Raw genomic sequence first — 71,763 nt, 5'->3', positions numbered from 1 at the left:
AGGTCTCACCTTCCAGCTGTTGTGCATTTATCTTGCTATCGGACAAATACTTTATCATCCCATAACTTGTTTTGGGAATGGGGCTTCAGGGCAGACAATATTTGTGGGAAAATCGGTGGAGTCTGGCTGTGCCTTCTGATATCGTATGGGATGAAGTGGTTTGTCTCCTTTCTGCTTAGAAAACTCACAGAGAGACAGACATTTCCCTAAAGAGCACCAAAACCACTTTTCTGTGCGTCCCCATTAGGCACAACAGCATTGCACACTCAGGGATACGGATGCTCCTCACCTGAGGATGCTTTTATTTTGCCATATGAATATGCTCCCTGTGCCGCTGCTGCTCACAACCCCATGTCTTTCCCTGTAATTGCCTTCTGACAGCTACCTGCGTTTCCTCATCCCTTTCCTCCTTTTCCAATGAAACCTAAAACCAGGTGAAACTTGCTCAGTGTCAGATTTCACTTCCAAATTGAAATTCAAAGCTGAAAGAAGTCCCGGGTCTTCCGAGGTTCACCAGCCTCTTGTCAGCCCAGGACTCAGACACATACCAATGTAAGCCAATCTAGGGCTGAATGTGGAAATAATGCGAGTCAAAGTCTCCTCTCGTTGCTTTTGCCCCTACTTGCCTTTTACAGCTATAATTTACTTCGTATCTTTCTCCTTCCTATTTGAGCGTCCTCTATCCAACAGAATGCATTGATTATGTTACTGTATTAGGGACCTGACGTGTCTTAGATACAGGAAAAAAGCCCATTTTTTAATGGGTGGCATAATGATACAGGTAAAAATGTGTGACAAAAATCCACATGATTCATAACCGTGTCCATGACAAACCTTTTACTGAATTGAGTAAGCTTTGCTTGGGTGACAATAGACAGATATTATTTGTTTCCCTCAGAAGGAGTAGCAGTGGTAGTTTACTTTGGAGAATTCTGCTAAGCAGCTGGGCTTCAAGGAGATTTAGGTAAGCTGATCTAATTACCAAACTTCTGATGCTTGCTCCTTGCTAGCCATCATTTAATTCTATACTAAAGGGTCTAGCTTTCCCCCTTGGTTCCACATGATCTGTACCTTGTGTAGGGTCAGGGATGGTGAGTAAACAGTAACTATGGTAATCGTGACATTTCTCTGTTCCAATGCCAGCCCTTGGACCCATCCACTTCCTAGGTGCACATTAGAGTTGCCTTAAGGCTGTTCTAACTTAGGCCTGCCGGAGTCCCATAGGAATACTGGCACAGCTGGGAAGAACAAGACTGTCATTACTGTGCAGGTTTTATTTGTTGTTTCAGGGTAGTATTTATGCTGGCCATATTTCACGTTTCTTTTGAAATCAAAGGTTTTCAAAAGCGGTAATTTCATAAAGGAGCCAAACAGTTGAAAACGGGAGCTACAAAAGTTGCTAGAGCCCGGTCCATTGAAGGTATCCAGTTCTATACATGAGCTGCATTAATTATGGCAATGGGAAAAGTGGGGAAAGCACAGATGTGATAAGGCACCAGCTGTGAACAGTTCAGTGGGCTACAAAAATGCTCCTACTGTTGCAACTGCTGGCAGAGTGACCTGGGGGTGAGGGAAAGTCCTGGCAGGAACTCCGAACAGGAATGCGAACACAGCCCAGCCACAGAGGCCTATTGGATCACAAAGACTGTGACATTCTCCAGCATGTCCAGTCACTGACAGCACGACTTTTCCAGCCAGAATGACTGTGCCACGCTGCTCCAGTGAGAGCCGCTGTGAGTGTTCAACATTTGATCCGCCCCAGAAGGTCTCGCCTGGTGCCTGTGATGGAAGTGTGATAGCAGAGTTACTGCATCAAACCTGAGGGAAGTTTCTGATAGCAGAAATGAGCTGTATTCTCGATTCCCATTGCTATTCACAGAGAAACTGAGGTTTCAGCCACAGCTGGAGCTCATCTTCTTCCTTTTCCTGGCCTTTGGGAGGGTCATGGGCAAGCCCTGAAGAAATATGCTGGCTTCTATGGGGCCGTTTAGCTGAATGAACCGAGAGGATGGACACACTGGGGGCAGAATGATGGCCTGTATTTGCGGTTCTTGCTCCCCTCTGTGATGCTCCACTAGCCTCTTGAAAGGTAGCCAATTACAGTAGGTAATCCAGGTAATAAATCCCTTAGAAAACAATCCCCTTGAATTCAAGCTATTTATGTATCAGCAGATTGGTAAATTTGTGTGCCAGTGATCTAAAGGGCTCCTTTTCAGACCCTGACCCAAATATGTCAGTGAGGTGTCCCTGCTTCATGTTTTTGCATGTGGTGGGTTTTCATTTCATGCACCTGCTATGACTGGTTAGGTTTCACTGATAAGCAAAAGCACAGCTTTTCTCTTCTGAACAGTTATTGAATTACATTGATTTTCTTGTGCTTTTTACTTGTCTCTCTGGAAAAGAACTTGGGTTCACAGGCTTAATGCCTGAGTGATCCACAGAGCCCCATTTCCTGCATATTTCAGTGCTTCAGGTAACAAAAGTCGTTTCTCTCTGGTCTCTGAAGTGGAAAAGCTAACTGTTCCCTTTAGAAAGAAACCCCCTTTTGTTCCTACTTTATTACTTACGTCTAACAGCATTAGGAAGGGTTTGCCATTGTATCTCTGTTCTTGCTGCTGCTGCGGTGGTGTGTCATGGTGTGCATTCATGGGCTTTTTGCTACGCTCCCGAGCAGCATCTCTCTGGGCTGCATGGCACATGCCACGTTTCAGGCAGAATGCTCATTACTTCAGTAAGACCGTGTGTCCTCAGCACTCCAGATGACTCTCCCAGCTCAGGGAGGATTACGCTGACAACCTCAAGGGTGGGATTTACAAAGCAAAGGGTGCAGCATCATCTCTGTGTGTGCCGAGGGCGAGAGTTATCTCCAATTCACCGCTGTCTGGAATTGCTTGTTATTGATTCCTGTAAATTGTCTGATTTGTCTGAGGGCTGCCCAGATGAACAGCAGACGCTTGAGAACTCTAAATAGGAGGCAGCTACAGAGTTCAGAGATTAATCTGTCCCTTCAGGGTGCTGAGCAGCCAGCAATCCAAACAGCTTGTTGTAAGAGGCTTAACAATGCAGAACAGCTGATTTCAGATTCATCCATTGAAAACATACATTCATGTTGCTGGATGTTGGAATAATGCTAAATCACTTTAATCTAAACCACATTTGAATACGACTCCCACAGTTGAAAGGGCACTGAATCTTGTGAGGAACGGAGTTGCCTTGTAAAATGCATTTGTGTGATGTTGTAAGGAACTTATAAGCAACTTGACTGGGAAAGGGGGCAGCTCTTTGAACTTGTAAACCCGCACTGATTAGAAATACATCGCTGCTTGAGCACGAGTCTAAACGCAGCAGAATCTGAACAAACTGTGCCTCTGCTTTCCCATATTTTCATGTGCTCATCAGTGGATATTTATGCTCCAAGCCTGCAGTAAGTGCACTCGTCATTTTTCAGCTGTCTCCAATTGGCAGATCCATGAAAAATTTGGTGTGCTCCCACTCAATTCCAAAATGTAACTAACAGGCTGCTGGGTCGTTTTCTCTCAACGTTAATCCATCATTATCACCTGAAGGGCATTACTTTGAAGACTGAAGAAGGTCCATATTTCAATTTAAATGATGCCTAACAGGTATAAGCTTGACATTTTCAGTTCCCACTAAGGCTTAAAGAGCTGACAACATTTGATTTTGCTGAGAATATGTCTTTTCCTCCTCAAGGATTTCTATACAAAGACCTAACAGTAAGCATGCCTTTATGCTAACCAGAGACAAGTCTCGTTAGTTATTCAGAAATGCCTTCATTTAGGAGGGCTTTAAATGATCATTGTGTTAGAAGGTTTTTTTCCTTCTCCCTTTTCTCTTAATTCATCGTGTTGTTTATTGTTTTGTGGATCTTTTCTTTCTGCTTGTAGTCAAAACCTTCATGATCTTGGAAAAGAAGGATGATTTTGGTAGATAAGATACCAGCTTTGTTTGGGAAGGAAATGCAGGAATCTGGTTTTGCAGCAGCTAGATGGGCTTCAGCTTGGGTCTGTCATCTAGCAGAGGTAAAGGGAGGCAGAAACCCCTTTTGGGTGAAAAGGCAGAAATGGCCTCTGTGGAAATCTTTTTGGAGGTGTAACATGGGTTCTTCAAACTTGCTGTGGGCCAAGTCCTACTGTGTACGGAGAGCAGGACCGCGCACAAGCAGAAGGATAGGGGTGTCGCTGGTACCATATACCTAGAAGGAGTTTGGCCAGGGATCCCACTGTACCAGAATACACTCGGTCCTCCCTTGCCTTTCCCCTAAGGCACACGTACACACAAATGCATGCCAGGCGTAATACAGTTGCCAAAGGTTGGGAATGTCAGGTTCAGCCAGGTCTCAAGAACCCACAGATGTTTCACATCAAAATGTTACCTTAATAGGAATAATGAGGTGTTTGAAAGAATATTTTGGTCTGCACCATTTGAATGGGAAAAATCATCCCTTCTCTGCTTTGGGCATTCTGTTCATCTGAGCACCTTCAGCTCAAGCCCCTGCCCGTAAGTTATCTGTAGGTGAAAGCTGGTGGTTTCTCTCATGGGCAACGATGGGTATAATTTACTACCTTAACCATGTCCAGATACACAGCAAGGTATTCTGAGTGGTCTGTTTCCAGTGTTTAAAGGTCATAGTACAGGCTCCACAGCACCAGGCAGCAAGTGCAGAGCTGCCTGTGGTAGGAGGCAATGTGAGGAAATGAACTCTCAGATGCACTTCATTTCACTTTGGGCACAGCAAAACTGTGTCCGGCAGCAACCAGATGGACCCCAGTCTGGATCTGTCACGTTAGGGAAGGTGGTAGCTGCTTTACAGAGAGAGGAAGGAGCTGCTGCTGTTAGAGCCCTGCTGCCTAAAAGGTCATGGGAGAAGATGGAAAGCATTTTGACACAGCATCCTGGGAGAGTCCTTGGAGCCTGGGCCACAGCTTTTGCTGGATGTAATTCACTCTCTTTAGCTTTGAGATTTGTCCTCCTCAGCCCACCATTCCTTAGAGAATCCATTTCATGCTGAGCAGTTTTGCATAATGAATTATTAACTGCACAGCATTCAGAAAAGTGCTTTGGAAGAATTTCCTTTTGTTTATTTTATGGGGGAAGCCCCCCCCCTCCCCCTTTTCCCCTCAGTTATAGTGTTTCCTTTACTAAAATATTTTGCATGAGATTGTTGTTTTATGGGAAATTACACAGCTCATTAACTTCTGGAATAATTGGTATCCAACGGTGTAAGCAAATCACAGGCTATAAATAAAAGGAATCTTAGGGTACAAAATCCTCACTGAACCTGTCTCCCAAAACAGTCAGGTTTTGGATGCATCTTGCCAGCTCAGCAAAACCAAATTTACCTCCCTTGCTTGAAGTGTTTACCCATCAGAATGACCTCTTCCTATGGGTAGCAGAATATTAAATGGTTTTAAGCAGACTGTATTAATATGCTGTGGACATATTGACCTTTTAAAGATTATTCTCAAAAGGGACTAATAAAGACACACACAACAATATCATTTTTTAAATAGAAAGGCTGAAAAGAAACAGCAATTGAGCAAGATACCATTTTTTTGAACCTGGAACTTTGTACAACCCTTTTAGAAGCTTAGCCAGACTTCTTCTATGGATATTTTCATGTCTTCCACAAGCTGTAAACCATCATTAATCCCATTCTATTTTTTTTCAACCCCCCTAGGTTTATACTGCATTCCTCAGTGTGGTAGCTTAACCTTATTATCTCAAAATACTATATTCAGATATATCATCATCAGGTGGTAGGTGGCCTATAAAAATTAAAATCAGTGAGATGAACTTGTAGCTACATACAAAACAGTCTGATCATTATGAGATATTATGGATTTATTTCCATTGTGTGCTGGTGGTGCACATCAGCGAGAAAGCTGACAATAAATACTTAAGACCATTTAAATAAATATATGCGGAGGGAGATAAATATATATACATATTGAGAGACATAAATCTGGACATATTTAGATGATGTCCTTCAGAGGGCTCCTCAGAGGATGGAGTAGAGGGCCTGGTAAAAAGGATCAAGCTTAGGCTTCAAAACCAGTATTTTATATACAAGAAAAACCATGGATTAATCATGTGTATGTGTATGTATGAACACATATACCTGTATATCTTTAGATCAAAATATATCTTTACTTCCTTGCACTGAAGGCAGAAGACCCATCCACGCAGGTAACAGTGGCCAGACTTGTTTTAATGTCCCAAGTCTCTGCCGCATCTCCAAGAGTGTAACCCACGTGCCCTAATCCCTGCCTCCCTCTGGCCGCTGCTCCGAGTCTCTTCCTTGTGGCAGTGCAGCTGTGGCCTCTGAGGGAGTATCCATACTCTATCATCTCTGTTCTTCCCACATGTTTCAAAATCCACACCCCAAGCCCTTGTGCATTGTCCGTTTCTGTCCGTCATTCACAACGGAGCAAAACGAAGGGTTATGAATTACGGTGATGTAAAAACCAGCAGGCAAATGTAATCTACAGCAGTGCGGGGCGGGGAGCAGCATCTCTGACTGGGCTTGCATTGTGTTTGTATGCGCTGATACGAATAATATGCAAAAGTCTCTACTCCTTTGCCATGTGATAAACATCACGTTCAGTATTGAGTTTCAAGATTTGGATCTGCCGTTGAAACCTCTGAAACAATACATACGTGACCAGATCTGAACCATCTGAACTGTTACAAATACAACTGTCCTGCAAAGGCCACTACAGAGCCGGTGAGAGCAGCATTCACAGGCTCTCCAGAGGAAAAAGGTCGTGCTGAGCCAGAGTGGTTTTCAGTACTCAGCTTCCCTTTGGTGGTATTGTTAGACATGGAGAAAATTTAAACAGGGTTTATGGTAACTGGCACATCAACTGCCTTGAAATGATATGTATAACAAGGGAACTAAGGAAAGACTAAAAATATAATCCCTAATCTAAAGCATCTGACATGTTTTCTGGACGGTAGTTTGGTATTTCCCAGATGTATGCTCACAGAGCTGTCTATGCAAACCAGAACCACCCACCACACTGAACTGAGTTTAATTATGAAAGTTTGGCTTTTCTAGTCAAGCTTTAATTTCAGTTATTCCTGATTTCACACTCCTCAGCCCCTCCTTTTAAATGACGTTCTGCTGCACACCCATCGTGCTAAAGCTTTTGGGACTGGGAATGCAAAAGAATACAAACGTGATTCCTAAAGATGGAGATGAAAATCTTCAGCCCCCTGTGTTTCTAAAGGAATGCATTCCTTAATCATTGAAACACTTTTAATTTGCATGTCTATTAAAACAATTAGTGAGTATGAATGTGCTGGTCTATGAGTTGTCAGGTCCTGAAGACACCTCACAGCTACCACCACCCCAGTCCACAGTGCAGCTTAGACAGACCGCTTCTATAAGCCTTAGTGTCTCTGTATGCAAATGCCCAAATCCTGACCTTCCTGAAGTGAGCACGGGATTTAGCAACTCAGGTCCAAACCCTCACCAGCCTGGGAAGAACCAATGACAAGATTACCTTTACAGTAATACCTGGTTTGTGCCAACATGTTGCCCTGGTTGGGGCTCAGCCGGTCATGCCTATGCTGCTAAGAGATTTGGGGTCACGCTCCTGCCCCATGGGAACGTGGTGCCCACCAGCTTGGGTCCCCATGGCTCAGAGCTGCCCTTCCATGGTGGGGCTGATGGGGTGGACACCAGCCAGAGCCCCCCAAGCAGCCAGAGGAAGGCCGACAGTGCACAGCTTGGTCCATAGCCCCTTTCTCCACACAAAACAGGCACCCTCAGACCTGTCCTTACCAAGCAATACACAGACCAGGGCTGTCCTTCCTTGTGCTTTGCTCCAATGGGAAAACATCTGTATGTGTCAGGAAGCTCCCCTGCAGCCCAAAGGCTATCCATGGTTCCAACACTGGAAGCAGCATCGTGCTGGCTTACTAAATACGTGAGTAGAAAAACTAGATAATTCCAGGCTGATTAGTTAAAATTTGTCTGTTGCACAGTTTCTATTGATACAACACAGATCTAGATGCAGCCCTGCTCATCTGAGACCTTTAAGGGATGTAATTCATGCATGTAAAACCTTGAAGGCTGTTGTGTGTGGCTGAAATCTGTATTCCTGTGACAGAAACGTACCTTAATGGTACCTTCCTCCTTTAAACAAATGAGAAATCCTTTAACAAATCCTTTAAACAAATGAGAGATCAGCAATATTCGCTTTTAAAACAGCTGCATCATTTCCATATCCACTTGTTTTGAATTGAAGGTGCTGCTGAAGACTCCCTCTGGACATTCTAGGTTGAAAAACCTAGCAGCTTGTCAGCTGCAAGGGAGGACAACCACAGCATGGAGGTGATGGAGGCCACGGCGACCTGTAAAAAGAGAACAGTGAAATATCACTTGCTTCCTCCCCTCTGAAGTCTGGGAGGAGCTAATCAAAGGCCAGCTTTTGTAATGGAAATGAACTGCTTAAGGAGAAGGAACATTCTTCATCACAGAACCCTGGAACCATCAGTGCTGGAAGGGCCCTCTGGAGATCATCCACTCCAACCCCTGCCAAGGCAGGGCCGCCCAGAGCAGGGCACACAGGAACGTGTCCAGGTGGGTTTGGGATGGCTCCAGAGAGGGAGACTCCACAGCCCCCCTGGGCAGCCTGTGCCAGGGCTGTGCCACCCTCACATAAAGAAGTTCTTCCTCGTGTTGAGCTGACGCTTGGTGTGGTTCAGTTTATGGCCATTGCTCCTCGTCCTGTCGCTGGGCACCACTGGAAAGAGTCTGGCACCATCCTCCTGGCACCTCCTTTGATATATTTATATGCATCAATACATATATTATACATATACATAATACATATATACACACACACTAGACAATACTATTATAGGAAAAAATAGGCAAGTTCCTAGATTCTCTTCAGAGTGATGTTGTTACTGAATTAGTCTACATTTGTTTCAAGTGTGACCTATCAGGAGCACACCTCTTCTCAGGTGACCCTCATCATTAGTCCCTGCCAGTAGCTTACTATCTTTAGTGCTGCAAAGCAAATAGGAAGCAGCTGGAATTAACAGATCTGAATTTATACACCCACTGCAGAGACCTCAAGAAGCTGGGATTTATTAGAGCTTAAAGGTGAGTGGTCATGCTTTGGTTAGTTGCTGTAAGTATTGGCAGCGATGCCTTATTTCTCCCTTTTTCTCACCTTGAGGAACTGAGCTGTTTTGAGAATAAGATTTTATGTAAACTAATTTTTTATCTTCTCAAGTTTTATAATAAAGGGTCTTCATTATAACTAACACCTTAGGAAATCAGAGCCTTACACAAACAGGAAGATGCTTTTGAACCTGTGTAGGTACCTTTGACTCTATGGTGGTCCTCACCAAGGAGGGGAAGGAGGAGTAAGGAAGGAAATGATGTCAAGTTCTCTTAATAACTGATGTTCTTACTGCTCAGTGTATGGCTTTTCTTACAATGTAAGGGTAAGATGGCACATACAGAGTGATGTAGGAGACCACAGACTCCTGTAAATATACACAAACTTATTTCTGAGTACCTGGGGGAACGCATTCGCTGGTTGCTGATACAGGATGTGCAGGGTAGTCCACAACAGAGTTGTCATGTTTCTATGCTAAATTTCACTTAGTCCTCAAGATTCACATTTACTTTATTATTTCCAAGTCTTGTTCTGGCAGTAACCTTTCTGCGTGCAGTGTTTCACATTTGCTAAGGTATCTCTTCTTTTTCTTTTTCTCCTGTTATTTAATATCCAGTTAAGCTTATTTTAACAGTGTGGTTTAGTTTTCATTTAGGGAAACTGTAACTAAAGTAGGATGGAAGCAGGTTTCTGCTCTTAAAAGCAACCTAGAGCATCTTGTTCACACAGCACAGCTACTTGAGGCAAAGTTATTGTTTCTGTAGTGAAAATACAGGGTTAATGGTGCAGCTGTCCTGATAGACTTCCAGGTAAGTGTATTTTTAACATTCACTCCAATAAATTCCTATGAATAGTTAAACAGCTCAAGGTAGTTTTAAAGCAGTGGGAAGTGTCATTTTTGCTCTGAAACTGTCTCCTGAATATGGATGTTTCCTTCAGGACTTTAAGTGGAAGCCTTCATTCCTGCTTTCCCCTCTGACTCCTTACGTGCAACAGCTATTTTAATTCAACTTTAATTTTATTTTCTGCCTTTGTTTAGAGCTAATTGCTGTATTTTATATGGTATGGTTTTGCTGCTACTGTTGAACTTCTTCTGCCTGATTAAACACTGGACCAGCGCTTAGCCACCACTTTATGGGCAGTTAAACCATGCAGGACATCTCCACTAGCTGTGCATTAGCACCAACCCTGGGATTCATTACATGGTTCAGCAGTACAGAAACCTATTGCATTGTACCCTGAGAGCTCATCTTGGGCTGAGTTCTGTCTCATTCTTTGCTCTTGGTATGGATGCAAAATGTCCACAGTCTTGCAGGAGGCACGGTTACACTGGGCAGCTCGTCTTTGTATGCTTGCAGTAAACCCAGTTAGTGAAAAGTGCTGAATTGACACCAAACCGGAGTCCTCCATCCACCCCATGAAGGTGGAGATACACCCAAAGGTGTCTGATGGGCTGATGTTGTTCCCATCGCAGACTGGTTTAGGAGAGAAGAAAAAAAATAAAGGGGGAATAAATAAGGGAAATAAAGAAAAAAATAAGAAGAAATTCATGTTCTCTTGTTCGCTTGCCCCCACACATACTCCAGTGGAGCTTCCAGCAGTTACTGCTAACCTGGGAGATGGCTTTTGTCATGTAGATAGCCATTAGAAACATGAGAACCGTCTGGTTCCTTTCTCCTTGCAGAGCAAACAGCTATCTGCCAAGGTGGGCTGAAGTTAGATGGGGTATTTCAAGATAAAGGGCTTGTTTTCTTTCTGTAGTTTCTCTCAGCCACCCAAACTAACTGCATCTATTTATTTTCTTTTCCTGCTGTTACTAAATATAGCTGTATGAGGGTTCCCCTATTTAGTCCTCTTTTCCATCAGTTTGTCCTTTGTGCCTTCTCCTTCACCATTTCCATTTAATTCCAGCTCAGTTCAGTATGTGCTTCTGAGTAAAACAATGAAACAGCTGTGTAGTCAAATCTACAAGATTAAACTCGGTCTGTGGACTGGATTTGAAAGGATATTTAATGTATTTCTTGAAGAATGGCTGGGATTTTCAAAGAGAGCTGCTTCTAAAAGGGGGGGGGGGAAAGGTGTAATTCTGAATGACAGCAATTTTCTCATAGGCTTTTACCCTGAATAAAGAGGAGTTTTCTCAACTGAGACAACTTTTCAGTCCAGGTCTTAAAGGTGACTTTATGGATCCCCATCTGTGAAAACATGGTCTAGCAAATCAGATTGAGTTAGGTTTTTTTCTAATGGGACATTTTGAAACTTGCAGAGTCCCCTTTGGGATATTGAGGCTGAATCCGCTCCTCCTGAGGCTCCGTTGTACCCTGCTGTTGTGCACCTCTTCCCCTGGCAGCTAGATGCTAGGAAGTGCTCAACCAAGGGTGCAGAGAGGGCTGCAGCAACATCTCCAATCAACCCTGCTCCTTGGGGTAACTACAAGCTGCGTGATGCCAGATTCCCAAGACACTTGCAAAGAAGAGAATTCTTTCTGCAAGCAGAGAAACACCAGTTTGCAACTTGGAAATACATGTATTGATGTCTGATTTCTTGCTGCTCAAACATACTTCAGGGCTTCATTTAGCCTGGGCTCAACTGCTGGCTGTTTATATAGGCTACTGGCTGTTTACATTAGGTCAATACACAGGATGGGCTGTTTATACCAGAGCAGCAACAAATTCCACAGCACAGGCTATGTCTACCACTGCTCCGGTTTGATACTTGCAGAGCTGGAAAGGAATAAGTATTTGGCTCTGGAAATAAACAAGCAACAAACCCTCCTATGTTATGGAATATTCCTTCTTGCCTGAGAAGTGACCAGCACCGTAGGTTTTTAATGGTGTGTTCAAACATCTACAACATGGGGAGTGAGCCCAACACAACATAAATGGCACATGATGGGGAAGAGCTGAGAAGAAAGTCCGCAGTCTGAGCTGATGTTTGTCTCCATCTGCAGGGGACACAGAAGACCCATTTGTAGGCACTTATTTCATGGCACAGGCAGGTCTGCAGCATGCTTAGCTCACCATATCACTGGTTCGAGCTCCACAAATGTGTTTCTGTAGGGTTGTGGGAGATGGTGGGTGTCTGTCCTGCTGCTTTCAGCAACCCCATGCTGATCTGACCTGCCAGGGTCCATCCCTATGGGATTCATCCCAAAACAAAGGATGCCTTGGGCCCCAGTTCCTCCCTGACCACCATGCTGTTCCTCCTTTGTTCCTGCACTTTCCCAGAAAGAGTGCTGCCAATTAGAGGGAAGATAAGAGAGAAAGCCTGTCTTTCACTTGCTTATCTTGCTGGTCGCAGCAAACCCATCAAGAAAGGTGCTCCCTGTCCTGATGCTGCTGGGGACCTTAGCCTTGTTCTGGATGAGCATGGATCCCAGGAGGTCATGGACTGGAAGTTTTATGCCTAACCCTTCAGATCCCTGTATTTTTTTGCACACCTCAGCAGTTTTGTTTGCATTTGATGTTTAGCTCCAAATGCATTTTGACTTGTTCTTGATTCTGGGCCCACAGCTACCTGTGTGCTTTCCTTGGAGAGTGGTGCAATGAGAAAGGACATAAGGTTGAGCAATACCAATCCAAAAGGGGATTATTTCACCTACTGCTAGTCAGCTACTGCTAGTCAGCTAAGTGAGCTGAAACTAGTCAGCTCCGCATCCTTAACAAGTGATGAAGAGAAGAGGCATCTCTTGAAGGTGTTTCTTCCAACTAGACACAGAAATGGGGAAAAAGCATCTGAGCAGTGTCTCATCCCATCAATACAGACTATTGATTACAGAGGAGGCCTGGATGAGCAGCTTGCATTAGATACCTGACTTGCCAGTGACTAAGGTGGAGGCAGAAGAATCCCTTTTTCCAGTCCTTTGTGAGTGCCTACGTGCACCAGTCTCACTGGGGCTACAAAGTCAGTCAGCAGCAAATCAGTTTTGTGACGATCCATGTAGAATTTGCATGTCTTCCTTACTAATAAACACCGTCAACTACTTCATGTGCCAGATCCTGCCACCACGGGACTGTCATCTGGAACCTCCCCAGCCCAGCTCCCGTGTCTGATAGATCTAATTCCCCTCTGTCTCCTGTCTGTTTGGTTTTTGCTTTCAGTTGTGCTTTTCTATACCTGTGTCATGCAGGATCAAATGTGAGTTATAATGTTAATAGATTTTATTAGTAAATAAATCATTTCAGGAGGATGCAACTGGTTAGTGCAGCTTACTGTTTCCATCAGGAACAGTATGATATATAGTATGGATAGCTATACATATGTACACTTTCCTGCAAGCCAAGAGGTGATTTAATGAACTGCCTCCTCTAAGGGTTGGCTTACACTTAATTCCAAACAAGAAATTATTGCCATCAGGGTGAATTTAATACAATATCAAGGTTTTGACCAGGTTTTACTGTTCAAGCGCAACCTTTCTCCAACACCCTGTTGTTATAGCGCTGGGTCACAAGGCACTTCATTTGGCAGGGCTCTCAAGTGCGGTATTTCTTTCTTCTACCTGCTTTTCTTCCTAACAGCCTGAAAACTCACTACCTTGTGTTTTTGAAGCCTTCCCATTAAATGGGGAAAGAGAATTGTTCATGACATGGGCAATGTTGGACGTGATTCCTGACAGTTGCACAAGAAGGAACTGAAGCTCGCAAAGAAACAGAAGCTCTTGAATGTTGGCAGCATTCACTAAACTGCCTCCCTTTAATAACTAACTGACATAATTTCCCGACTTTCTATTCCTTTACAGATGCCTCTCACTTGGCAGCCGGCCTCATCCCGGCCCAATCAGGAATACAAACCTCCTGATGATCCCAGCTGACTGGAGGGTCAGGAGGCTGAGGCTGGATAGCCAGCACTCTGCAGGGAGCAGCGGCCGCTCAGAGAAGCCTCTGTAAGTGAAAAGATTCAGTGTGGTCTTCTTTAAAAAGCTTTTTTCTGCGTTTGGATCTTGGGCATGGATGCACTCCACGGGAATCTGCTCCCAGTGCTGCTCTGCAGACTCCCTTTGCTCATATCTCATGCTAAGGAAAACAAGCCGCATGGTACGTGGCAGCTGTATGGGTCAGCTTTGGGGAGGTCAAGAGTGTGCATCCAGGCAAATCAATACTTGCCAGAGGGATGAAGGTGGCTGTACCTTTCTTTTCCTCTCTCCTAAATCGGCCCTGTTCAGCCCAGGCATAGGCAGGCTCACACACCGGGAAGTGAAAGGAGCCTCTGAGGATGATGAGGACAGACTTTTCAGCAGGGCCTATTGCGATAGGACGAGGGGTGATGGGTTTAAATGAAAAGAGGAGAGATTCAGGCTGAATGAGTGGAAAAAATCCTTTACCGTGAGGGTGGTGAAACACTGGCACAGGCTGCCCGGGGAGGTGGCTGGATGCCCCATCCCTGGAGACATTCCAGGCCAGGCTGGATGTGGTTCTGGGCAACCTGGTCAAGTTGAAGATGTCCCTGCTCATTGCAGGGGGTTGGAACTGGATGAGCTTTGAAGGTCCTTTCAAACCCAAACCGTTCTGTGATTCTGTTCTGTGATTCTAGTCTGTGATTCTACGATGTTGCAGTTGCCAGCACTGCGTTTGCTCCAGGGCTGCATCCATTTCTGAGCCCCCACTGACTTTGGGAGGGAAGAAACGTGCCGTTTGCAGCTTACATACCTATAGCTGGTGTGGAGCAGCACAGGCACACCTGAAAACAGAAGAATAAAGATCCCACTCCAGTATTTAAGCCTCAAATTGCAGCCCTGGTGACTTTTGATCGTGGTATTTCAGGGGCTCTCTCCTGTGGTGGGCAGGATTGGGCCTGCCGCTCGCACGCTGCTCTGTTGGCTCAGTGTAAATCTGTAGTAACTCAGGGTTCGGAGCGCGTAAGCTGAAGCAGAAGTTTGCCCTTAGTAAAAGCACTGCTGTTTGACAGGGCTCTGTGCTTGTTTAACGTAACAACTGCACTGGTTTTCTAACAACAACTTTAAATGCCATTCATCAATAAATCCATTGGGCTGCTTGGCTTGTATTACATGCCACTGATTAACTACCATTAAATTAGCAGTTAGTGTAATCAGATATAAACATTCCGTTGTGGCTAAGCTGTTAAACATTTTTTCCCCTTTTACAATTGAGTGTAACACATGTCGGCATGAGACAGGCTCAGTAATTTCACATTGCTGCAGCTAAATTATGTTTGTGGGCTCCAGAAGCGCTTCTGGTGCTACCAGGCTCGTAAACACCTACCTGGCAAGGAAAAGCTACAACTTCTGCCCCAGAGCGTTCAGGGTTTAACAGGATTCAGTACAGTGAAGTTACTACATAAATACGTGCGTGGGCTATGGACAAGAGGTTGATAGGAGGAGCTGAGAATTTGATTTGCTATTTGCCACTGATTTTCACCCTGGCTCCCGTTATTGATTGGTGTAAATCATCATCCAAGTCATACAGGAAAGGTACCTACCTAGGTGTTTGCGCTTCGAAAGGAGAGGGGATGTGACTCTGCGTGGGTTTCAGCTTTGGGAACTCCAGGCTGTCATAGTCAAAAGCAGATTTTGATTTCTCAAAAGGAGATAGTTCATAGGTATGGATCTGTACAGCAGAATTAACTGTGTTTATTTTATACATAGCTCTGCATCTTCTCCGTTGCTAGGCATTTTTGTAACTCACCAAGACAGAAAGGAAATACACAGCCACAGGAGTACTCCTAAACCACTTCTTTAGACACCTGTGCAATATAGAACACAATGAAATTGTTACTTGCAATTGCTTGTCAGTGCCAATATTAAATCACAAAAAGCAATCAACCAGCAGAACTGTTCCCATCATAGCCTTGTGTTCCTTCACCTTGCAAGAAAACAGCAAGAACTGGCAGCATACCCAGAAGATCAATCAATCAGAAATGCATGATGGGGGAAGAAATGAATAAGAATGCAAAAGCTTTGTGGATATAGAAGCTTCTTTGTTTAACAAGTGGTTAAGGAACTGGGGGAAGAGCTTTCTGGCAATGCCTTTTTTTTTGCCCTTTCTCTTTGGTCAAAATGTAGCTTTTTACTCAAAAGGTTCTTAATATACAGATTTTTTTGAGCCTGTTTTGTTCTTACCCTGTTTCCCTATTTGAAGCATGCTAAAATGGCACTTAAGGATGTGGTTTAGTGGTGAACTTGGCAGTGTTAGGTTTACAGTTGGACTCGATGATTTTAAAGGTCTTTTCCAACCTAGATGGTTCTATGATTGTAAGATGGATAAACTTCTCCTCAGACAAAAAAAAAGCAAGCTGTGGAACAGAGCTTTTTCAATGTTTGGGTGTTGGGTTTTGTTTGTGGGGTTTTTTTTTTGGTCTGTATTAAAATAGATGATGTTTTTATCACTTAGATATCTCTGTCTTGGCTTTTAGATGCAGATATGCTTTAATTTTTTACTTGCACATATTACAGGTGAAAATTTGCACCAACACACGTTGGTCTAAAGAACTTGTGAGCTGGAAATTTCGCTTCTAGATCTGGTGCTTGAAAAATTCCACCTTGTCTCTTTAAGGCCCCCGCAACATTTGGAGCTTCGAATTCAAATTGGTGGGAGTTTTGAGTTATAAGTTATTTTTCATTTTAGCTGTACTGTTTGGTAACACTGCGTGGGTTGTTACACTCTGCTAACGCGCTGCCATTTGCCCTCATGGAAGCCTGTAGTTCCTCCAGCTATGTTCGAGTGTCTTTCCTGAGTTGTCAGCCTTGAAGTGGGTAAGCGCGAGGATTCGGTGTTGTCTTACGTTACAGCTGACAACTTGGGAAACTCATAATACAAATTACTTGGGTTTCCAAAACCTAACATTAGGCCACCCTTCAAATGTGTTCTCCCTCACTCTGACTATGAGAAAGAGGAATTTCTATGGCTGCTCTTGATATTTTCTTCAGGGGTGTAAACCTGTAGAAACTGGATTAGTTTGTTGACTCCCTCAATTAACTTTAATCTAATATCCTGCCTGTTTAAATCAGTGTAAACATTGGTGTATAGGGTTAAGGGAAAGAGCTGAACTGAAAAAGATTTATTTAAGGATTAGTGTAGTAGCTAAATTAGAATTAAATCCAGGAAGTAAACATCCCAGCAATGCAAGTTGTGGGAAACAAGAGACCACAGCAAAGATCAGCGGTTTGAAACAATAATGTGCCACCATGGGAAGAGAAAGGAAGAAGGGGAGAAACAAGTAAATCAAGCATTACTGTACAAATAAGACTCTAAGCCTATTACTGCCACACAGGTTGTGGGGAAACTCCAAATTAAATGCAATAGAAAGAAACTTTTATCCTTTTCATCTTACTCCTCTATTTGCTCAGTTGGATTACATTGTGGACTGGAATACCCACAGCAATTAGAATAAAAGGATAGATTTGTAGAAGAATCCCTGCAGGTACACAAATTAACAGATTTGCTGGCACCAGATGTGCTGCAACATCTAGAGAGGGTTTGTTAGAGACTTCAGATGAGAAAACAAGCAACAAAACCCAGCTTCACACTCTATGGCTGGGCTGGCCTGGGCTCATTTACGGTACTTGTGAAAGTACAGCCTTGATACAGGACCCATGCAACTCAGTGGGGCCCTTTCCATTGACATAAACTTTGATGTCAATTGATTTGATATCAGTTGATTTTCAGAGCAGGGCTTTGGAGAGGGTCAGTAGGGAAAAAGCTGATTTACTTGTGATGTCTTACTGCCCATTGCATTAATCCTGCATTTATTAAAGAATCAAATCTGAGTAGCTGTTTCCTCCTCCTATTTAAATAAATTCAACTGCTCAGCTTCTGATTTCCCCCCCAGAGCTCCACACTGGCCAGCCGTGTGTGTGGAAAAGTCAGCAAGCACGTTTCAGCCACTGTGGGGTATTAACGTAGAAAGCCAAGGCTGTGTCGGTTCTCCTTGTTCCTCTTACTGGCTATAGAGTTTCACAGGCTGGGATATTAGTAAATATTTATGTTTAATTACTTTCACTTAAGAAAAACAGCCACAGCCAAGAGAACTACAGAGCAATTTAATGGGTTTTAACTTGCCACACTGAGCCGCCTTCTTAAAAATAATGAATTATATGAAGTCATCCGGTTTCAGACTCTCTTAAAGAGGTAATTTAATTCAAATATGGTTGCGTATTACTAGCTTCAGTGTCTGAAAACATTTATAGTGCCAGGGACTGTTCCATTGCCTCGAGTTATTCTGCAGCCTGGCAGACAATAACAAGCTAAGCTTAGAAAAGTGTGCTGTGATTTGGTGTCACTGATAGACAAAATTGCTGGGTCCATCGCTTCAGGCAAGAAGCGCCGGGTGAGTGTGTTGGAGTGTCCTTTTCTGCAAGACAGCCTGGGTTAAAACAAAACCAGGACAGTAAATGTGGCATTAGCTGCTCAGCCCCCTTATGGGGCTTAAGGGCTTTATTTGCCTAGGACGATTGCACACCTTGTGAAAGAAGCTGTAATCCAAATCCCAAGCTTGGTTCTGCCAACTTTCCAGATGTTGATTGCTAAGTACATAGCCTGCACGTCTGTCTATCAACATATTGGACGGAAGATGCGTGGGGAGAGTCGCTATATTCTTGATGTTTCTTCAGAGGTATGCAACTCACCTTTTGCAACTTTGCTTATGTATGAAGAGCACGTGTAATGAATGCAGAACCGAGGAAAGATTTTTATATTAAGAAGTGCTGCAAGTGTAATAAACAGTCCATGCATAAACACAGTGCTATCGTACTTCAACTGTTCACCATAACTAGCTTTGAAGATACTACTTTGTCAGCTTTTGAATAGGACTGTGAGCACAGACAGCATTCAGTGGAACTGGCTTTGATTTCAAGATCTTATGGAGTCCCAGTGAAATCACGGTATGAGGTTTCTTGGCTCTATGTTTTCCAGTTGTCTCCTAGTTCAGATTCCTTTTCCCATCAATTAAATACTTACCTGAGAACACATTCATTCCCCTTGATTCATACTTCAGGCTTGAAGGAATCCATGCATTTCAAGTCGACTGATCGAAAAGTAAACCACTGATCAGTACTTGTATGGGTAACAATGTCAGCTTTTGGATCATTTAAAATCCTGGAAGCTCACTTCACAGAGTGGCAAAGGGTTTCTTTTCAGTAACAGACAATAACAGGAACAGGGACTGTCTGCTTCAAGGGGTCACACGTCATCTGACTGAATGGAACTGTAAGCTCGCAGGCTCTCCAGACGACATGACTCTATTCATTTGGCCTGATTGCAAGCTCTTCACTTCCATTCACATCCAGCTAGCTCTGACTGCTAATTAATTATGTGCTTCAAGTTTTACTCTTATAATACAAAAGTCAACCCTGGGAGAACATTGCTGAACGTGCTTGATGAATGTACGACCTCTTCTTTAAAGTAAGCCACGTATAAAGTTGCTTAGGTGTTCTTCCAGAAGAGTTCTGATAGGATTAAAAATGAACATGGAGCAATGGAAAAAAAATACTCATTAGAAGGGATTACATTTAAACCTTTCAAGATGACTGATATGTTTTTCCTTTTAACTCAAACTTGAGTGAGCTGTTGAATGGAGTTCAGAGATTATTTCTTGTCAGGACCTATAAAAAACTGAACTAAGGGATTTGAGCATGCTGAGCATGAAATTTTCATTGCTCCCTATGCTGCATTTTAACTATGCCTGAAAACAGTATTCATTTCTCAGAGTACTTAACCATCTTCTAGGAGAACTAATGTCATTTCAGCTCATGGTCAGTAATCAGTCTGGAAATGAAACCATTAATTCTAATGCAGTAAGTGCATGTATACATTAAATTTTATTGCTTTGCTTGAATTTAAAAGGGCAATTTCAAGGCAGTGTAAAGTTGCAGGTGCCTGCACTTTACCGTTCACCTCTTCAGAAGGGAGAATGCAGCGTTTCAAACTTCTAGTCTTGCATATCACTGAAATAAGTTTCAATGCTGCATGGCACTGAAATAAGCTGGAAAGGTTTCAGGAGGCTTTAGATCCAGCTTTTGGACTATGCCAATTATGTGAGGATCCTCTCACCTAAAGATACATCATCTGTAAAGCACACAACAGAGTTGACAGGGTCTTGCCATTACGGTCAGTAATGACACAGATTTCATGAGTCCTGAAACTTGCTACCCAAGCTTGATAAATGTAAAGATCTATTGAGCCAACTATAAAGGCATTAAAAAAAGCATAATAATAAGAGCACAACTGAAGCCAAGAATATTTCCATTTTTTTCAAAGGCTTCCAAACATTTTATATTCCATAAGATCATAGGCAGAGTCAAGGCATTGCGTTTCAAGTTAAGGTCAGATATTCAGCTGTAACTTTGAATGTATGGGTTGGAATCAAACACAATATTTTCACATTACTTGAGTTTAGACTTTCTTTGTGTTTTTATGCTCCTGTTCAAAAGAAAGGAAATCCCTGATACCAAGACAAGTAAGCTGTGTTCTGAGCCAATAAATCCTCAGGGAATTTGAAGCAGGTAGATTGTAAGAGGCCCTTTTAGGAGTCTGAAAAGCAATGGGTGACATTAGAAGGATCTTAATGAGAGTTGCAGGTGCTCAGCTTTTAGGACGAGGTCATTTCCCGTGTGTTGGCACAATGACAAAGATGGAAGATTGAATGGTTCTTCTAATTCACAACTCAGTAATACTTACTGCTTAACTGGGAACAGCTGAAAAGATGACTTTGGAATGCTCTGGGTGCCCCAACACATCCTAAACACTGCAGCCAACTCTCAGCATCATTAAAATGATAGATGCAAATAAGGATTGCGCCAGTGGAGTACTGAGATGTTGCTCAGCCTTCTAGGAAAACACAACTTTGGCAACATGTCCAGGCCTAAAACAACCTCTAAAATCACCTAAACTTCCTTGTTTGTCTCTTGATCACTGTTTGTAGTCACAGCTTAATGATTCAACATAAATTCCCTTGAATAAACATGCAAATAAGAGCCAGCATTTACATTTCAAATGGATCGTTATTAAGGTTTCAAGCTGTCAATAGGACCAGCACAGGAAAATGTTATTATTAGACCTAAAAGTCTTCAAAGAAATGGGTGAGAAGAAAGGCTAGTATCAGGGGACCTGTAATCTCTAGCCAGCTTTTCATTCTGCTTAGCAAACATGAACGATTCTGAGTGTTGAATGAAGAAGCCAGCTACAGAACCTGCACCATGCGTTTAAGCTACAGCTGGCTGGAACACTGTATGCCTGAAGGCAAGGTTTTTGAGTTCAAAGGTAAACATTTGGCTTTTTATAGGGAAAATTAGTTGTACAGTGCATTTGATTTAGTATACTGCTCCCCAGCCCAGCTTCTAATTGAAATGTATTAGAAAATAGCCCTATTTCGACTGACAGTATGCAGTTTCCTAGAGAGGTACATGCTTGCTAGTAAACATCAGTCCTCTGGGCCAGGTCTAGAAGACAGAGGTCAGAACGTCCATAACTTCATATGTTTCAAGGCACCCTAAAGACTTCCTCTTACCTCCCCATGCAAATTGCTTACAGCCTGCTCCAGCGAGGAGCTTCCCATTAGGACTTTGACCATGGCTCTAAACTGATAAACCTCTCCCTGGAAACTTCCCCTGGTGAACCTCAGCGTAATATTTTATTGTCTTTGAGCCTAAGTGTATGCACAGGGATCCTTTCTGGGAAAAAGGGGCAGTAAATAACACTGAGCAAGGAGGGATCTCTACATTGAGCCTGATTAAAGGAGCAATGGTGGCATTTTGTACTTCTTGCTGTTGGATTAAAGGGGTAAAAGGAGCTTTCTGACGCTGCTGACCTGCAAAGCTGTCACGTAGCATTTGCATGTGATTTCAGGCATTTCAATATGGTCTGCTTAGGTTTTTATTTCTTGCCATTGTGGGGCTTTTTTTGTTGTTTCAGTAAGCTTTTTAAAAGCGAGGAAACCCCATGCTGCACACTGAGGTGCTGGGAACCATGTGTTCCACAGCACAGAAAGATATGTTATGATTCTTATCTTTGTGAGACTGTGAGAAAATAGTTCTTTGTTCTCAAAGTCATTAAAAAGTTATTTAATAAAGAACTTGAAACCATTATCAATATTTACAAAAGGAATGCTTGAGAGCTGAGTTATGTGTTTGGAAATTCACCGAAGGCTCAGTGCATTGAAGCAACAATATACGTGATAGGAAGTCGAGCTGACATTTCCCAAATATAAAAACCAGATGATGGGAGGTTTAATTTCTGTGACTCGGAGCAGTAGCTCAGAGCCTACTAATCTCTCAGGAATATTTTCAGCCCATCGGGGTGCTCAAAGAATATAGAATTCCCAGCATTTCTGGAAAGCCCATGGCAGGGGATTGGAACTGAATGGTCCAGCCTTTTTCATAGTAAAAATAAGAAAGCAGTGCTGAAGCAGGTTAGGATCAGGACCAAAAATACTAAGCATCATATTAGGCAGTGATAACTCCAGCCCAGGGCATGAGCCCTGCACAAGCACAGTGATGCCCGATTGCCCATGTAATTAGTGCAGGTATATATATGTCTGGAGGGGTTGGAGCTGGATGATCTTAAGGTCCTTTCCAACCCAAACCATTCTATGAGTCTATGAAACCCTCTCACCTGGGGTCCAACTGCACACACAAACATTCCATTAGCAAAAGTAGTTATGGAAGACGTTCATACGCACGATGTGTGAAAATCCTGAACTGCTTTTAAACACTTGTGGGCTTGGTTTTGTTTCTACATGATGCGGTTGTTATTCTGTACGTGATGCAGTGTTGATGCTGTGCTTTTTCACCATGAGCGTACTTCAGTGCTGTCAGAGCTTTATATTTCCTATGCTATAGCAACAGCTGATTTAAAGATATACAGGCAAAAGACAAAAAAAAAAGTCACCATTTATTTTTCATTTTTAATTACGCCCCAAGGACTTTATGCTTCAGAGGCTTGAAAATGGTCCAAGAGGAATGAAGAGACGGCAACAGGGTCACTGTATTCACCGGTATCACGGCCGGAGGTGGGAGCCTAACCACCAAGTACATTAGTTTTCCCGGAATTTTCCAACTCAGTGAGCATTCAATCAATATGCTAAGGCTGAGCTTTAAGCAGTAGTTGGATGAGGTCTAATCCATACATCTGGAAACAGCCTGTGTATCGCCGAGAATACATGCCGAGGGGGCTGCTCATATGCCCCATGTGTTTGCTTTTATTTGATTTTGTATTTGGGTGGGAAAGGGAAAGAGGAAATTCCCTGACATTTTCACATGCCTTTTATTTTAAAGGGACTCTGAGAAACAAGTCAAACACTTTGTCTGTTCAAACGAGAGGCTGGGAAGCGACCTGACATCTTTCCTGGGCACAGTCTTGGGGTCTCTCATAGAAAGTACTGCATTTCCACTACTGCAATTAGTCTGCCAGCATCCTTGGAGGGAGATACCAAGGGCACAGGAATAAACTGCAGACCCAGGTCTTCTTCTTTGCCATGTCTTTGTGAACTGATAGACAGCAAGTAATCGTCTTCTGAGTACAAAATACTCTGCTCCTGTCCCTTCCCATTGCTCTATGTTGCTGGAACAGCTACAATTCAGGCAACCTCCTGCTCTACCTCTCCACTCTGGCCCTTGTGTTTCTGTCCGGAGTTTAATGCAAAACTGTTTAAGCCCTCTAAAAAACCTACTACTGCTGTGAAGGATTTTATGGCCTGGCAAAGCATTCACATCAGTATCTCCTGCAGTTGTATATAAATCTCACAGCTCCTAAAGGCTTCAGGACTATGGTAATACAGCAATGAACCTAAAAAACACTGGCAGTGATTAATTAGGCCTGGATTAACAAAATGCCAGCCTTTGCTGATTGTCCTGGGAGTCAGGAGGAAAGGAGCAGCTCCTTCCAGGGAAATACCAGGGCTCTGCCTCGGCAGTTTGAAGTCAAATACTTGAGTTTTAGTCTTTCTTGATGTAATCCTGCAGCTGCCCAAACCCATGGGTTGTCCCAGGCTCTGGCCTGTCCCAGTTCCTCAGGACAAGCTCCAAACCCTTTGCTTTGTATGGCATTTATGGAGAAAAGGGATGGTGCTAATGGGAAAATGTACCAAATTCAAACCATCAATCCCCAGGCAGTCAGTGACCCTCACTGTGTATTACTGCACGCTATGCTCACATAGCATCATGCTTCTTGCAAATGTTACTGGGATGGTGCCTGAGCATTTTTCTTCCCATAAGGACTCCATGAAGAGAGAATCATGCTCCTGATCCGTGCCAGAACCGCTCGTTACACATGCTGAGTGGTTAGACCAGCACTGCTGAAGCTGTTCTTTCCCTTCTGAGCAGGTCCTCATTTGGTGCCAATTCATAAAGCTTCACAAATGAAGTCCACTTATAAGTGGAGTTCACCCCCCTGCATTAGAGTATTAGGTGATTGTTTATTAGGCTGGATGGATATTGTGTGCTTTGAAGTACAAACTCGAGGACAAGGCAAGGTGGTGGGATTCTAGGACAAGAGGAACCGGCCTCAAGCTGCACCAGGGCAGGTTTAGATGGAGCTGAGGAACAATTCCTGCCCCAGAGGGTGCTCAGGCATTGGCACAGGCTGCCCAGGGCAGGGCTGCAGTCACCGTCCCTGCAAGTGTTCACACCCCGTGGAGACGAGGCCTCAGTGCCACGGGTCAGTGGTGGCCTCGGCAGTGCTGGGGAACGGTTGGACTGGATGAGCTTAAAGGGCTTTTCCAACCTGGTTGAGTCTATGATTCACTGAGAGTGGGAAGCCCTGGTCTGTCTCCTGGCTGCCGCAGGGTTGGAGATAGGCCACTTCCCATGTGCATGTGGACTTCCCCACTGGGGTGCGACTCCTTCCAGTTCCCTTTGGGAACAGAGCCCTCTGTGGGCAGTACCAACACCCCACCTTCTACTCTGGGGTCCTGACAATGGGCACACGGGGCTTCTCTAATGTAATATTAATAGTCAGATGAAAGAGGGGATTTAAAAACCATTTCTTTTGCGGCTGGTACTTCAAATGACTTTACAAGTTGTATCAAGAGGATTTTAAAAGACCTTTCCTTATGAGTTGCTTTCTTTTCCAGAATAGTATCCTTGGAAATGACCCACCGGGTGAAGAGCAAACCAATGATAAATCCCTGTGAAAAATTACCAGCTGGTTTAATTGCCATGAATGTCATTACCCTCAAAAGCCATCACAGCCTGCCCTGTGTTTGGGTGGCACCACGGAAAAGGCAGAACAGTTGGAACAGAGAACTGGCAGCAGCGAGATTGCACAAAGATCCCATCCAGACTGCTGGTGAGTACATTTGTCCATGTACTGGGCTCACATAAAGAGCTTGCAAGGTGAATTCAGGCCTGGGCCAGGTCGTGATGCTACAGTTCACATCAACGTGGTCCAGCAAGACACAGCCCCACCGCAAGAGTGAAATCAGTGGGAAGAAAAAGCCACAGAGTAAACAACTCACTCAAACAACCCACCCAGAAGCTCAGTGGTAAGTTCAGGCAGCTGCCTGCTCCACACTAGATATGTGACTATTACTTGCATATGGACGCTTGCGGCCCAGCTGTGTTGGCAGGTTCTGTTTCAGTAGGTGCCAGGCAGCACCCAGGAGCTTACACTCTTAGACCAAGTGGGCTTGAGGCTTGTTGGCTGCCGCGTCACCCTCGTCAGACCCAACACCTCATTTCTGAACAGCCTGCCGGAGGTGATGTGGATGGAGCCTTTGGCGTGTCCCCAGGGAAGGGTCAGCCAGGGGAACGCACACTGCCTGTTCTAAACAGCTACTGGAGGAGCTCCTGGGGTTACTGCTCACAGGCTGGTCCAGCTCAGTAACTCCTCCAGGCATAATGAACCAGGGGAGCTGGGCAGCAACTGGGAGGAGTGAAAAAGCACTTGAGATGCTTGGAAACGTCTACCCGTCCTCTGCTTACCTCTATCCCCACCTTTGTGGAGACGTGGGGCAGGCCCACGTGCCAGGGAGGGCTGCTGTAGGCTCGGAAGGCGCTTTCCAAGCTGCCCTCATCCTCCTGCACATGGTCCTGCCACTTTATTAAATTCTTCTGAAGTTGCTCCTGACCCAGGCTAAGTACTTTTCTATTGACATCAACTTTTGCCACTTCACTATTCACCCCCAGGTTATTAATACAGCATTAAACAATATTGGTCTGAGTCCTGCTCTCTAGGGCACCTCATTATTAATCTCTTTCCCTACTAGAATTGCCCATTTATTCTATACCCATTTATAACCAGATTTTAATCCATGACAGGACTTTACCTCGCACTTTGTGGTTACCAAGTTTCCTTAACAGTTTCTTGTATGGGTGTTTATCAAAAGGCTTTTGAATGTCCAAATAAATTACATCCTCTGGTTGTTCTTTACCCACTACTTTATTAACTCTTAAAAGTGTAAAAGGTCTGACTGGTGAGATTTATTCTTCTAGCGGCTACATTACTTTTTTTTCCCCTCTGCTTGAGACTTGATATTTCCCTGCAGATTGTAAAATGTTTAGAGCAGTGACCCTCTGAATCTTGTGGCTTGAAGCAGCACCAGATGTGTTGTCAATGTTTAATTAAAAAGAGAAGGGAATGGAATATATGGCTTTCTCAAGCACTCCTTGTAATGAAGTTAGGCTAATCATGTAAAATATCCATGGGCTCCCCTGTCTGTGTTAATGTTTGCAGGGTCTTCATCGCTGCAACACCAGATCGCCACATGCATTAATGGAGTTACCCTCATAGCACCTCTCCGATACAGGGAAGCTTTAATCACAACTGCCTGGAAAACGAGGGCCACGCTGACCCCTGCGCATGAAACCCAAACTGCTGTGCTTTGAGAATCCAGGTTAGGAGATAAAACACCTTCTCCCACTTACAGATGCTGTACTCACACAAAACATTGCAGGAATCATCACAGTTCACAAATGGAATCCCAAAGGCACAGCGCCCCAGTGTCTCTTCCCAAGCTCCCTAAACCCCACAGTTCACTTTCCCCTTTGGCAAAGCACAGAGCACCTCAGGTAGAGGCCAGGCTTTTCCTTTCTTTGTAGAGCGCCTGTGCTCGCAGGTTTTTGCTGGCTCTGCTAGTGACCATTTATTTTGGACTCACACCACACATCCAGGGTTTCATGATGTATTTTTGCTCCAGCCAGAACTAATACAATTGGCTGCATCTCAGCTTTGCTTCCAAAAATACAAGGGAGTGGATTTCCGGAGAGAAAGGAAGAAACAACATCAAGTAAAGAGATTTTTGTTTAAAGTCGAAAGCACTACAAAGGTTTTGCCACCTAAGAAAACTGACAAAAGGATACAAAATGGAAGGCCCCACATCCCTGAGGAAAGAGCAGCTTTCCACCCTGCCCTGAAAGCTGACAAGCCCTTGGCAAAGCAGGGAAAGATGAGGAGGCTGGACATGGAAGAAGCCCTCAGTGAAAAGGCATGCAGGATGTAGACTTGCATTTTCAAGGGACTTCTGGCCTCCCAGCTGAGGCTGGTTTTTCCAACCAAAGCTCTCCTTCCACACAAGCAGCCAGAAGTGGTGGCCAGGAATTCAGCATGTTAGGAAGTCCTTGCAAGAGAGAATTAACTCCTAAGTGTCAGCGGGGAGTGATGTGAGTGCACAATGCTTCTGGAAGAGGAAACCTTTGCCAGCAGAAGCTCTAAAGAAGCTCTAAAGGATTCCCACAAACATGTTTCCAGTTGTGGTTGAATTGAAGATACCCACGCTTAAAAATGAGGGGCTTCTTTTTTGGAGGGCTGGAGTCAAAATGCCTTGAGACCAAGGGTGGGATTTGCTTGAAGATGCCTGTTTGTGGGTGTAAAACCAGGGCTGGTTGAGCTTAGCTTGGAAAATGTCGGCTCCATAGGCCAGCAATGCCCGTGCAGCTGAGCTGAAGAGCAGAGAGGGATAGGAGCACGGGCCTTTGAGATTGCCCCTAGCTGGATCTGGATCTAACTCCCAAACCTCTCTTCCCCATCGCCCATTCCTGAACCACAAACCTCCAGGACGGCCGTGTCTCCTGCAGCAACAAAACGATTTCCCTGAGGAGCAGTCAATACATTGCCACGATCTTAATCTTATTTAGCGCTGTAGCATGGTTTTAATTTTTCCCGTGTTTGATCCCTAAGCTTTAGGAATATTGATAGAAATAGGGACTGCGAAGATCAAATAAAGAGCAGCCCTGCTGCAGATGAAAAAAAATACCCTTCAGCCCTCACTCCCTGCGCCGTGATTCAGCTTTTCCAAGCGCTCAGCCGAGATAAAAGGCTCGCATGTGAGCACAAGCGTTAGCAAGGGCTCTAATGCTTTCAGCGCACCGTCCTGCTGCGGGGCCAGATACCGTCTACTCCTAACCCTCCTTCACCAGTGCGGGGAGTGTGCTCACAAAAGGCTTTTTAACCCCGTTTCCGCGCCGGCAGGGGCTGTTTGCTGTCGGCCGCAGTTCGCTGTTGACTTTAACCGGTAGCTCTGTGCACCCGTGTTGGTTTTGCTGGCAGCGCGGTTCGAGGAGGCTGGAACAGCCCCCCTCCTTCTATCCCCGACCGTGCCCGGCCGAGCCGAGCCGGGCCGGGCCGCCCTAATCAGTGGCAGACCCCGGGCACGGGGTAATTAGAAACATGGAAGGGGCTTTTCTGTCTCTTGCAATCTGTCTCTCGACATCAAAGCGCTCCGCGCAAGTCGCCCTGCAGAGGTCGGCTCCCATATCTAAATGAGTGATGTATTTCATGGTATCTGTCGGGAGGGATATAATGAAGAAAACCGGCTTTGTGATGGGGCATGATGTGAAAAGCAGGTGGCCCACTTTAGTGGCTTGCGGGAGCATCTGTTTTGCAGTCCGGTTATGTTCCCGTAACCTGGGCAAACACGGAGGGCGGGCGCGCAGCTTCCGCAGCCCGAAGAGCCGAGTTTGTGAGAAGAGGCAGAGAGGGCACAGAGGGGGCTGCCCGCCTTCAGTCACTGCCTCCTCACGGTGACGAGCAGAGCCCGACACCCCCATTTCGCTGCAGACCCTCTCCTGCCCGTCCTGCAAGAAGAGCTGGAGCTGCCTCCACCCAGGGGAGATGTACCCCCACCTCCCCAGCACAGCACCCCCTCCAAAGCGCCCAGGGGTGCGGGTGCCATGCGAGGTGTCTGGCAGCGCTAGCTTCCCACTCTCTCCGCACTGGCCTCGCCGAAGGCTTTCACCCTCCCCGGGGCACCTCCCGCTTCCGTACCCCCCCAGGAGGAGCCGGCTCGCCCCTCCTAGAGGTTGTTGGCCTCGGGTCGTCCCCGGTTTGACCTGCAAGAAATACTCCGCCGAGATCACTCCGCTTGCTCGTAGCGTTTCCAGGGCTGCCCCATTTACTCGGTTTGTGCAGCCGCTCCGACTTCATTCTGACTCCGTGCAGGAATACAGAGTGCTGGCTAGCATCAGCCGAGCCATAAATCCAGCTCTGCGCGCACGTTTCCAGCGCGCACGGGCAAACCGCCGTGATTTCCCCGGAGGGCGCGCAGGACAGCGGGCTGCGCGCCTCCTGCGCGGCGCCTCGGGCAGCGCCCGCTGGCGACGCTCTCTGCAGTGATTTCACCTGCGAGTTAAGGTGACCGGTGGGGGTTAATATCGCGGGGTGCCTCCTGGGGAGCTTTGCCGGGGGGGGACACGAGGGGCTCAGCACCGGCGGAGGACTGGTGCATTCAGATGTGCCAGCCTCACCGCGGGAAGGCAGTGCGAGCCTCCCGCCGCCTGCGCAGGTATATGGGGGGGGCTCCGAACAGGGAGGGCTGCAGGTGCCCCAATATCTTTGGAAACATATTTCATACCGTTATGATCCCGCTTATTTGGGAGAAATTATATATAATGTATCTAATAGGTAATAGATGATATATAATATTTAATAGATATAACCTGGCCTCGAACCCGTCCTCCTCTACACCCGTGAAATCCTAGGGGCGGCTCGAGAAGTCCGCGTCGGAGCTGCCCTGGCACGGCTGAAAAGTGAAACGTTCCTCCGCGAGGTAAGAACAGAAAACGAAGTGGGGGGGGACACGACACCATCCCCAAACCCCCCCGCCCCAACCACACACAAAAGGGTACAAAAGCCGCTCCCATATCACCCGCAGCGTGCCCCTGTTAGCTTTATGCGGTGCTTAGTGCCGGTCACTGGGGCGCCTGCTCCGCCGTGCCACTGCCCACCCGTGTGCGGGGCCGTGCCGAGCCGCCGGTGGCGGCGGAGGTCCCTCGGGAGGCGGTGGCAGCAAGCGGAGGCTGCTGGCACAGACGGTCAACGTCCACGTCCCCTCCAGGGGCCGCTCCGCTCGCCGCCCCCCCGCTGCCTGCGGTCCCTGAGCGCTGCCGGGCCAGGGCTGAGCCCCCCAGGGCTCGGCGGTCTGTCGGGGCTCTGGGAAACGCGGGCGATCGCAGCACGCTGGGGGCCGAAAACGATTCAGTTTTCCTTTTTTATCCCTATATTTTATCCCTATATTTTATATCCCTATATTTTATTTTCTCTCTTAAAAAAAAAAAATATTTCGTCTTTATTTTTCTCTCCCCACATTTTTTTCTCTTATCCTTTTTTTCCTCTTCCCCCCCCCCCCCCCGTCGTTTTTTGTCTGTCCGATGTGTATTCTCTCAGTGGCTCGTCCCTTTCCCTTATTGGAAACGCTTTCCCACTCCATTGTGGTGATTGTTGCCTCGCCTGACTCTTCACGGCTCTTCTCTTGTCGATGGCTCTTTCTCACTGGCAGTTCCGCGGGCTGATTGTGTTTGTTAATTAGTTGCTAACAGCATCGTAATGCGGCCTTGATGGATAACCATGTCATTAGCACTCACCCCTGCAATTCACATTTCCAACCGAGCAGGGGCTACCCCATGCTGAGGCCGTGATTTGTGGCTGCAGTCTCGTGTGGGTGACACGCACCCTGAGCCCCCCCTCCCGCACAGCTCCGCAGCCCGGCTCTCCTCCGCGCCCGCGTTGTGCCGCGGTTTTTACCTCGCTTTATTTTGGAGGTGGGAAAAAGGCAGCGCCCCCCCCCCCCCCCCCTTTGTGTGGCTCTGTGGGTACGGGAGTGCTTGCCTTCCCCCTCTCCTTCTTCCCGCCTCCCAAGGGCATCCCGCATGTACCACTGCTGGCGCGGACACGCGTGCAGACCGCGCCCGCGCATCTCCCGCTCCGCCTGGCGGCAGCGCTTGGGGCCGACCCTCCTCCCCACCGCCGCCGGAGGGGGGGTCCGCCCGCTCCGCCCCGCCCCGCCGGGGTCTCGGCTGCGCCTGGGAGATGTAGTCCCGGCTGCAGGGCTCGCCGGCGGCCCGCGGGGCTGCGGTGGGGACTACGTTTCCCAGGCCCCCCTGCTGCTCGCCCGGGCTGTCAATCAGTGCGCGTCGGCGGGGGCAGCGAGCCGGGGATCCCCCCCGCCCTCCTCCGTGTCCCGCTAATAATAAGTGCTTCAGAGGCTTAAAAGCAGGGAGGCAAGTGTCATGCGGGCGCGCCGCAAGGAGTTGTGCTCCGGCTGAGCGCCCGGCTCCGCTCTGCCGCCGGCACCGCTCGGAGGAGGAGAGAAAAGCAGAAAGATAAAAACCCCTCGGAGCTGGTTCCCGGGGCAGGGGCGGGAGAAGAGGAGCCCGAAAGCCTGGAAAAGCCCGCGGCGATGAGGCGTAGGAAGACGGCGGTGGCGGCCGGCTGCTGCCTCGCCTTCCTTCTGGGCACCCTGCTCAACGTCCTCTTCATTCCCGGCTCCGAGCACCCGCCACCGCCCCGCGAAGGGGCACCCCCATCCCCGCCCGGCGCCCCCCTTTACCCGCCGGAGGAGGACGGCGGGGGTCGGGCCGCCCTGGAGCGGCAGATCCGGGAGCGCTACGAGGAGGTGCTGCGCTACCGGCAGCACCGGGCGGCGGGGCGGCGGCCGCTGCGACCGCGGGAGCGGCGCCTGATGGACCTGGCGCCGCCGCGCACCTCGGCGGAGCAGCCGGGGCTGCGGGGCCGAGCGGCGGCGGCGGGGCCCAGGGCGGGCGCCTCGGCCGAGCTGTCGCTGGAGCCGCCGCTGCTGGGCTGCCGCGACATCCGCAATGTCAGCGGCGTGCAGTACCTGGGCTCCGGGTACACCAAGGCGGTCTACAAGGCGGTGCTCAACCGCACTCTGGCCGTGGCGCTGAAGGCGGTGGATTTCGGCGGGCACGACATCGCCCGCTGCGTGCGGCAGTTCTCCACCCTGGGGGACTGCTACCGCCTGGCCGCCTACAAGATCGTCAAGGAGATGATCCTGCTGCAGCGGCTGCGCCACGCCAACGTCCTGCAGGTACGCGGGTCTTGCGCGGCCGGGCCGGTTGCGCTGGGTTTGCGCCGCGTTGCTGGCCCCGACGCTGGAAGCCTGCCGGTGCTGCCGGAGCAGAGCGCGGGGCGGGCTGGGGGCTCCTCTGCGGGACGGGAGGGACCCCTCCTTTCCCCGGCGTGGGGCTGCGAGGCAGGCTGGAGGCGCGTCGATGGGCGCTTTCCGCCCTGAGCAGTGGGGCTCTCTCCCCGCCGCCTTGGAAAGGTGCGGGCTGCGGCGCTTCCCTCACCCGCATCCACACTCTGTGCCCGGCCTTGCCTGTCGCTCTGCGTCGTAAGCAGAATTAACACCGAGATGGGGAGAAGGGGGCTAGGGTAGGGGGCTGAGGAAGGGACTCGGAGGCTCAGCAGCACTCCCCAGATATGGGGGAGTGGATGTGGCCGGTTTGGATGCAGGCTGCCCCGGAAGGAGGGGAGCGAGGGCTCCCGGCGGCTTCGTGTGGGGTGCTCGGAGCCTGGCACAGGGGTCGGCCCGTGGGACAGCCGGGTGTTGTTGGCTTGGTTAGTCAGCGCACCGCGGCACTTGCCGGAAAGGCTGCGTGGTGGGACTGTGACACATCAGCGGGAACTTCAGCGGGTCCATTTGGATGTAAATGCTGCTATGGAAATTCCTCTTGCGTTTCGCATAGCGTGAGAGTTGCAGTAGAATAAAAAATGAACGTTAGACCAGACGGTCTCACAGTAGGTGCTTTTTGAACTGAATCGGGTAAAGGAGTTTTGTGTTTCTTAAGCAGCTGCAGAAGGAGTGAGTACCAGCTCCCCCAAGAGAACTTCAGATCCCACTGATCAAAGCTCTCGAGTTTCATATAGTGTTCAAAGAAGGTGTAGTTGTGATTTATCCACGACGACAAAATAGATATTAACGTTCCTCCCTTCCTCCTTTCCTTCCCTTCCTCCCGTCCGCCAGGTCTGACTATAACACATACATCTAGGATAGCACCAAAAGCTCCCAGGAACTGTATTAGTTACTCCTGTGTTGCTGCCCTAGTTTGCTTTTGGGAGAGCCGAGCTTGGGTGCAGCCATCGTTGGTGATCGAGTTGGCAGTAGGAAACACACTCTCCGCTTGGAAACGCTGAGGGGTATTTTGTTCTTATATGTTTTCCCCCCCCAAGATTGTTTTTCTTGCTCGGCGGAAGCGAGTTGGCCGGGTTGAGCTTGGAGCGTTGTAAAGTCGCGGCTCACGCTGATAGGCACTAACTAGCGTTTCTTCCCTGTGTGTGGTTCTGTGCTCTGGAAAGATGCCTTTGGGTGACTCAGGATGGAGAAGAGGGCGTTGAGAGGGGTCCCGGGGTGTGTGCGGGCAGGGGGGACCGCGGTGATGCACCCCTGTTTGTGAGCTCAGGTGGACTCCGGAGGGGGGAGCGAAGGGAAATGGGGTGGCCCTTGGTGAGTAGGGCCGGGCGGGCGCTGCCCCAGCTGCGGGAGGAGAAGCAAGACCGGCTCCGCCCTGGGGAAACGCTCTCGTGGGCAAACCCCCGCGTGTTAATCAGCGTTTCATGTGCACCCCATTGAAAAAGAGATTACATTTAAATCAGAAACTTGTTTTCAGCTGCGTCCCGAGTTTGCCATCGCCTTTTCTTTCACCTGTCCGCGATCAGCGCCGGGCATCACCCGCCTCTTTCTTTAATGGGTTTCATTCCAGAGGCGAGGTCGCTGCTCCGTGGGTGAGAGCTGGACCATTGGTAGGAGTTGACCTTGGAAGGAGGCTGTAAAAATGGACCTGCCAGGCTTTATTCAGGCACAGTCGGGCGACGGCGTGGGCAGGAATGGGGCTCTGGTGTCATGCTGGAGGCGAGAAACCCGTGCAGAAAATGGGCACCAGCGAGCAGCGTGGCTTTTACTATGTCTCTGTTAAAACAGCAGAGGGGACAGGGTCCGCCGACATCATGACCGATTTTTAGCTTGCTTTCTAAGCTGGCCAAGGGCATAGAAATCACTGTCCAGAGCCTGCTGCCGAGGCAATCAAAAAGCCAACATCTCCTCCCCTCTTCAGGCTTTCAACAGGCACTTTTGCTGGAGCAGCAAGACCCGTACTGCCAAGGGCACGACACAGCGAAGGCCAGGACCTTTTCTGCCTTTGCTTCTTACCTCTTTTTAGCTCCTTACCCGGCTCTCGGCGGCTCCCGGCATACCCAAATACGAGTCGGCTGCTATAAATAGCTGGAGGGACATGACACCCTCCTGCCACCGTGCTGTGCCCCGGCTCGGGGCCGGGAGGGGGAAAGCGGCCCGGGTACCCGGGGATGGCCCCGCACCTGCGGGCTGCCCCGTCCCCCTCCTGCCCGGCCGTGCTGGGGCATCCTGGGCTAGGGGCTATTTGGGGTGAGCGCCTCCATGAGATTCTGTTGCTGGAAATAAGAGTTCCGAGTAGGTTGAGCCTTGTGAACGGGGGTTTTCCTGTAAATCTCTGGCAGCTGACAGCCTGAAGTGTAGTTTGTAAGATAACAGGCTTGTTCTTTACTGTCTCAGCAGTTCCCATTCTGGCCTGTCTCTTGTCAAAATCAGCTTTTCTTTTTCTTTTTTTTTTTTTTTAGCCATCCTTTTTAAAGACTCCGTTATTGTACAATATAGGGTAGGGGGGGAAAGAGCTCTTTCCAGAAAGTACCACTGCCTTCAGACAACATGTTGACATATCCGCCGTGCCCTCTGCCTGGGGAAGGAGCCAGATGTGTCAGCTCCGGCAGATGTGGTGAATCAAGTCAAAAGAAACATGGAAAACCAGCAAGAGGGAGAATGGTTTCACATCAGCCGACGCTGAAGCGAAGGCAGCTTTCATTTCCTAATTGCTTTTCTGTGCCTTCCCATCGTTCTTATGGCCACCAAAGTGCCAGCGCTGGGCCATTGTCCCTTGTCCCCATGGTCTGGAGCAGGCCCAGGCCTGCCGCAGCTCACTGGGGGCTCTAAGAGGCTCCCTGGTGTTACAGCGAAGGGCAGGTGCAGCCTGCAGTGGAGATGGATTTGCTTTGGAGTGGGGAAGAGAAGGGTAGTTCATTAAAGTTGATTTTATAATGAAGGGCACTAAGGAAGAGGGGAAACTGGGTCACTGATTTATTGTAAAAGAAGGTTTAGCAGCCTGCTAATTGCTTTGCAGTCGCTCTGTGCCAGATGAGGTGCTTGATCTCTTCCGTGTTCTTTGTGCTGGGGTTTCTTTTCTTGCAAGGTTCAAATGCTGCTGTCTGAATCCTGGCTTTCCGTGCATTTTGGTGGGGAAGATGGTTCAGTGCGTACTTTAATTCCTCCCTGCCTATATTTGAGGAAGAAAAGGTAATCAAACCATTTGCAGTTAATTCCAAATAATGAGCACGATTGTAAGGACACAAAGGCGATGTTTGATTCACTCTAATAATGTAATTATAGCCCCGGAGTATCAGAATGAAGGGTGCTGCCATTCTTTCTTCCTTTGCGTTGCTGAAGCTGAAGAGAAGGGAGGGGAGGTTTTGAAACTGCAGATGCTGGGAGAAGTGCAAGCTTCTTTCTGTGGCAGCTCTTTCTTTATCAGCCGTTCTGTGAGCTCGCAATGATTCCTTTAAGAAGGAGCTACCGCTTTCTCAAAAGCAAACACAAAAGCTCAGGGGGAAGAGTTGGCTTTGTCTGAAGCCCATGGAAGAAGACACTAGCTGCTAATGGTACCAGTGGTTTGCTGACTGCCCCGGCCGTTTCCTTTGGCTCGTTTTGCTTTAGCATTAAGCTAAAGCACACAAATGAAACACTGAGGTGACATCTGCATTTAAAAAAGTCATGAAGTTACGCTGTCAAAGCAGTTTCCATACGCATTGGTTTGTTTTTAATGTGTTTGGTACTGATTTGTTTTAAATGGTGATGGTTACAGTGAGGCTATTTATCACTTGGAAAACTTATTGATTAAAATAGTGCATGCATCACTTGCGGTTGGCAAGTTCAGTGGACTTGGGATGTGCCAGCTGGTCTCGATACTTTCAAACATGGTTTTCTTTTCTTTACATGTGATAATGAACAGATTTTTACCTTGATGGCTTCCCTATAGATATGTACAGCAAGCAGGGTAGGGCAGTTTCAATTTTAATGTGAGGGTTACAATAATAAAGCTTTGTGTACAGTTTGCTTATTCCAGGTGGAAGGAGACAGTCTTTCCATGTCTGAAGGAAGTCAATATACAATTAAGTTCTAGTGCAAACACACTTGCATAGGGAAGGTCTGGTCCTTCACCATCCTTCTTGCATGAATCCACTGTTGTTCTCACAGAAAACAGGGGGGAAGGGAACATCAAGGTACAGTGGAAACAGCTACTGAGGGACTTCTTCCTTGTTGCCAGTGAATCCCCTTTGTGGTGGCAACGGTGCAGGATTCCCAGCAACGGTCCTTGCTCTGCAGTTGGCTGGAGTTTAGCCATGACCACTTTGGGAATCTGGGGCCTGAGAAATGATTGCTGATACCAGCTGGTGTGTGGCTACGTGGACAATTTGTCATTCTGTGTTTCGGATGGGGCAGCTGAAGTTCACAGCTCTTAGGGACAAACATTTCAAAACCAAGTGAAGGCTGGGGTTGGTTGGGGGTCTGACCATGGACTCCATATGCAGCCATCGGTCGGGGATTGCTGGAAGTAGGAGGATCATTTTGGACCGAGGTTGCTTTCTCAAGTAGCTCAGTTGAGCTGTTTTTGGAGCAGGTTGGCTAAAGATGAATGAGGCCACCACACGCAGTTCAAGACCAGGCTGACGCCATCTGTTTAACTGGCGTTAGGATGAGAGGAACATCAAGATGAGCCTGCCAAATCCTACTGAGGTGACAGGAGAGGCTTGCACTGTTTGCTGGCCACCTCCTTCCTCTGGGAAAGCTGCCTGGCAAGGAATGATGGAGCTGCTTCTTTGTCCCAGCTTGCCATTGCCATAGGAGCACCTTGCAGGAGCTGAGGTGTCCGAGTCACTCGGTCGCCCTCCAAAATAGTTCGTGGTGGGTGATGTGGGGTGTCAGCACTGGACATTGGTGTGGGTGGGGAGAAAGAAGCAGGCAGTGCCACCTACTGATGGCTCGGTGGAGACAGCTAACTATGCTAACAGATGTCCCCATAGCCCCAAGGAGCTCGGGGTGGAGTGGAGAAGGGCAGAGGGAGCAGACAGATGCGGTTTGGTGAGGAAAGAAGAATGACACAAAGTGCTTCTTTATTGCGAGACTGCTTCCCAAAAGGCCCAGATGTTATCCTGCACTTTTAAGAGTGAAGAAAGGATCTGTTAACAAGAGCTCCAGAGCTGCTGGAAGCACAGAGCTGGTACAATTGCAAACCGGCTCTAACCATTCATGTCACTGGAAAGTGAGCTCGGTGTCTTGATGCTGAAGTTGCCAAATAGCGTTTATTTCCATTGAATTGCATGGGATGGCAGAGGGTGTTCAACTTGTTGGCAGGAACAGCTTTCCATAAGGCACGTGCCATCACAGAAGTTAGAAGGGCTACATTGTCCCTCCTTTTGAAAGCAGCATTCATAAAACTAATCCCAGTCATTTGTTGAATGATTTCTATGATTGCTTCTCAGTTTTATGTGCCATGTAAATCATTCCAGAAGACTCCGGTTTGAATTTCTGCCTCCTTTATGGGAGCTGATGACTTGCAACCTCATCCAGTTTCCTTCAGGGGAGCCCAGCACTGCTCCTTCTGTGCAGCGGCCTGGGGAGATCACTGGTCACCACAGGATGCTGTGGGTATGATCAAGTTCTCCCTTGCCGCTTGCCTTTTTGTCTTAGGAGTGACAATGAGTGAACAAGGCTAATCCACCCTGTCTCTCCTGGCCTGGGTATTAGTTATGATCAGGGCAGAACTGCAAGAGGGTTTAGAACTGCACATGGGGTTTAGAGCTCTTCCCTTCTTCACTCCCCCCCAGGCATGGGGTAGCTATGTAAACCTCTTCTCCCTGGTATTCAGTGAAAGGATGTGTAGCAGTGGTTCAAAGCTGCACCAGGGGAGGTTCAAACTGGACGTTAAGAAGCATTTCTTTACCATGAGGGTGGTCAAACACTGGCACAGGCTTCCAAGAGAGGTGGTTGGTGCCCCAAGCCCATCAGTGTTTGACAGGCGTTTGAACAATGCCCTTAATAACATGCTGTAACTTTTGGGCAGATCTGAAGTGGTCAGGCAGTTGGACCAGATAATTATTGTAGGTTACTTCCAATTGAAATATCCTCTGTTCTATTCTGCCCATGACAGGAGGTTGGAACTGGATGATCTTAAGTTCCTCTCCAGTCCAAATCCATCTCTGAGTCTGTCCTTGCTGCCAGCATGGTTCAGGTAGGTGCCTCCTGGCATCTGACTCCCACTGCAATCTTTCATTTCTGTGGTGGCCATGAAAAGCTTGACAAGAACAAGTTCTCACAGGCACTGTGCTAATACTAATATTGACTCTAGGCTCATTTTAAAGGAGTTGTTATTTTTTGTCACACTCAGCTGAAGCACTCAGTTTAGGTAGTAGATGCCAAACACGGGTATTTATATTGTTTTAAGCCAAATTTGGAACAACATAGCTTGAAGAGAGTCCTTTTTTTCTTGGATCGTGTAGCTGCAGATAGACTTCAAGCTTATTTTAAAGCTTGCTATGAGAAAAGTACAAAGTACAGATGCCCAAGAAAGAAGAATTGTACAAATGACTCTAATGAATCCAAGTCAGGCTTTTCCAAACATGCAATGCACAGAGGTTATTTGACAGTTTTGTAATGCAAACTCATGTCCTAACGAAGGGTTAAACTTGTGGTGCAGTGGAACTGAATGCAGTGGCTGTGGATGGAGGTCAGGGGAGCTGCTGGTCTGGCCATGTACAAGATAATGAGCTGCTCTGCAGTGATATCGTGGCCTGTTTCCACTGAAATCAGGGTTGTATGAGTGATCTATTTGTCTTCACTGGAAGGCTTTACAAGAGTAGGCTACTTGTGTGACTAAATATTTGCAGGGTCGGGCCTTGAGCTTGTGCAGTGCAATGCAAATTGAAAGTGCTGTAAATGTTTTCAGGGGAAGAATTTTCCACTTCAGAGCGTGAGGAAAGCAGGGAGAGTAAAAAGGGGAGATAACGTTATTAAATCATAAGATTATAGCCCACGTAATACGTGTCAAAACAGCAGATATATATGGGTATGTATACACATGCCTATGTGTGTGATATATAGAGATACCCGTGGGCCTCTGTGGATATGCTGGCAGATATGGTTAGGTATACATTCGTGTGTGTTTCTAAATAATACATTCCCATTTTTCTATTAATGAGCTTCAGTGTTCAGTGACGGTGCCAGGGCTGAGATTCCTGCTCCCTCTGGGGTTTACTGCTAGTCGTAATAATACATTTATAAACACAAGCCTAAGCAGAGCTGTGGGTTTGGAGTTTAATATTTGAATTCCTTGCTGCTTGCTCTCGGTTCCAGCATCCCACAGCAGAGGAAGTCCTGCCCCACAGCTGTCAGCACAGACAGTTTTGGTCCTGCTCTTCAAAGGTTCGGTGTGGTGCTGGGGATGCCCTGTACCAAAGTCTTCTTCCAGTGAAGCTTTGCACTTGGCAGGGTTTGATTGCCAGATTTCAACGAGGAAAGTCAATTCACTTCTCAGGCACTGTCTCTTTATATGCTGTAGCATGAAGGTTGACATTGGATTGGACTCTTAAGCTTGGGACTTCCAGGAAACTCATCCTTATTCCATGTTACAAGCTTGTAGATGCTTTTGGACCGAGTAGCTGTGGCAGTATGTAATAATATTGTAGTATATATCTTAAAATATATATATAATGTATTAAAATATAGATGCGAACATCATGTGCTTATATTATATATAGAAGCACACACATACATACATATGTCACATAGATATATATATGTATGTGCTTGTGGCTATATGTGTGTATATTTATATATGTATATACCATGAGCAATGAAAGGACATATTTAAAACCTGAGGGATGAATAGATTGTAGAGTGACATAAATGTCTTGAACCATACTGGATGGGGCTTGGAGCAACCTGCTCTAGTGGAAGGTGGCCCTGCCTGTGGCATGGGGTTGGAACCGGCTGATCTTCAAGGTCCCTTCCAACCCAAACCAGTCTGGGATTCTGTGTATTGGTAAACCATAGCAGTATCACACAGTGCAGGGGGTTCTAGCTCTTGCAGAGGCTGTCTCAGTGCTCCAGGAATGAAAGGTGAATCCAAGGGTTGGTTGCATAAAGAATATTATATTCACTTTAATAGCAATAAAGTAGCAAGAGCTTCTAAAACATGTGCTGTTCTGGGTTTGACAAAAAGCTCAAACAAATGGCTCATTAAAAGGCTACCAATGTCAGTGGGAGCTTTTTATTTCCCCTGGTGTAATGTAGTTAAGCCTGTCACTTGTTACAGCTGGTAATGGCGTTCTCAAGGTTCCTGTTCCTGAATGCATGGAAATCTCATGTCCATTAAAGAGGAAAAGGGGGAAATTTCCAGATTTTATGGCTGTAGAGAAAATCTAAAGATTGGGAGCATTAAGGGCTAAAATCTAGCACAGAAGAGGAAAAGATCCTGAAGGTATTGTAAATCTTAGGGATCCGTACCACGGATTGTGCCTCCAGCAACCAGAGCAGCTGGTTTTACCCTTGCCAGCTGAGCAACCTCTGTAAATGACACGTAACACTTCGGTGGAGGTTCTGGCTTGCAGTTTCTATCCCTGAGCATCCAGCTAGGGTGCCTGTGCTAATGCAGGAGGGCTCGTTGTTTGCACAGCCTTACCCCACTGATGACGGCTTCATAAGCTCTTTTATTTTGTGCTTTTATTCAGTAAGCTTGTCAGCTTTTGTGTCAGCGCTGACCTCTGCTTTCGCCTTCCCTGCCTCGTCTGAAAGGGTCACCTCTGTCCCCATCATTTGTAGTAAAAGGGGATTGTGAAGAGACGTGAACTGACCGGCTGTAGGGCCGTGGGCTCCTACAATGCAGTGTAACTTTGCAGGGGCTGACCCTGTATACCCGGCGTGCCCAAAAACCACTGGAGTCAGTGTGAGTTTGGACTGCCTAAAGATGGGTTCAGGACTGAGCCTTTGTGACTGAGAAAATCCAAACAGGGAAAGAAATGATTCGGTCACTTGGGTTCCTCAAAACGGGCTGCGGCGCACAATGTGAGAACAGGTCAGCATTTCATATCTGGCATCTGATTTTCTGAACAGACAGAAAAGCATCCCATTAGTGAGACTGTTAGCTGTAAGATTCTATGCACAAATATATTGGGGCGGTGTTTAAATGCAGTGACTCGAGATAGCAAATAGATGTGGGGTTGTTTTTCTTTCCACTCATTTAATTGAAACCATGTTGAGAAGGCGTATGAAAACCATCACTCTTGCATGTATCTAAAAGGTAGCTTTGTGACGCTGAGAATGATGTCCAACCTAATAGCATTTCAGATAGAGGAGGTATTTTGGCTCATCTTTGACTTCCAGCTATATTCAGTTTCCCCGTGTGGTTATTTTTCTTGCTATTGTATGCATCCAGCTATCTGTTTCTTACTTCACTGTCTGGGAATACAAACCATTTTGTCTCATTTCAGACCTTAAAATGGATTGGACAAAAAACAAAAGGAAAGGGGGGAGGAGAAAGAAGTATTTTGGGTAGAACCTCTGTACTTGTTTCTGTGTCTTAATAAGTCACTTCTTAAACAAAAGGCTGAAGAATTACTGCCTCAGAGTATTTTGCATCTATATATATTCTGTATTTTGAAACATCTGCGTGCTGGGTGGTGGTTCATCAGGAGGGGATGAATGTAACCATTTTAGATGCTTAACTGGCTGTTGGGACTTGCCCAGTTTGTAATCATGGTAATTGCACATACAAATACGGCCGTGTAATTACATGTGCATTTTTGCATTTAGTTTCAGGAGCTCGTTTGGAAAAGTATAAACGCGGCCCAATAAATCCTTTATATTTCAGACTTCTGTGCTTTTATAACTCTATATAATTATGTAATAACATTGCATCTGGAGAGGTTTCACTTAAGTGAAAGCAATAAAGAGCTCACGTTAGATGATGTATTTTTTGAGTCAGCCCTACGCTAACTCGCGCAGCGCTGTGAGGTTGCCCAAGTTCAGCAGTGCTCCTGCACGAACATTTTCTGCTGAGAAGAAAGAGCGATTTAATATAAAACCAGAACTGGAACAGGTCGTTTAAGCTTCCACGAGGACTGACGTGATTAAATGGGTACTAATACAGTAAAATACGCACTGAATACTCCGCTACTCGGGCAGTGAAGACTTTTGCCGAGGTACAAATTGGACACTAAAATGAAGGAATTACTTATAAGAATAGCAAAAATAATAATAATAAAATATATATATAATAAAATAATATATATATAATAAAAATATAATAATAAAACTAATAATAGCAAAATTCCAGCTCTCTGAGAACAAACTTAAAGCATTATTATTGGCATTCATGGATTGAGATCAAGTAGACCCAAATTGATACTGCAGTTCATTTCTACTTATGTGTTCATACGTACAATTGTTTGTGGTATGTTTTTCTATTCCTGGAACGGTTTTCACAAACGTTGGGGATGCCTAATGAAGACTGACACCTTTTTTTTGTACCCAGTGTTACTGTAAACCAACAGTTAGGGCGATTCTGTCATTTCCCAGTCTGGGCTGCTTGCTAATTTCCCTTACGGCATCTTTCCCAAGGGATAGCATTACTGAGCTAAAGACAAGAGCTGAGCTCTGTGGATGATACAGAAACAGATGTTATATTTTGACACTCTAAAGGGGTGGCTTTCAAACCTGCTGAGCTTCGGCCTCCCTTCTTCATCTACCCTCACACAGGGGAGACCTGAAATACCCAGGAGGAACTGCGGATTCCAGCTTGTCTCTGAGGAAAGATAAATGTTGTATTAAATAGTTGCCTTTAATTCCGTGGTGGTGTTAGTTCAGAAAGCTCAGACAGAGGCGTGATGATGTGATCCTCTGGGGTAGTTTGCAGCACACCAAGATTTAACTCCTGCCAATAAACAGCATAAAAATGGTGTCACAGATGATAAGGAACAAACCCAGGTCCGGTCTGAATGGCTCTAGTTTAAGAGATAATTGCTGTTGCAATCTTTGTCATGGTTGTGGCAATAAAGAGAAAGGTCCCTTTTCCTATTTCCAGTGTTCTTATCGGCATCTATCGCAAATCCTCTGTTGCGCATCGATGCCAAAATCTTTTCAGCGTGTTTTAAAAGAAAATCTTCTAGCTCTTGTTTCTGTTGGGGTTAACATCCGTGTTATGCAGCTGCTTGGAAATGCGGTGCTGTTTTTACACCAAAAAGGAAAACTGTTTACTTCTGTGACATTTTTTGGCACCCTTTCTCCCTTTCCATGTAGACGGCGGCAGGCAGAGCTAGCAGGATGGTTCCTAATAAATTCCTGGATTTGCTGAGTTTAGCCTGGTCTTTACTCTTCTTGCCTGAGAGGGTCACAGGCAGTAAGAATGTGCTTGGTAATTGAATCTGCTCGCAGTGGTTGTGCTCAGCCTCAGCCCGCTCTTACAGCAATGGCACTCACTAACTACTCTGGCTCTCTGAGTTAGGCTCAGTCCCTGTTCTGGTCTGCATGAGCCCGGCTTCTTCTGCTTCAAGCCCCCTCAGCCTGGAGGAGAACCCCCCCATCACCTTCCCCAGGCTTTTTAGAGCTGAGAGAGGTTTAAGAAGTCACATAACTCGGGGCACAGCAGCGGAGGAATAGCAGCAGGGCATTTGTTAATGCCGCCTTTTCACACAGGCTCCTTTGCTGCATGGTTTATTTGACTGCGGGCAGAGATTACGCTTCATTTTGTTTCATGTGTGTGCTGTTCTGGCTGGAAAGTTGCAATCAGATCCTTATCGGGCTCATTTAACTGCCTCTCTGCCAGGGCTTGGCAGGGAGGTTGTAAAAGCCTGTCCCCAGCCCTGTCACCTTGTCGCACTCCATATAAAGCAAGACATCTCTTTTCCACAGGCTTGAAATGTTCTCCTTGTGCAATTATTTGTGCAAGTCAAAATTAATCATTCAAATGTCCTTGGAAAGCAAATGCAGGAAGGAGCTCGAGCGTAGCTGAAATTGCCGTTTCAATGCTTTTAGATTGAAGAAGCTACTGGCAGATAATAGTTTGGGGTGTTTGCCCTTCTTTAACGGTACTGCGCCCAAAAGTGCATCAGATATAGTGAGAAGCAATTTCTGACTGGGAAAGGGGAAGTTTTGGCATTTCAGTTGCTTTTCAAGCTACTATGTCCTTGAAATACACATTGCCACGCGATGCACAAACAGTAGTCCTATGGGAAATGACATTAAAAGCTGTTTTGCGATGACTTTTAAGCAGAAAATGAGTTTTACTTAGCCAGGGCTTGCACAGACTGTTTTTCCTTAGGTAGAAAACCACAGTAGGGTAATGAGAAATAAACCAAATCTTAGAACACCTTCCCCTCACTCCTCCCTTCTTCCGGGCTCAATTTCACTCCTGAATCCTCCACCTCCTCCCCCCGAGTGCCCCAGGGGATGGGAATGGGGGTTCTGACTGGTACATCCCACCTTGTCTCTGCTGCTCCTTCATCCTCAGGGGAGGGCTCCTCACACTCCTCCCCTGCTGCAGCGTGGGGTCCCTCCACAGGAGACCAGTCCTGCATGGACTTCAACAGGAGTTGTGGGGACTTAAAAACAATGCAGTGTGTAGATCTCAGAGCCTTGGTAAGAACTGCTTACTTTGCGCTTCATCCATGAAGAAACGTAAAAGCATGGCAAGATATGTTACACTGATAGTGAACGGTTGTGATTTTTTTTCAGCTCTATGGCTATTGCTACCAAGACAGCAATGACATCCCGGACACACTGACGACCATCACTGAGCTGGGCTCGCCTTTAGAGATGATCCAGCTTTTACAGACGTCTTGGGAAGACAGATTTCGAGTGAGTAACAACTGTTTGAAAAGGACTTCTGGGAGAGCAATGAATACAAAATAACATGGAGCATGAAGCAGGGGTTATGTGCTATGCAGTGCAGCTCACGTTATTAAATGTTTGCTTTGCATATGATCACATATTGGGTTAGAAACAGTGTTTAGCACTCCCTTTCTGCAGTGTTTAAGATACTCTGCTATTTTGTCTGTCTATGTTATCTGATTGTAGCCAGTTTTATGCTTTTTATGTGGTACCTTCAAACATTTCTTACTTGTTAAAGCTCAGAGGGCGCAGGATTTTTGGCATTGAGCACTGTGCTCTGTGACTGGGATTGAAACATTAGAAGGATGTTACGTTTTCCTCCTGATCCTTATCATAGGCTGATTGTATAATTGTTTTCTACTGTTTCCTGCTCTGTTCGTCTTTTACTGGGGAAGAGTGAAATACGTGGACACAGATCTCAAACCCAGGTTGTCCACTGTGTTGGAGCATGAAGATCACACCTAATTTGTCCAAAATGAAGCCAGACTGCAGCAATGCTTTGATCAAGACAATGCTGTCTTGCTCAGTGTATATGGGGATGTGTTGTTGGCTGAGGTTAATTCCCTAAGATGCTATAAGGCAGCAGCAGCCTTCATCTAAACCACTTTGGATTGCATGGCTACATCTGTACCAGAGAATTGAAAGTGTGCCTGACTGATCTCAGAGGCGAGCTGGCAATGTGCAGCCCATTCTGTACTATTGAGTTCTTGCACCCTTTGAATGCCCACTGGAAACAGCCGCTGGATGGTGTCTGGGGGTGGTGCAGAACAGCCTTGGTCTCGGTGCTAGCAAATGTGCGTGTGGGGTTAAGTTTCTCTGCCCAGGAATGTTCCATCCATCTATCTAATACAGATGGAGCAAGTGTGTTCCCTGTGCTAAGCTTCATCTCCTTTTCCCCGAAAGAAGTGTGGTCTTAGTAAGCAGTAGAGGGTACTTGTCACAGCTCCTGAAATACGGGACCTACGTTTGGCTTGTCCAGGGAATGCACACAATGGACTGTGACAGTGATTACCTATGAAGTGAATGACTAAAAGAAATGTTAAATTATGGGTTGTAAGCAGGGAAGTTTCCTTTTAGTATGGATTCTTCGGAGTGAGCAATTGCAGAGGGAGGTGAAGGAGAATTAGGTGAAGGTGCTGAGCTGATTCACAGAGGTGGAGTTAAAATGAACCGTTCCTGTGACTGCTGTAATGAAGTCTTAGGTAATGCCATGCTCATTAGCTTGTCTAGGATGCAGCTAGAGCAGAGAAGGTAAAAGTAAAAGCCTGTCTTCTTGATACGTGGGACGTGTTTGTGGTTCAGCCCTGAAAATGGTTGCATAAATATTTGACCTTATTCCTACAAATAAGAATTCCCTTGTGCTGAAGGCCTCAGCAGTGAGCTTGCTGCCCATATCAGCAGCTCTGTGCTCAGCAGAGCTCTGTGATACAGAGCAAGGCTTTCATCTGTGTGCTTAAAGCTTGCTGTAGAGGAGCGTTTGCAGTCCCAGCCTGGCAGCAGGTACACAGGGCAGCAGAATCCCACACAGGTTGCCTGTGTAGGAGCAGGGGCTTTTTGACCTTTGAGAAAAGGCAGTAATTGCAGGTGACAATCTGTGGTTTTATTCCAACTAGGTTCCAGGTTTGTTGGCAATTGGAGATACGCGTATTATAGGTTACTTTGGGGTGGTATGTGCTTTTTATAGAGAGGATATTGCGGGATGGCATGCGTGACTCCTGTGTTCTTTGAGAAGGAAGGAAAGGTGGTCAAGTGTGGTGTCTGCTAATCAGGTCTGTGTTCATCTGCAGGCATCTCCATGTGAACTGTGGTATCCTGTAAGTAGGATAAAAATGCTCTAGTCTCGTAAAGCAGGAGCATGATTATAGAAGTGTGAGATAGTCCTCGTGTTCCATGGGTCTCTGAGGGATAACTTCAGACATGCTCAGCTCCTTATGAAGGATGCATTTAGATACTCCGCTTAATATACCATTTATGCCCTGGGATTGAGTTTGGATTTGACTAAATCAGTGCCCGTGGCTTTAACAGTGTTTTTGAACAGAAAACAAAGATTATATATATGAACAATAAAAAGCTTGCTAGACTGAATAAGACCTGTTATTAATTTAGTACATAGAATAAAAATTCCAGTATTTAACTGTGTTCATATTAATGCTGCGTTTGCGTTAATGTGTTACATAGTGGACTCTAAAGGAATGCATGAATTGAAAACAGCGCTTTGGAAAGAGTGCTGAGTTCAACGTTCATCCACTTGGCTGTAAGAGTTATTCACGTTTCTAACCTGCATTTAAAAAGTGCAGCATCAGCGCAGAGCTCCCACCCCAGCCTCAAAGAGGCACATGAGGGTCCACCAAGGGGGATGGACACATGCCCTTACCCACTGAGGAGTTCCAGAGGAGCTGTGGAGCTCCTCTTCTGGGGATCTGCTTTCTTCTTCCATGGAAAAAGGCAAACCAGAGGAAACCAGTGGAAAAAAGGGTAGGAACCAGTGGGAGAAATGATAAAACAGTCAAAAGGCAGGATCAGCACAGAGGCAATACAGCCAGCCTCTGGAGCTCCAGACATGGGTGCAGGGCAGTCCAGCCAAAACTTCCAGACCTGGAGTTTGTAAAAGAGCAGAATCAGGCTGTGCGGTTAAGGCCCGTGCATTATGTGTTATTAAAAGTTAATGCTTTTATTTCTGTTAAAAGTAAGAATAGCAACAATGAGCCCTGCTTCAAGAATAGTGTGGGAAAGCACTGGTAAAGAAGCTTATTTTCAAGTCTCTAAGGGTTTTACAATCAACTATGTTAATCCTGTGAAAAATACCTTAGTTGCAACATTTGGTTTGGAGGATCAGTTATAATGCCTATATTAAGTCATATATTTGGCTTAAGTGGTTTCATTTATATGCTTTGCACTGAGAAAATAACACAAGGTACCCACATTTTTGCATTTCAGATCTGTCTCAGCTTAGTTCGGCTTCTGCATTATTTGGCTCACTCTCCTCTTGGCTCTGTGACGTTACTGGATTTTCGGCCCCGGCAGTTTGTGATCGTGGATGGGGAGCTGAAGGTCACAGATCTGGACGATGCCAGCATCGAGGAGAGCTCTTGCACCAGTAACAGCGACTGCTTCATGGAATTCCCTGCAAGAAACTTCACCCTGCCCTGTTCGGTTGAGGGACGGTGTCAGAGTATGAATGAAAAGAGGAATCTCTACAACGCCTACAGGTATGTGATCAGATAAGGTAGAGAATTAAGAGCAAGCCAAAAGTCTGCAGCATCTTTTCCAGTTACTCACATCACTGAGCACATATTGTGTCAGAACCATGACCCAGGAGTAAGTGAAGCCATGAATAATTGTTTCATTTGTGAAAATACATTGCATTTATAACTTGGGGAATGTTTTGCATACTTTGGGTGTGATTCAGCACTCAGTCTAAATTTGCTTTGGTTGAAACCCATTGAATTCTTCCCACAAGTAGAGATTTTCTTAGGAGTGATACAGAGGTGCCTGTGGAGATGGGGGCCCACCAGCTCTGTGGTGGGACGATTGGGGCAGTTCTTAGGGGTGAGTTAAGAAGGATCATCCCATGGTTTCCACCCCCAGCTGAGCAAAGGGCTGGCTTCAGAGGCAGAGTTAGAGCTCAGCTCTCATCCTGTGCTCCAGCTTGACCCGTATGCCAGACCCTGCCGTGGTTTGGTGATAACAAGCTCTGATGTCAGTCACTGATGATCTGGGGTGTAATCCCAAACCTTTCAAAGCAAGGGGTGCTCCGTTTCAACCCACTCTCCTGCTCTCCGCATGGGCAGGCACTGGGGGACTCACTCCTGGCGCTGCTGTGTGTAGGTGATGGGACACATGGGTGATGGGTCACGCTGGACCATGCTGAAGAAGGTGTTCAGCTGACACATCCACCTTCCAAATTTGGTTTCAAAGGTTTCTTTGGATTTACCATGGAGTCCTTCTGGGTGATGGCTTTGTGCTTGTGGTCTCAGCTCTCCCCCACTGGCCATCACTCTCCTCGGAGGGCTGTGTGGGATGCTGGGCGAGCAGGGTTTCCTGTTTCTGGGGAGCCGAGAGCTGATGCTCAGTGCCATGCTCCTCCTGCCAGTGCCCTGCTGCTGGGGCAGGCGGCTGCCTTGTCTGATCCAGATAGGAGGATGAAGGATCTCAAAGCAATGCCATAATGGTGTGCTCATTTCTTAGGCTTCCCTTTCAAGTATCATGCCATTCACTGCCTGCCAGACCACAGCGAGGAGAGGCTGCTCCAAAGAAGTCTTCTGCTTTGGTCCCAGGGCACTCACCCGCATGTGTGATGCATTAGCTGACCACACTGAAATGGGCCACACCACATGACAGCCATCTGCAGTTTGCAGCACAGATTTTAGTGTGTCCTGCAAAATTTTCCGTTTCCATTTGCTTGGCTGAAAGATCTTGCTTAGCTTGCTAGCTTTTGGTTAAGACCAGTAAAATATAGCAAATAAGAGACCTTTAATAGGCACCCATCCATCTTGGTCTGAAGTGGGGATGCGTCTGTGATGCGGTGGGCTTGTGGCAGGTTGCTGGTCCCGCTGGAGGAAACAATCTTTTTCTGTCTCTAGTTGGATGCACTCCGGTGTTGTAGAGCTCGAGATTGCCCTCAGTAAAGGGCTGCTGGTGCTGTTAGGTAGAAATCAAAAGCAGCAGTATGTCAAACAGTGCGTAAACCCCTTGTGATTTTAAAATACAGCATGCCGTAGCCTTGAGAGCATAATTAAAGCTATCTAGCTGGGTTCTTTATGAGGTAAATAATTAAAGGAGAGAAACCATTTAGGAAGAAAACTGTGTTATGCAAGAGCTGGCCCTTCTTGACTTTTGAATGGTTACCCTCTGTCACAAATGTGTCTCCATGGGTTTTCCTCCAGATGTTTGGAGGAGCAGTTTTCAAAGCACTGGACTGTTTCAAAAGTAAGGGTAATTAATGTTTTGAACTGTTAACTAGTGGCTGAGATGAATTCTCCAGCATTGACAATTCTTGAATAAGGATCAGCTAATTCTCAGGAAGAAAAAAGAAAGGAGGAAAAAAGGCTGTAGGAACAAATGTAAAAGGGTCTGGGAAGCTGTGTTATGCACATCACAAAGGATGCCACTGGCCCTGAAATCAATGGATAGCAAACATTCCTGCAACTAAGTTGTGCAGGCGCCAGTGTCTGTACGTGCCAGAATTTCACATGTGGGTGTTTGCACCCCACTTGCAGCACTGTGTGCAGTGCTGATGTTCCCAATGTAAGGACATGGAGCTGCTGGAGCAAGTCCAGAGGAGGCCGCGAGGATGCTCAGGGGCTGGAGCACCTCCTGTATGGAGACAGGCTGAGAACATTGGGGCTGTTCAGCCTGGAGAAGAGAAGCTGCGGGGAGACCTCAGAGCAGCTTCCAGTGTCTGAAGGGGGCTACAAGGATGCTGGAGAGGGACTCTTCATCAGGGACTGCAGCGATAGGACAAGGGGTGATGGGTTCAAACTGAAAGAGGGCAAGTTCAGGTTAGATCTAAGGCAGAAGCTCTTCCCTGTGAGGGTGCTGAGGCGCTGGCACAGGGTGCCCAGAGAAGCTGTGGCTGCCCCATCCCTGGCAGTGTCCAAGGCCAGGTTGGACACAGGGGCTTGGAGCAAGCTGCTCTAGTGGAAGGTGTCCCTGTCCGTGGCAGGGGGTTGGAACTGGATGAGTTTGAAGGTCCCTTCCAACCCAAACCATTCTGGGATTCTGTGATTCTGTTATATTGCTCTTTAGATTTCTAGATATATTTATATTGGCTGTTTCATACTCATTGTTAAGAAAACCTATCTAGGGATTAATCTCATATGGGAAAGTTGTCATGTAAGGGATGAAAAAGGAGTTACAATCTCAAGGAAGTATTCACTGTGTAAATAAAACATGTCAGCTCAGTAACACCTGTGTCTATGAGCAATTTTGGCTATCAGCAACTTAATTTTTAACGTGTGCTTATGGAAGATGTCCTCTAGTCTCCCTCCTGAGCATCAGTCCCTGGAGGTTTCTGTTTGACAGCGTTGCCTCTGTATATGAAAACCCATTTACTGTACTTGGCAGGTTAGAAGTAAAGCAGGGCTGTTTCCCAATTGTGTTCCTGTTCTGCTCATTGCCAAATATTAATGCCTAATAGTTGTGTATATATATTGTCAGATCCCAAACTGTCCATCTCCGTCTTAGGTTTCTATGACACTGAGTTCGCAGTAGGTAGGTATTATTGGCAAGGTAATAGAAATTTAAAGGAAAAGTGTGAAAATGAAGTGTACTTGAGCTGATGGTGAAGGCATGCTGTTTGGTTTTTTGCAATTAAAAGTGTTAAAATGGCAAATATACACTTACGAATGAATATTTACATGAATGCATCTTGAGTTTAGATTAATGATGAGGAAAAGAGAAGACAGTCTGAATGGCAGTGGCATTTAAACAATAGCAGAAGGCTTTCTCCTGGCAATTCATATGTAAGTCTAAGAAAACTATAGACAAGAAAATAACAGCCAGTTGTTTGAAATGAGCAGAAAATTGATCTATGCACTTTCAAGGTTTGAAAAACCCCCACAAGGCTTTTGGGTTTGAGAGCATCCTTTTAGTTTGTTAAAGTACAGACAGCTTTGCAAATAGTCACAGTTCAGTGCGCTTCACAGCAAGCTTCCGTGTTAATGGCACAGCTACACGTAGTTATAAGGCAGCATGGTCTAGCTCTGCCAGGCAGCTGGATGAATGGTCACAGCTATATATCTGAGTATAGAATATGATCATATTCCTTGAAAAGGCTTGTGAGCAATAGGAGTTTTATCCCTTATGGTGTTCAGTAGTTACCATACGCTTATAATCTCTCGTTTTGAATTTCTCAATATGAGTTCCTTTTCCATTGCAGGTTCTTTTTCACGTATCTTCTTCCACACAGTGCTCCATCCTCACTGAAACCGTTACTGGATAAGATAGTCAATGCAACAGGTAATCACACGAAACACGGTCATGGGGAGGATTTCCTTTTTCAGTGTGACTGTCATGTTTGCAATGGGAAAGATGCTGCTTTTATATTTGCTGCAATAAAACCAGATTGGTTTTCTACCCAGGAGAATATTTCCCCCATACAGAAAAGACAAGAATAGCCCCCATATACCAGAGAAATCCCGTTGGAGACTTTATCTAGGCTTTACGGAGGTATTTCTTTCCTCCTGGCACCTCAGCACTGGGGTGAACTGCATCACAATGCAGTTCCTTGTGGGACCTAAAGGAACCCCTGTCTCTGCTAAGCTGAATTTCGGTGACAGAAGCAGGTTACTTCCCCATTCATTGCCAATGGTGCCAGTGGTGCTTTTATATCTGAGAAGACAGAGGCAAGTGATATTACCATAGATCTTTACTAAGGTAATGCCTAAAGGACGAGAGTAGTTGCATGTGCCTGTAAATCTGATTTGAGGGTTTTCAATGCGTTGTTTTACACCTTATACTGTGCCATAGTATCTACTGTGCCATACTGTATTTGTAGTAAGTCAGGGATTTCATGTCCACATCACCAGGCTGCCAAAGAGTGAGGCACTGCTGGGCTCTGATTCTGATTTGGGCTTTATTCAAATGCAACCTTGTTTTGTCCTGTGCAGGCTCTTCTTTGTCTAACTCCTTTGTTTTCTGTGCTTTTAAAGGAGAGCTTCACTGGGGAATAGATGAGACGGCTGCTCAGCTAGAGAGAGTCTTGGATCTGTACAAGAGTGGAGAGTACCTACAGAACACGACCCGCACACCGAAAGCCGGTAAAGTGGTCTTTCTCAGAACTTGAGATCAGAGGCTGTCTGTATGTTGAGGTTTGAAAGGGCAAATGTGCAGAAAATGGAGCTTGGTGGCCCTGGAAATCATCAACGTGGTGATCTGCTGTCTGGTTTTTGTTTCCTGGGTGTCTTCTGAAGCTACTAAAAGTCGTAGCTGGACATCCATAGGTGTGAGCAGGCTGTAATGGGGATAAGGAAATCTAATGGAGCATATATCAGCATCAGTGTGGCAGCAGGACCAGGGCAGTGATTGTGCCCTGCACTGGGCACTGGTGAGGCAGCACCTCGAATCCTGTGTTCAGCTCTGGGCCCCTCACTACAAGAGAGACATTGAGGGGCTGGAGCGGGGCCAGAGAAGGGCACCGGAGCTGGTGCAGGGCCTGGAGCACAGTGTGATGGGGAAGGGCTGAGGGACCTGGGGGGTTCAGCCTGGAGAAGAGAAGGCTCAGGGGGGACCTGATCGCTCCCTACAAGTGCCTGAGAGGAGGATGGAGCCAGGAGGGGCTGGGCTCTGCTCCCAAGGAACAAGGGATGGGACAAGAGGAACCGACCTCAAGCTGCACCAGGGCAGGTTTAGATGGAGCTGAGGAACAATTCCTGCCCCAGAGGGTGCTCAGGCATTGGCACAGGCTGCCCAGGGAAGGGCTGCAGGCACCGTCCCTGCAAGTGTTCACACCCCGTGGAGACGAGGCCTCAGTGCCACGGGTCAGTGGTGGCCTTGGCAGCGCTGGGGAATGGTTGGACTGGGTGAGCTTAAAGGGCTTTTCCAACCTGGTTGATTCTAGGATTGCCTCCACATCAGGTTTGTGGAAAACGTTTTTCGTCACATCCGTGTACTTCTCTGCTGTTGTGTATCAGAACCCTGCCCTGACATAACTTGGGGGGAATCTAACCAAGATGCCATAACCCTCTGTGGATTTCCTGGGACTGACAGGAATTTCTTGCAATGTAAGCAGCTGTAGATTGGAAAACCGGAATTTGTGCTCGCTAGCAATAGAATGAAGAAGAGAAACAAAGACTGGATGAACACAAAGCTGCAGAATAGTGTCTTTTCCATAAAATCTCCCCAGCACCACAGGTATGTAAATGCTTTTCAAGCTGCTGTGATGCGAAGGGGTGCATATTCTTCCCGGAAGGATAGCTTGTGGAATTATGCGCATTAAAGACGATTATGTATGATGGAAATGACTCTTAAGTCTAACAATTGAAGGCTGGTTTGCAAATTATTTTTGTGTATGCACAATATTCGTGTCAGACTGTCAACGTAATTGGCTGCGACTTGATAGGAAAATTATGGCTTTGCTGGAAAAGCTCTGTAAGGAGGGAGAGATGGGTTCTAAATGAAGATGAATGTTGGCACAGGGGGTTTGAAAAGTTCAGTGAAGCATTTGCTCTGTGAAAGAGACACAGCAGCCAAATCCATTCCTGTCGTAGCGCTGTTAACCTCAAAGGGGCCATGACACCAGGGATGAATTTGACCCACTTATCAGAATAATTCCATATTTATTTTGTTGTAAAATTGGCAGGAAAATTGTTGCAGGTGTTCATTTAACTTTCTAATTTTCAGCTTTTCATCACAATCTGTGCTGAGTGACGCCTGTCAACACAGCCAAATGATTTTCAGCAGTACAATCAATAGTACAAACACGTCCTTTGTTGAGGAAGTGCCAGGAGGGCTGAAGTTTTTCTGTGGTGCTGGTTGATTCCAGATTGAGCTGCGCTATCAGGACAAGATGAAGTCTTGGATTTGAGAGGCTTGTCATGTTTGTAAAGAATCTCAGGGAGAGAAGCTTAGGACAATGGTAGTAAATGTAACAGTGCAGGTTTCTATTAATACAGAGCAGGGCTCCATGTATATTTGGCCGCTGTAATAATTACACTTTTTTGTGTTAGTTTAATTCTGTAGAGCCCTGGATAATATAACAGAGAATCTGCTACCTGTGTTCATGGTTAGTAACACCCTTCTGTGCAAGGAGCCCTTTTTATTCGTAGGACACTGATCATGGTTTTAGGCACTCTACAGCGTGAGCAAAGATGTTGAGAGCCCGCAGATGTTTTGTGTCACGTTTTTGGCCAGTCTGCATTAAAGACCACGAGTGTAGTATTAGATTCCTTGATAGGAAGATGTTCTCAACTAATAGCAAGCCTGAGGAATCGGGTATCTTAGTGGAAATTACACTTAGATTGAGATGTATTTTCAGACTTAGCTGCCGTGCCATTAAGATATGCAGGCCTGTTTCTCGTTTGTTCTAAGGCGACTTTAACCAAACAGAAAAGGGGTTGTAATTTATTTCTGTTTTAAGGCTCCCTTTCCGTGCCAGAAAAGTATGAAGAAGTCTTCTTGTGAGGGTGAAAATATGCCTACCTACCCGCTCGTATCTCTGTTATTCCAAACATATTCCTTCCTAAAATGGTATTTGACTATGCTAGAATTAGTTTAGAATAGCTAGAATATTTGACCATCCTAGAATTAGTTTTTAGTGTTCTAAGTCCAGAGATGATGGAATTATAAATTATTAATTATAAATTATCCCGAGATTCCGGAAGGAAGAGTTCTCCTGTGACACAGTGAAGTTGCAGGAGGAGGGGACAGTGCTGCTGGAAGGGACTAGTGCACAGGTTATCAATGTCTTCTGCCGCCAGGATGTTCCCAGCTGAGCTGGTGTCCTGAGCACCAAACCCAGGGCTGAAACAGGTCCAGTGTTCTACATAACTCTTGGTAGGCAATAGAGGAGAAGATGAGTGAAAAGGAACAACTGTGCTACTTTCCTAAGCTGTCAGTTGAGGTCCTGCTTTGGCCCCGTTTGGGGTCTAAGGGGACACCGTTCCTCTGAAAGCAAAGAAGAAGTGGTTTTAAAGTTGTGGGATTTTTTTAAAACCTTTTCTGCCTTGCTGTACATCAAAATGAAAGTTCAAGGAGACTTTTCCAACCCCAGGGTGCTAGGCTAAGGTAAAACTAGAGAGGATGGTTTGGTTTTTAAGCCACACTGGAGTTAATCAGAGCTTTGCATTCGTGTGCTGGTGTGCCAAGACCAGGCTGGCACAAGGTCAACTTGGTTTTGCTCCAAATAATGGAAATCTCACAAAGTGTCTGGCTCCCAGGATTTTCAGTCTCTCAAACAGTAGAAATGACAAGAATTAACAGTGCCAGTCTCCTCTGGCATCTAAAGGGTTTTGACAAAATAAAGCCTCCCTGGTGTATAACCTATCTTGAAATCCTAAAAGTGGAACTGAAGGAGAATTCACATCCAAGAACTGCAAGATTTTGTTTTGGTTTAGATTTTGGGAAAACAAAAACCCCACTGAAGGTTCATGTTATCACAGTATCACAGTATGTTAGAGATTGGAAGGGACCTCAAAAGATCATCTAGTCCAATCCCCCTGCTGGAGCAGGAATACCTAGATAAGGTTACATGTAATGGTGCTTCAGAGCTTGTCTTAGGTCTAAATCTGTTGTCTTGGATAGAGCATTGTAAATTTGTGCTAGGAAAGAAAAGATCATGATCTTGGGCATGCGATCTAAGGCCGTAATGAGAACATTAACTGAGGAAACAAGTCTGTTATCTATGTTAACCTATGTTTTTGAAAGGGAGACCTTGTCCTCTGAGCACCATGAAGTGAGAAAGGTGATATTGATAGTCATTAAGGAAGTGACATGAAGAATGTCGTGTCAACCCTAGCGTTCCCATAAATAAAGTTTAACAAGATGACATAGTCATATTACAAACGGTCTTGGATATTAAGCTTTCACTGTGCTTCAGTTGTAAAAGATTTTATAGTGCTGTAAATTATGTTATGCTCTGGACTTTGCTTTAGTATCTTAGAAACAGTGTAGAGGCGCGGGAGACATTCGATAGCTATGTATGTGTTCTGTAATCATAAATCATACTACTGTTAATGTTGAGATAGGAACATTACAGTGTTTAAAACAACACCATGAACAAATACGTTTATATTGCATTGACTGTTGGTCTCTCTTGCTGGAATCCAGAAGAATGTGGATTAAACCCATTTATTTCTCCTGACATGTTATCTTAAAAAGATTAAATCATTCCATTAATTCTTCAGATTAAGAAGACTATAAAAAAAAAATCTGCTGATGTTCATCTGTAAAGTCCTGCCCCAGTATCAACATTTTTATTACTCCAATTAAGTGACACTGATTTGTACCAACTGGGTGTCTGGCCCTTGAGCTAAGCCGCAGCCTCTCAGTTAACTCAGAATTTACTCAGAAATGCGTGAAATCAGCTAACACTAGTAAGTCGGATAGCTTTGTTATTCATTAAAGCTAATAGATGACCCATTATTAGGCCTGAGGGTGTGCAAGCCCAGAGAGAGGAGTCATTAGCTGCTGCTGTTAGTTGAGAGTTTGTTCTCGACGCTAAAATAGCTGGAAGGTTGGACATAAAGCAAAGACATGTTGTGTTTTCCTTTGTCTTAAAACAATTTGGCAGGATTATGCTGTACGTAAATATTTACAGTACAACAGCGTTTTGAAGAAAATATTCTGCAGGGTCACTATAGCAACCTGCTTAGGAAATCCTAAATCATAGAATCATTTAGGTTGGAAAAGACTTTTAAGATCATCAAGTCCAACCGCTCCCCCCGGAATCCTCTGAATCTGCAGCACTGAAGACGTATGGAGATGGTTTTCTTCCCTCTGGTGCTTTCCTTTCCAAATATTCCATCTTCTAAGGGCAAGGAGCCCAGGCAGCTTTGTGAGTATTATCACATTTCCAGAGGGAAGAGCCATCCCGTGGGCCCCGTGGCTCACCCCAGGCTACCAGGCAGCAATCCACCCAAGACTGATTGAAACTGGGGATAGAGAGTGGTGGTGGTTGTGCTCATATGTATGTGCAGGGTTGCTGCAATATTGTTTGAGGCAGTTTGTATATCCTGCTGCAGGCCACAGTGTCAAGGCTGACAGTATGCTGCTGAAGACTCAGCTGGGAACATAGTGCAGCCCGGTCCTTGCAAGCCCAGATTCCTGCTTTATCTGGCACTTGTGCATTTGGTGTTTCTTCCGCAGAGACATCACGGCTGCTTTGTGGCCAGTGGAGGGGAAAAGGTTGCGAGCATGGGCAGAAAGTCTCCCTCCATGCCCTCCCTGCCTTGTGCAGATGTTCTTTTGCATCAGCAGGAATACAGGACCTTTGCACCCATGGGGCTGTGTAGTGAGCAATTGTTGTTGCTCACATGTACCTCCGCTGTTGTGCAAACCATTGCTGTATTCGCTGAGCAACCTGTGCTGCTGTCTGTAAGCTTCTCCAGGTCCCACTTTGGCAGCGTACAGCAAAATGCCTTCTGCTGGCGGGTTAGGTCCTCAGCTCCTTTGGAGAACACTGAAGAAATCACCGGTGTCTCTTAACAAATGTTGTAGGCATGTCTTTAAGCTTAAATACCATGCACAGGTGACTCTAGACACCTTTTGGCTCATCCGTCTTCACAGTATCATCGTTTTGATGAGCAAGTGGGGCAGATGCGGCTTACGAGCATCTATGGCACTGATTTGAGCTGGTTGCCTTCAGGACTTTGGTGTGTACTGCAGAGGTGGCTGTGGGTGCAGAGCTGTGGGAGCAGACCCGGGATGAGGCAAGGAAAAACACTCCAGCTGTGTCACGTTAACGGGAATAAAATGCAAGGGAACATGTCGTTCTTCTCCTTATTTATTTGTGTTCCGGTGACAGCCTGCATACCGATTTAAATATGGCTCTACTGTAAGCACAATAGAAGCATACAAAAAGAGGCAAGCCTTCCTTCGCTTCCAGCCTGCACGCAGGAAGCAGCCAAAGGACGGAAATACTCACCAGAGGAGCAGGGCTATCTCCCAGTCTGACGGCAAACCCATGTCCTGCCAGGCCTTGCCTGGCCTTCCAAACAGTTGGGACTCGTCAGAAATGATGGAAAGCAGAGACATGTGGGATAGGCCTAGTGTGTCCTTGTCTCAGACGTCCCAAAAAGTAGCTTTCCGTAGCACAACTGTGCTTATGGCTCTTTGAGGCTCATTGTCAGAGGCATGTTTAAATGTGAGGTAGAGGAGCGCGAGGGAAATTTCAGCCTAAGCCATAAAGCACACTGAAAACAGAAGTGTATTATTGTCCTTCTAGGTTCCCATTCTGTTTTCCATAAGCTCCCTGGGAATCGGTGGGGACTGTAAAGCAAAACGCTGCTCAATGCCGCTTCTTGCCGAGATTGGCAAGATCAGGCTCTTTCGACTTACTTGTAAGCAAAGCAATTAAAAGCAATTCCAGAGTCAGCTGCCAGCGTTCCTCTCGAGAGTGGAGGAAAAGAGGAGGGAGGGAAAGGAGCAACGTGATTTCTCTCTCAAGGATGAACATTACCGTGCCTGTGTCATTGACCCATGGTGTATTGGCAGGTGATAGCCAGAAAAAAGAACTGGGCAAATCTCCAATGAGTAGCTGTAGTTGGTAGTAAAACTGCAATCTGGCTGCTGTGGCTGAAATAAACGGTCATTAGGCCTGATTAAAGTCAGATTTAGGGTGATTCAAGCAAGCTGAAAGGGAGAAACCACAGGCAGTTTCACATAGTTTATTATATACTTGTGGAGTTATTTATATGACTCAGTCTAGCACAGTGAAAATGAGTGTGTTTAGGGATTGTAGTCGGCTTTGGGACAATGCAGGTGATTTCTGATGGAAGGTGTAGGCCAGGATAATACAGTGTTTTGACTGACCAGAGCAAACTTGTAAAATATACTAGAAATCTGTGACAAATATCCCAAACCCAAAGTTTTGAGGATTGCCCAGATTCAGCAAGATATTTTAAAGCTTCACGATGTTTACAGGGCAGGAAGAATGTTTCCTAGCAGGGTTTATTTGTATAACAGTGAGCAGCAAATTGGCTCTTGTGGGTTATTCTGGAGTAAATCTGTTGTGACATCAAGATCAGGCTTAACTGTATTGCTTTTATTTGCTCCAGTCCTTACAGAACCAGTAGATGGAGAAAAGGATTCTTTTTCTGTTGTGATGCCAGGAGGAGTGTCGGGCACTTCTCTGATCTATTCCTGGCCATTACCTTGATAGACTTTAGGCACTCTGTGTCAGGTTACGTGTATGTACGCAAAAGTGTAAATTTATGGCTGCGTTTATAGTATTAGGCAAGTATTTATTGGTTTTAAACACCATTAGTCTGGCAATCGACCAGAACTTTGACCTTTTTATGATGTGATTTACTGCCGTGAGCCTTCAAATTCCATGGACTCCATTGAAGCAGAGTTTCAGGTCTCGGCAGGACAAAAACCTGAGCTGGAGCTGTCTTGAAACCAGCAGAGTATTGCTTAATTGATCAAGTAACGGCGGTGGAGTGACCAAGAGGATCATTTAAGGGTGTAGGGGAAGCCTGGCTGTCCTGCAGGCTGGGGCTAATGTCATTGCCAGGGCACTTCTCGGTGGAGAAGCCCTCAGGTGTCCTTACAGTTAGATGAGAGGAGGGCATTTCTTCACAGCTCATACAAATAAGGGCTAAGAGGTCAGCTGCCAAATTTGTCACTGTGTAAACAAGAGATTCCAGGGGCTCTGCTCCTTGCTCTGCTCGAGATAAAGGGAGCTATGGAGAGAGATGTGGTTTCCTCAGACCAGTGCTTGGTTGGTGTTGCAGTCAGTTCCTGCTCAGTTCTGACTGTAATCATAGAGTCATAGAATGGGCTTAAGCTCATCCAGTTCCAACCCCTGCCACGGGCAGGGACACCTTCCACTGGAGCAGCTTGCTCCAAGCCCCTGTGTCCAACCTGGCCTTGAACACTGCCAGGGATGGGGCAGCCACAGCTTCTCTGGGCACCCTGTGCCAGCGCCTCAGCACCCTCACAGGGAAGAGCTTCTGCCTTAGATCTAACCTGAACTTGCCCTCTTTCAGTTTGAACCCATCACCCCTTGTCCTATCGCTGCAGTCCCTCATGAAGAGTCCCTCTCCAGCATCCTTGTAGCCCCCTTCAGACACTGGAAGCTGCTCTGAGGTCTCCACGCAGCTTCTCTTCTCCAGGCTGAACAGCCCCAATGTTCTCAGCCTGTCTCCATACAGGAGGTGCTGCAGCCCCTGAGCATCCTCGTGGCTCTCCTAATAGCTTAAGAGGAGATCCCGTGTTAGCTTCCCAGGGTGGCAGGAGTGCCTTGCAGGTTTGGGAGCTTAAGTTAGGGTGCAGGGCCGTGGTGTGTCCCATTCTTTGCTCCTTGCAGCTGCCTTCCCATGGGGATGCTCCTGGGGGAAGGCACTCTCAGGCAGCTACCCCTGCTGCCTGCCATGCAAGTAGGGAGAGGGGCTGCCTCCCTGCCTTTCCCACTCCCTGCATCCCCCTCCTCTCCCTGCATGCAGCATAGATCCCCAAACTGCAGGCATTCTGTGGTCTTTGCCTGTTCAGGAGAGCTGCCAGAAGCTGCTTTTGTGGCGCCTGTGTGAATCTCTGCTTTCACTTAGACTCCAGGGGCTTTGTTTTCACCTGTGTGGCACGTGCTGATCTCCGAGCCAGGAAAAATGCTCTTTGCATGTGGGTTGTGCTGCTGTGTGCCTGTTACACTGCCCTGTTCCCAGGAGTCATTGCAGATGGTGATGGTTTCGCTCGTGTAGATACTGGCAGGGAGTGGGCAAGGACAGCCACAGGGCTCTGCTGTGTGTGAGGCCACCCTAAGGGCCAGCGTGGCGGTTTCAATCCTCTCTTGCCACCAACAAGCCAGGCCCTTGCTGTCACCATTGCAGTTATTCCTGGTCCAACTCTGTCGATTAATGTGTCCCAAGCTGCCCAAATGATTTACCAGGCTCAGTGTCGTGGTTTAAGCCCCGGCTGTAAATTAGAACCACGCAGTCTACTTCCCCCCCCCCCCCACTCCCCAGAGGGATGGGGAGGAGAATCGAAAGAATGTAACTCCCACGGGTTGAGATAAGAACAGTCCAGTAACTCAGGTATAACACAAATCACTACTGCCGCCACCAATAATAATAATGATAAGAGAAATAACAAGGGAAGAAAATATGATACCGCTCGCCGGAAAAGAGCCCGACCGAAAAGAGGACGTGCCCTTCCGGGTAGCTCCCAGTTACATCCCCGGGCATGACGTGCTGTGGTATGGAACACCTCTTTGGCTAGTTTGGGTCAGGTGTCCTGTCCCTGCTTCCTCCCGGCCCCTCCTCCTCCCTGGCAGAGCATGAGACTCACAAAGTCCTTGGTCAGTCTAAACATCAGTGTTATCAGCTCTGTTTCGAGGCTAAAAGTCAAAAACACAGCACTGCACCAGCTACTAAGAAGGAGAAAAACTGACTGCTACTGCTGAACCCAGGACACTCAGTTACCTTGAAAAAGTCAATGGAGGGGGAGAACTTTAACTCCTACATCTGACAGAGCCCTGTGTCCCATAAATCACTGCTGCTCTTTTTAAATCTGTTTACGTCAGGGAGAACCTAACCCCTGACAGCTGTACTGGAGGCAGTGCTGAGGAGCGTATTGAGAGGCATATCTGTGAGCAGAACATTTTAAACATTGAATAATGACTCAAAATAAGGCTCTTCTAGATGGGCTTCTGCCTTGCATGGAGAAAAAGACATGACATGACATGAGGCTGCTCTGATGGTGTCTGGGGGATGCTGCAGCTCCCTCCCAGCCCTGGCACAGAGCCTGGCATGCTCCAAGAGTTTTCTTGGAAAGGGCTAGGGCATGCTCCCTGCTCATGCAGAGAACCAAGTAGGTGCTTCGTCTTCTGCTGGTGTACAAGGGCCATCCTTCTGTAAGCATCCTCTGTGGCGTGGGGTTTGGCACGTAAAGTGTTAGGGGGAACTTTCGCAGCCATGAAAAGTTGTGGGTAGTCCTTACTTTGCATGCAGTCAGTGTGGCTTGTACACTGATACAGACAGTGGCACATGGTGCCACTCTTAATGTATCAATATGAATAATTTGTGCTCATCATTTTAGTGACATTGGCTCAAGGTACAAATCGATACTCAGCAGTTACCGTAGAGAGATTAGAGAATATTATTCAGTTCCATTCAATTACTGTTACACTGTACAGATGATACGGAAATTGGAAAAAAGGGACTTTAGCTATCCAACCAGTAACAGTTTGATTTAGGCTCTGACTTTTCTTCGGGAGAATCACAGGATCAACCAGGTTGGACAAGACCTTTAGGCTCATCAAGTCCAACCATTGCCCAGCACTGCCAAGGCCACCACTAACCCATGGCACTGAGGACCATACGGTGTGTGAACACTGCCGGGGATGGTGACTCCAGCACTGCCCTGGGAAGAGATGCATATACATTTTTTGATGGAGAAATGACCATTAGTAATAGGGAACTACATTTTTTTTCTTTCATGTGCATGAATCTGCCATTTCTGAATTAATGGAAGCTCTTTTGCCTTTGATTGAAGTGGGACATGAGCAGCTCTGATTTTGCTGTTTTGGAACGTTTCTTATGATACTTTTAATGAGCCGGGCTTAAAATAGAATGTATTTACTGCATTTGTTTCCCACTATTTCAGACTCTGTGGTGTGAATGAGCACTTCTGGATGTGTGTTTCTTTTCCCACTTGAAATACTGGCAGTTTAGAGTAGAAGACACACTCGCCTTTGACTTGGTGGTGTTTGTACAATGTGCTGTATGAAATGCTAGCAGGCTTGAATCTGCAATGTCAGGCAGAGAATGCCTCAACTGAAGCGACTGAAGAATAGGCTGCGAGTCAGGGCAGGCAGCTCTGGTTGCCATAATAGATACAATTAGAAAAAATAAAGAGTCTGTTAAGTTTCTTGAATAGGATGGGGGGATGAAAGGGAAGAAACGAGAGGGAACCGTCAATTTGTGCATCTGGGTGATAAATAGAAATGTTTATAAGTGATGAGTTGGATTTGCTGATGCATTCATTAGAGAAACCCCCATCAGCGGATGGGAAAGAGAGAGGAGCTGTGAACAGAGAACAAGGGGCAGCTCATAAAGGCAAGTGAGACTGAACGGCAGCCAAGGGAGAGGAGTAACGGGCAGGGCAGCGCGGAGGCGCGGGGCAAGGACCATGCTGACATGCTCCCACTGCTTGTTTTTCTCCCCCTTCTCTTCGGAGGCCCATCGAGCGACTCCCCCTTTGTGCTAATCTGAGCAAGCAAGAAAAGTTTGCTTAATTAAAAGCCTGTCTTTTCTCCCATCTAAAGGAGCCTGAGGAAAATAGCATGCTCTTCTGAAGGAGAGGGAGGGCTGGGAACGCCTGGTCGGGTCTCACCCCGACAATCCTGCTCACTGTGAAGAAGTAGGACAGTGAGTCGGTTCATTCAAGTGGATGCTGTTTGTTCAATGGGACATTCTTCCTGTAAAACTCCTAATAAAGCCAAAGCCTTGCCTACGCAGTGGGGAAGGGGAAAGGGTTTTGTGCACAGGCTGTTTATTTGTAGATGCTTTCTGGAGGAAAAGGTGAGAAGAAGAAAGGAGGAAAGGAAAAGGAAAGTAAGGTGCAGAGCTGTAAACACTTGGGAGTAAACCAGGACTGGAAGTGTAGCCCGTCACCTTTTCCATCACATATCCTGCTTCTAAGCTGTTACAATAAGCCTTGCCTTTTAAAAACAAGCAATTTGGTGGAGCTCTCAAAACGATTGCTTTGCTCTGATTATTTGCAGAGTACAGACGGGTGCCTGAAGCTTTTATTCCTGACGAGAACTACAGATGCTGGCCATCGTACCATCATAAGGGCTGTCTCCTCTCGGTGTTCGATGTCAATGAAGCCATTGAGATCTGCGATAGCTACTCCCAGTGCAAAGCTTTTGTCCTTACCAACCAGACGACTTGGACAGGTAGGTCATGGATGTTGTGGGGCAGAAACAGCAGCTCAGTCACGTATCTGGATGCTTTAAGTGTTTTAATACAGTCTGGGGGGAGTCCTGGGCTGGGCTGTGGGAGCCACCAGCTAGAAGTGGGATAGTTTCTGATGCTCCAGGTGAGGCTGTTTTGCTTTTGATGGGGATTCTCTTTGCCCGCTCTCTGTACATCTGCAATCACAACATGTCTTAACCTTAAAGTCAAAATCTGCCCTGTGTGCAGTTAGGTGTTTTAGTTGTGCTTAGCTAAGCAGCATAAATACACATCACAGGCAGGCTTATATATGCGCCCGGTAGGTCCCCAGCTCTGAAAGCACCATAAATAAGCAGAAACTTCAGGCAGTTCATACACTTCAGAGTGGTTTAGGTACTGCTATGGCTTTCTGCATTAGTTTGTGATTCTGGGAGGTGTGACCAGAGACTTTCATGGAACCTAAAAAAACTAATGTACGTTAACCTGTGGCTAACTGGTGGCTCTTAGATCATCATGTCCGACTATATCTGTAGCCAGACTACTAAAGTTAATTAATACACTAAAAAAATAATTATTATGGCACAGGGAAATCCATAGGAAGTTTAGAGCAGCTCCTGTCTGAGGTTACAATATCAAAAGCAAATGAGGCATAGTAGTCTTGGTCTTGTTTACCATTCCCTTTACCATGTTGTTCCTGATGCATGAGCACTTGGGTCTCTGAAATGCAGCATGGGAATTTGCTCAGTTGAGGCATCCCATCTGATGCTTTTGAAGAAAGCAGTGTTATGGGAGCCCTTTAGAGAGGCAGCCTGGGAGTAAACAGCATTTGATTTTCCTGCAGTTAGAGAGGGGAAAGGCAGAGGTTGAACTGACCTGGAAAGTACCTCTGAGACAAGATACAAGAACTGTGCTGTGGTTCCCACACATACTGGTGGGTGAAACCTCACCACTTTCGTTCCGCATTGACCTTTGGTGTATGTATGGCAGGTTCCTTACACCACCCAGGCTGTTACCACTTGCTGGTGTTTGTGTTCCAGGAGCAGAAACCTTGTTCTAGCTGGTTTAAAACCCAGAGTTACAAAGCGATCAGTACTTCGGAGCAAGTTCTGTTCAGCATGCGTTGCACTGACCAGTTTTGCAGAGATTCAGGTACACAGAGATGATTCTGCTCCTGTACAATCAGGTTAAATCCTTCCTAAAGCCCTGAACTCAAGCCTGGTTTTATCAGTGGGATAGTCTTTAAACAATGTTTTAAGATTGTGTGACATGTGTGTTAAAATCTTCATTTACTGTTAGCTGTGCACAGCCGCATATTGACCATAATAAATGTAGTGAAACCAGGGGAGATTTGGTGTCATTTTAGATGAAAGCGTTTCAGGTTTATACCATTTGAAGCTGAGGGACAGTTCAGTCTTGGGCTGCCTGAAGAATGCACAGGGTGAAGAAGAATGTGAAGTTACAGTATTTTAAGGTAGGCAGCATTTTGCTCATCACTTCTAAATCACTTCTTTTCCTTTCTCCCCCTTTCCTACTCGGTGCAGGTCGGCAGCTTGTCTTCTTCAAGATGGCCTCAAATCATATCATGCCTGATCCTGACAAGATAACATATGTGAAGGTGACAGACTGACACCTGAAGTGGCTCGGTCTGACATGTGAGTGATAAGAGCTGTTTGTGTATAAATATAGGCAGCTGTTAGGTAGAAGGTGGCTGTGGCCAGAGGAATAATTGCACTATTACTCATTCTAATCTATAGAGTGCTAAAGAGAACTTTAAAGAAATGACCTGCATGACCAGGATGAATGTGCAATAGAACAACGTTTTGAAAATGTGATTTTTATTTTTATTTCTATTTTTTTTTAAACAAAGCAAAATACAAAATATGATACACTGTTAGGGAATCATTTGGGTTCTGAATCAGCTGGCGGCTCTGGCTTTTCTGACCAAGGGTAGCATGACGTTTATGACCTGTACATGTATGTACAGGGACCGGAGTTGTTCATTTCTATGGGAAGTCTGTATCCTCCACGCTGATACTTACTTGGGCACATAAAATCACAACGGAGTAACTGAAATATGTCAGTTTGTAAGCTGAACAGTAAACATTACTGAAGACAATCAGCATTTGTGTTACAGCTATCAAATATGCAGTGCCTACCTGTTGGTCCAAAGGAAGGAATTGGTTCTGTTCAGAATTGCAAGACTGCGGGTAATTTTCCTCTTTGCTGCCAATGTTATCATAAAGTTTCATTTCTGATTTCAAAGAGCCATTTTGTGGGTCTAGCAAATCACATCAGTATATGAATAGCCCCACTGAAAAGGTAGGGACTTACCCAAGTGCCGGCTGCTTTGCTGAATAAGGATAGGCCTAAGCATATGCTTACAATTAAGCCTGTGCTGAAGACTTCTGTTGAAGGGAGTTTGAATTGTTCAGGAAGCCACATCTTGGAGGGGCTGGCAGAGCAGTGCAGCTGGTGGAACAGGACTGGCTGAGTGACTACCTTGCAGTTATTCATATTTTTTTATCATCAAATCCTTGGTTTTCTAAGGCACCGCTTGCTAATTCTTAGAATGAAGGAAGTGAAATGACCTTAATAATGTCGAATGAATGCTAGCCTTAATTCTATATAAATGCGTTTTACAGGCATGGTGTGTCTAGAGAATTTGCTTTCAGTGAAAGCAATAAATGCTTAAGTGACCAATGTCATACTGTTTTGTAGATTGTACAGTCAGGATTAAAAAAAAAAGGTGCTTTTGTTTCTCAGAATGTTTATTTTTGTAAAAAAAAAATAAAATAAAAGATAAATACAATTTCTTTCATACTTGATTGTTTTCTTCTTTGTGTTGTTATGTCTAAGCCTTCACCGGATTTAGGTATTTATTTACGTGTTGTACGTAAACATAATGCTGGAGGGATTATGACAGGGGCTCTTGGTCCCAGGGACTGTAGCAACAGGACAAGGATGATGGGTTCAAACTGAAAGAGGGCAAGTTCAGGTTAGATCCAAGGCAGAAGCTCTTCCCTGTGAGGGTGCTGAGGCGCTGGCACAGGGTGCCCAGAGAAGCTGTGGCTGCCCCATCCCTGGCAGTGTTCAAGGCCAGGTTGGACACAGGGGCTTGGAGCAAGCTGCTCTAGTGGAAGGTGTTGTTGCAGGTGTTGGAGCTGGATGAGCTTTAAGGTCCTTCCCAGCCCAAACCAAGCTGGGATTCTGTGATTGTATAAGCCTGGAGTACTTTTTCCATGAAGGAGCTGATGTTGTTACAGGGGCTGCCGGTGAAGGATGTGTTACTGGGGTACCTGGTGCCTTTGTCTACTACTCAGTTGCCTGTCACGAAGCTACTGACTGTTGAAAGACAATGCTTGAGTAGCCTTTCCTGCTCTGTGGTTTGAGTCATGCTGGTAGCCATCTTTTAACGTTTGGAAGGGGCGAGGATGAGAACAGAACAAGGAAATTACTCTTTGGGTTAAATGGTGTGTATTCTTTACCAAGGAGGGTCAGAGAATCATAGAATCCACCAGGTTGGAAAAGACCTTTAAGATCATCAAGTCCTGCCTTTACCCCAGCACTGCCAAGTCGAAGGTGGGTGGCAGTGTGCCCATGCAGGAGAGATGGTCCAACAGTGACCCTGTCAGCAGCGGGTTTTGTCTCACTGTGGTTTCCCTGAGGTCACGACTACCCTGAGGGCTTCTGCAGTTGACTGGACTGACAAGCTGTAATGGCTGTAACTCCCAACTTGTCAAACCCGCAGCCGTCACAGCTCAGCTGATTGTGTCGCCCTGCACTTAGGAACCCATCAATCATGCTGTGGTAATAAACAAACACCGCAGATTCTTTTCAAATTGCTACATAAATCATGCCAACCCATACTGCACAGGTCATTGCAGTGATACCGGTTGTTGGCACTGAGGTGCTGGGATGTGTTCTGAAAGGTTTTAACCTCCTGTGATTGCCTTCCCATTCAGCACTGTGCACCGTTCCAAGAAACACTCAAGGTTTTAAGGCAATGGGAATGGTTCATTTCTTTAATTGCATTCCTGGGTAAAAAAAATCAATATTTAAGAGGGAAAAAAAAAGATATCTGGAGTAAGTTTAATTTTTTAATGTAGTAATCAGGTAACTTTGGAGGATTTCATCCCCATCACTTTCCGCACATGCTTCTTAAGTCAGGAATTGTTTATCCCTGGAATTAAACAGACTTGCCAAACCAATTTTCATCAGCTTTTGCAAAAAGAGATCAGGTAAGCAAGAAAGAAATGCAGCCGGGAGCCAAGAAGCTGGATTCTAAATTTCAGTGGTAATCAACTTTATACAGGCAGGTTTATAACTCTTGGAGAGTAAGGCTTTCCAGTGGAAGCACTGATTGAAATCTTAATGGGAGGCGTGATATTACAATAAGTGAATTTAATAGCTGTAGTAAGCTCTGCTAAAAGTCTTCATTTATGGGAGAAACTGTCCTTGGCAGCAGTGGGTCTGATTCAGCCAAGTGCCTGGCTGGTGCCTGTGGCATGGAAAGCCCTAAGAAGCCACAGAGGAGGAGGAAGCAAGGACTAAGTGAGCTGGTGGGGCTGGGGCAGCCAGCCTGGGAGCTGCTTCCCCTTTGCTATGGAAAAGGCATTTCTATCTGGTTTTCCGCCTAACGTTTTGACTGCTTTTTACATTTCCTGGCTTCCTTAAGCCACACGGTAGAAGCATGAAAGAAGACACCCAGAGGGCTTTAAAGGACTGGTGTCTGCGTGCGTGCACACACGTGTGGGTATGTGTATGCGTATTTATGTGAGTGTCACGCTGAACAGGGAGAGCTTATTTCCTGCGTGAAAAACCAATTGGCTGTGCACAAAATGAGGTGCTAAACAGGATGTTGAGTTCATCTGGAGAGGTGAGAGCTGTGTGCAGCAGTGGGTGCTGCAGCTCTGCGAGGGGCTGTGCTGAGAGCTCAGTCTATAGCCCAGAGCTGCGTTGGGCTGCAGCTCGGAGCACCTCCAGGAGCTACCTGTCTCCGTGATGGATTGGTGAAGGGGAGACACTAACCCAGCACTGGGAACTGACTCCAGGCAATCACCTCTGGCCTGACATCCTGAGGGTTGTAGTGGAGATGTGCCAAGAGCTTTGGTCTTCGCTTAGACCAAAGTTAAACTATGATGTTCTGGGTTTCAGTATCTTGTCTGAGCCTACTGCTTTCTCTCTGGTCATTTTGCAAAGCTTTCTCCCCAACTTCAGTGTGTCGTCTTGAGTGCAATGCTGAGGTTCTCATGTATTCAGCTCCAGAAACAGGCTGTAACAACTTAAATCACATCTAAGAGAAACCTGTGCTGAAATTGGTGATAGCACCACAAGCATTCATCAACCAGAGAGAAAGCTGGAAACTTGTGGACCCTGTTGCCAGCTCAGTTGTTCGGGTAAGGTAGCCTAGAGAGTGAAGGGGGTTGATGGGCACTGGTGAATAATCTCAGAGAGGTTCTTCCAACGTGAGATAAAGGACTTCAGTGTGAAGTACTATTCCTAGCGTGCTTTGCCCTGCCTCTCCCTCTTTCACTGAGGCATTTTGCTCAGTACTTCTGCCAGCTGTGACCACCAAGTTTCCTATAAGGTCCATGAGAAGGACAGAAGAATGAGGTGGAGGGAGGGCAGCAGCCCGAAGCAAAAGCAGGTCTTCCTATGGCCGGTTTATGTGGTCAGAACTACGGGGGACCGCTGTCTTGGAGCAAGACATGGTAGGTGCACAGTGAAGATGTACTTGCTAAATCTGTGTGTGTTTTCAATAGATTCTTGTGGAAAATTTACCAAAGTCAGTGGAAGAGGCCGGTGAACGGGCCAGGCTTTTGACTGATTGCTGTATCCTCTATGTGCATTGGTTATTCTGAATTATTTTCTTGAGCTTCTGTGGCAGGGAGAGTAAAAACAAATTCCAGAAAGCATCAAAGATAAGAAGGTTGATATTTATCTATCAGGGACTGCAGCGATAGGACAAGGGGTGATGGGTTCAAACTGAAACAGGGCAAGTTCAGGTTGGATCCAAGGCAGAAGCTCTTCCTGTGAGGGTGCTGAGGCGCTGGCACAGGGTGCCCAGAGAAGCTGTGGCTGCCCCATCCCTGGCAGTGTTCAAGGCCAGGTTGGACACAGGGGCTTGGAGCAACCTGCTCCAGTGGAAGGTGTCCCTGCCTGTGGCAGGGGTTGGAACTGGATGGTCTTAAAGGTTCTTTCCAAGCTAAATCAGGCTGGGATTCAATGATTCTCAGTCAATGCAGCCTTGTGTTCATACCAGGTGAACAAAGGAGCAGACTTAGTGACTGAACAGTCAGGCACAGACAAGCATCCTCTGTTACAAGCCAAAATGCTTACTCTTCTTCTACTGTGCTGACCCTACTAACATTTATAAGGCCCCACACCTTCATGCACTGTTGCTATTTAGAGCAAAGACGACACTCCTGTTGATAATAATTTAGATAAAGCAAATGATTTAGAGGACTTGTAATTCAAAGCATATGGAAGAGCAAGCAGCCAGAGATCACGTTGTGTTGCCTGCCAGAAAGAAATACATGAACACAGGGATGTTCAGACTTTAGTAGGGAGAGCCTTATCTTGGATTCCTTAGCACTAAATTCTGTGGAGACTGACTAAAACCTACTACCAGGAGGAAAAAAAGAGAAAAAAGGAAAAATTGAGTGGCAAGACTGTTCACAAGTTTTTCCAGGAAAACACAGCCCTAACCTTTTGGTCAAAATGTGAAACAGTGTTGAAAGAAGTCAAACACTTGAGTTGAAAAGACTCAACTAAAGTTTTCATCAGTCAGCTGCAGAAAGAAGAAACTGGGGCTCAACCAAGAAGAGGAAGGTTTGTGAAAAGCAGTCAGTATATGAAGGCTTTACAATCAGATGCTGCTGACTGGGTTTTTTTGAGATGGGATT

The 71,763-nt window shown here is 46.3% G+C and overlaps 1 protein-coding gene across 1 annotated transcript; it reads left to right on the top strand.

Annotated features, from left to right (window-relative positions):
* Positions 1–31,718: 31,718 nt before the first annotated feature.
* On the top strand, positions 31,719–66,485 carry PKDCC (protein kinase domain containing, cytoplasmic; the record flags this gene model as incomplete). Its single annotated transcript, XM_080616076.1, has 7 exons — positions 31,719–32,366; positions 45,153–45,275; positions 48,246–48,517; positions 52,189–52,268; positions 52,961–53,068; positions 64,687–64,860; positions 66,400–66,485. 7 exons carry the CDS (start codon positions 31,719–31,721, stop codon positions 66,483–66,485), a joined length of 1,491 nt encoding a protein of 496 aa, XP_080472202.1.
* Positions 66,486–71,763: the final 5,278 nt, after the last annotated feature.

Source organism: Psittacula echo, assembly GCF_963264785.1.
Source record: "Psittacula echo genome assembly, chromosome: 4".
NCBI classification, from domain to species: Eukaryota; Metazoa; Chordata; class Aves; order Psittaciformes; family Psittacidae; genus Psittacula; species Psittacula echo.
The sequence above is the reverse complement of the archived record's forward strand: the minus strand, read 5'-3'. Positions and strand labels throughout refer to the sequence as shown.